Source organism: Hypanus sabinus (genome assembly GCF_030144855.1).
Source record: "Hypanus sabinus isolate sHypSab1 chromosome 24 unlocalized genomic scaffold, sHypSab1.hap1 SUPER_24_unloc_20, whole genome shotgun sequence".
Taxonomy (NCBI): domain Eukaryota; kingdom Metazoa; phylum Chordata; class Chondrichthyes; order Myliobatiformes; family Dasyatidae; genus Hypanus; species Hypanus sabinus.
The window spans coordinates 103,252-174,942 of NW_026778934.1; the positions used below are offsets into that span (position 1 = coordinate 103,252).

Genomic DNA, 71,691 nt, shown 5'->3' on the forward strand with positions numbered 1-71,691 from the left:
TATTCATAATTAGTGTTTTCTGTCTCACTTACCAAACCAGTGAAGCTGCTTCCTCATAACAGCACGTGTCCAGTGCTTTTTAAACATTGTAATGGTGGGTACCATTACCAATCGTTCCGTAATCTTACAACTCATAAACACAACAACCTGACCGACGAAGACCAGCGTGCCAAACATCTTCTTCCCCTACTTTCTGCGTTCAAATGCTTTTAAAAAAAATTTTGTAAGTCTGCCCACCGCTACTACTTCCTCCATCAGCTTGTTCCATATACCCACAGCTCCCTCTATACTGCACGGGTGCACTGCTGCGCAGTAACCAAAATGCCCCCGCACACATAGCTTTTGTTGCAACGCAGCCAGAGTTTTGTTTCATTTACTGTTAATATAGTTTTGAAATTATGCTAATATAATTTTGATCTGTGCTGATATAATTGTGAATTAATTATGCACTAATGAATATAAACACTAACTTTCTAAACAATAATCGTGCCACAACCTTTACTTTGAAACATATTAGAGCCTCAATGTACTTACGTTGTCAGTGCTTCAAGTGACAACACTGTAACAAATTGCAACAATATACACAGAATGGAAGCCGGTAGCTCATCGTTAATAAACTGCCAGCCCACTGAACACCGATTCCATTTAAATTCAAAAGTTTAAGAAACATGAAGGATTTTCTTTGTTGTACTGTATTCCATGGAACGTTGACTGTACACTTTTCCCTTCTCCGTGGATTGTCACCTTGTCGCGGTGGAGAAGCTTGTGTGGTCCTGAGATCCCGAGAGCGATGCCGTCTGGATCTATGCTCCTGGTAGGGTCACCCACGGTGGTAAGGTCGAGGGTGAGGTCCCTGACAAAGAACAATCCAACCAAGACCTCAATGGCGGAACAGCCAATGAAGTTACTTTGAACTCAACGGCTGTGAAGGCGGATGAAGGCTGCAACAAATCTATCAGCTCCAATCATCGTGGCTTCCAGGCCATTGGAATCAGTTGGTTGATTTGTGAAGTATCGTGTGCTTCTTGGAGTGCAACGTCAAGTACGCGTTAAACAAATACACGCACGGGTGCCTTCGCTCTGTGGGCCACATCTATAGATCAAAGGAAACAGAACCATCATCCTCCACCTCGAGGGATAGCCACGACGACGACTTTTTTCCACCGACGCTGCCCGGCCTGCTGAGTTCCTCCAGCATTTTGTGTCTGTTGCTTGGATTTCCAGCATCTGCAGATTTCCTCTTGTTTGACGTTTAACAGTTTTCAGGCTATGTAAGAATTTCCTGCTCAGATCAATGGTTGGTCTGCTCAGTTGTAAAAAATAATTGGAGGGAACATTGCATTTGATCACCCTTTGGGTAAAGGAGTTGTCCTTCAGATCCCTTTCAAGTTTCTGCCCCCTCACCTTAAACTATTGCCCTGTAATTTTAGACTCCCCTACCCTGGGGGAAAAGACTGTGACCTTATCTATACCCTCTGTGGTTTAATAAACCTCTTAAGATGACAACCCTGTTGACCAGTGTTGTCACATTCAGGGACTATATGCATACACCCCTGGATTTCTCTGTTCTACAACACTCCACAGGGCTCTGCCATTCACTGTCTAAGTCCTACCCTGGGTTAACTTCCCAAAATACAAGACCCCATGCTCCTCCGAGTTAAACTGTATCTGCCATTCCTTGGCCCACTTCCCCAGTGATTTAGGTCCTGCTTTAATCCGCTCCAAGATCGATCTAACCTGTCCTTCCCACACAGCCCTCCAGTTTTCGATCATCTATATGCCTGTCTAAGAGTCTCTTAAACGTCCCAAATGTATCTGCCTCCACCACCTCCTCCTGGTAGTACATTCCATGCACCCCCCCACTGTGTGAAAAACCTACTCTGACACCACCCCCCCCCATACCTTCCTCCAATCACCTTCAAATTATGTCTTCTCATTTTAGCCATTTCTACCCTGGGAAAAAGACCCTGTCTGCCCAATCTATCTGTGCTTCTTCTCATCTTGTACGTCTCCATCAAGTCACCTCTCATCCTCCTTTGTTCCAAAGAAAAAAAGTCCTCACTCACTCGACCTATCCTCATAAAACATGCTCTCTAATCCCGGCAGCATCCTGGTAAATCTCCTCTGCACCCTCTCTAAAGCTCCCACATCTCTCCGGTAAGGAGGCGTCCAGAACTGAGCACAATGCTCCCAGTATGGTCCACCCGGTGTTTTACAGAGGTGCAACTTTTTTATTAGCAGTCCTTGCGTATTGACAAAACTATTCCACGTTAATCCTTTTCCTTTCTCATTACCAGTAATTCCTTCGTTCCTGGGTTTGGGATCTCTCCGTTAGTTGCTCCCTCTCTCTTGGGGGTTGTGGTGGGGATAAGCTCCCACTACCTATTGAATGCTCCCAGTGGCGTGCGTCATAAATAGCCTCTGACAACCAAGTCCAGCTCCTGGCCTTCAAGTGTGGCTTAGCTACTGACATTTCTACCAACAGAAGGGGCAAAAACGGGTTACTTGCGCCTTAAAACCAGATGGGGCCCGTCAGCCATAGTTGGCAGCCTATCTAGGAAGAGGAAAGCTCTGATCTCAAACCTCCGCTGCCTTGCGGCCATGTCCACTCACGGAAAAGGCTTCGGGAGGAAACCCCGAGGGAAAACCCGGAGCTGGGGTCCCGAAGTTGAGTTCAACACTGACTGGAAACTCCTGCGACGCCACTGTATCGGTCTCTGGCAACCTTTCGGATTTTTCAGTTGCGTGGAGAGGGGGAGCCCGCTACACAGGCAACAGCTTGCTCTCCGTATCCAACTGCCCTGGCTCGCGTATCACGTAGACAGCTGGGACGCAACACTCATGTTCGGCTCCGACCAGCAGGGGGCGTCAGGGAGTAGGTAGGTAGAAAATTGTGGGCTGAAGGGCCTGTACCTTGCTGTCATGTTTTACGTTCTGAATTAAGCCAAGAAACCAGAAGAAAGCATTCTGCCCTGATCTAGCTTAATAGCTTAAATTACAGTTTCCTTTACTCAGCCGTTTCTACCAACCTTAAAGGGTCTCAGCATCAGAAACATTTAGTGCCTCTCACTACATTTCTCCAATCTACACTATTGTGATTTTTGTTTATTGTGTCGGGTAAGTTATGGTAATTTATGTGTAATTTATGTTAATGCATGTAATTATGTTTATCATGTTTGCAAACACCCTGAAGCTCCGCGAGAAAAAAAGCGCAATTTCCACAGCATTTATACTGCGGGTATGCACGTGATGTATGAAAGTTTGTGGAGAATATCGTATGTCGCTGAAGACTCCGGCAAGTTTCGACAGGTGTACTGTGGAGAGCATTTTGACCGGGCGCACCACCATCTGCTACGGAGGGGTCCAGCGGACAGAATGGGGAAAAACCTACCGGGAGTCGTCAGCTCGGCCAGTTCCGTCACAGGCGCCAGCCTCCCCAGCATCCAGCAAAACTCGATGCTTCAAAAAGGTGGCTTCCATCACTAAGGGCCCCCACCACCCAGGATGTGCCCTCTCCTCATTGCTTCCATCAGACAGGGGGTACAGGAGCCTGAAGACACACACTCAACGATTCAGGAACACCATCAGAAATCTGAATGGGCATTAAACCCATGAACACTACCTCACTAATCTTCTTGCTCTCTTTATTTATTCCACGACGTAATTAATTCCCCCTTTTCCAACCATGACCACCTTCTCTCCCTGCTCCCTTCCCACTCTCAGTCCCAGATCAGAATCAGGTTTATCGTCACTCACATACGTCCTGAAATTTGGTTTTTTCTGTGCGTGGAGTGGCGGTCGGACAGGGCAACACATACAATTACTACAGACCCGTGCAAAGGTCTTGGGCGCCCCAGCTATGCGCACGCGCCTAAGACTTTTGCGCAGCGGAGATTTCTCTCTACGCCATTCCCCGTGAGTGCTCTCACTGCATTTTTGTACTGCCTTCCCCGAGAGTTGGGACCGTTCCAGGATCTGGGGAATTCAGCAAGAAGGCCGTTAATGCATTCATCTCTCTGCGGGCCAGCTCATCAAAGCCTGCTGGGACCTGGTATTGGAGAGAACCACTACCTTTTAGCAGCTGAATGCTCCTCATTAGAAGCTAGCTTCCTCTGTCACTGAAATAATGTACTCGCAGCAACAATTTTAGCTCCTCGGCGTATTTTGTCATCCTGTCAACAATCTTCACTTTTTAGCTCATTGCAGGGGCTCGTACTTCCTGCCCGTTATGCTGCTGGCGTTGAGCGCAGCCGCGAAGGCCCTCCAGCTCTGTCTGCACTTGGCCCACCGTCCCACACAACTCCGTTGCTGTTTCGGTAACAGTCAGAGCTGTTATCCGCAAGCCGAACCCGGAGGACCGGCGGGCCGCTCTTCGTCTGGCGTCTGCCCTTTGACCTGTTTGGCATGGGTGACCCCACCGACAGCCAAGGCCCTGACTCCAGCCAGCATAGCTCTCTAGGTCACTGAGGCACGCACGCCTCCAAACCCTACAACAAGGTTGGGCTCCTCTAGGAGGGGTAGATTAATTAGTCATTGTAAGTTGTCCTGTGATTAGGCTGGTGTTAAATAGGTGGGTTGCTGGACAAAGTAGCTTTTTTGGGCCAGAGAGGCTTATTCAGCACTGCATCCTTAATAAAATGCATCAGATATTTTTTATGGCTTCTAATCTTGAAGTTAGTTTATTTTGGTCTTTTTAATTGCCTGTACGCAGCTGGTGTCATAGTGGCATCAGCGCTGGACTTTGGGGCGAGAGGTCCCGAGTTCGAGTCCGGCCGGCTCCCTTGCACGCTCTCCAGCCGTGCCTGGGTTGAGTGTCGAGCCAGCAACTCGACCTCGTAAAAAAACCTGGTGATGGGCTCCACCAGATTAAGACGCACCTCCACCAGGAGTTAAGGGTATACACACACACACACATACACACGCACATATACACTCACTCACACACACACACACACTCACACACACACACATACACACACACACACACACATATACACACACACACTCACACACATACACACACTCACACACACACACTCACACACACACACATACACACACTCACACACATACACTCACACACACACTCACACACGTACACACACACACTCACACACACACATTCTCACACACACACATTCTCTCTCACACACACACACACTCACACACATACACACACACATACACACACACTCAGACACACACTCACACACACTCTCACACACACACTCACACACACACATTCTCTCTCTCACACACACTCACACACACACTCTCACACACACACACTCACACACACACATTCTCTCTCTCACACACACACACACACACTCACACACACATACACACACACTTACACACACATACACACACACATACACACACACACTCACATTCACACACACACACTCACACACACACGCCCGCTCGTTCATGCAAATATCTAATCGGCCAATCATGTGGCAGCAATTCAATGCATAAACACGCAGACAAGATCAAGAGGTTCAGTTGTTGTTCAAACCAAACATCAGAAGGGGAAGAAATGTGATGGTAGTGGCTTTGGGTGTGGAATGATTGTTGGTGCCAGATGGGGTGGTTTGAGTACTACAGAAACTGCGGATCTCCTGGGATTTTCACACACAACAGTATCCAGAGTTTATGGAGAATGGTACAAAAAATAAAAACAAAAAAAAATGCCCAGTGAATGGCAGTTCTGTGAAAATGCCTCGTTAATCAGAGGCCAGAGAAGAATGGCCAGACTGATTGAAGCTTTCGGGAAGGCAGTGGCAACTCAGATTACATCCATGTTCAAAGTTCAAAGTACGTACTGTGTATGTTAACACACACCACCTGGAGATTCATTTTATTGCAGGCATACTCAATAAATCAGTACCAACTTGGGCATTCAACCAGAGTGCAAATGACAATAAGCTGTAAATAAAAAAATAATAATAGATAAATCAGCAATAAATATCGAGAACATGAGATGAAGAGTTCATGAAAATGATTCAATAGATTGTGGGAACATTTCAGTGATGGGGTGAGTGAAGTTACCCCTTTTGGTTCAAGAGCCTGATGGTTGAGGGGTAATAACTGTTCCTGAACCTGGTGAAGCCAGAAGCCTGAGGCTCCTGTACCTTCTTCCTGATGGCAGCAGTGAGAAGAGAGCATGGCCTGGGTGGGGGGAGGGGTGTGATCCCTGGGGGTGGATTACGGATACAGTTTTCTGAAGCAGTGTTTACTGTAGAATGGTGGGAGGGAGGGCTTTACCCGTGATGGACTGGGCCTTATCCATTACTCTTCGTAAGGTTTCCCATTCAAGGGCATTGGTGTTTCCACACCAGGCCGTGATACAGCCGGTTAATATACTCTCCACCACACATCTATAGAATTTTGTCAACGTTTTAGATGTCATGCCGAATATTTGCAAACTCCTGAGGAAGTAGAGGCGCTGCCGTGCTTTCTTCGTAATTGTACTTACGTGCTGAGTCCAGGACAGGTTCTACAAAGTAATAACACCACAGAATTTAAAATTGCTGACCATCCCCACCTCTGGTCCTCCAATGGGTACTGGCTCATGGATCTCCAGTTCCCTCCTCCTGAAGCCAATAACCAACTCTTTGGTCTTGCTGACAAGGTTGACATTGTGGCATCAGATTTTCAGTCTCCCTCCTACATGCTGCTTCATCACCACCTTCGATTCGGCCAACGAAAGTGGTGTCATCAGCAAGTTCAAAAAGAGCATTGCAGCTCTGCCTAGCCACACTAGCGCGGGGGGCTAAGCACACAGTCTTGTGCTGCTCCTGGGCTGATGGAGACTGTGGAGGGGATGTTGTTGCCAATCTGAACTGTCTAAGGTCTGCAACTGAGGAAATCAGCAGGTCAGGCAGCATCTATGGAAAGGAATAAAGGTTCAACGTTTTGGGTGGAGACCCAGTCCTGATGAAGGGTACTGGCCCAAAATATCGACTATTTATTCATTTCCGTAGATGTTGCCTGACCTGCTGAGTTCCTGCAGCATTTTACATGATTATTGGTTTGTAGTTGTAACTATCTGTCCATCTATGTCAATCTATCCGTCCATCTATCTATCTATTTATCTATGTACGTCTATCTACCTGTCTGTCTATTTATTTATCTATATATCTATCTGTCTGTCTATAACCATATAACAATTACAGCACAGAAACTGGCCGTCTCGGCCCTTTTCTGTCCATATACCTACCCACCTGTCCAATTTTTTTTTACATGACAATATCGAACCTGCCTCTACCACTTCTACTGGAAACTCATTCCACACAGCTACCACTCTCTGAGTAAAGAAGTTCCCCCCCCCCCATGTTACCCCTAAACTTTTGCCCTTTAACTCTCAACTCATGTCCTCTTGTTTGAATCTCCCCTACTCTCAATGAAAAAAAGCCTATCCACATCAACTCTATCTATCCCCCTCATAATTTTAAATACCTCTATCAAGTTCCCCCTCAACCTTCTACTCTCCAAAGAATAAAGACCTAACTTGTTCAACCTTTCTCTGTAACTTAGGTGCTGAAACCCGGGTAATGTTCTAGTAAATCTCCTCTGTACTCTCTCTATTTTGTTGACATCTTTCCTATAATCCGGTGACCAGAACTGTACACAATAATCCAAATTTGGCCTCACCAATGCCTTGTACAATTTTAACATTATATCCCAACTCCTATACTCAGTGCTCTGATTTATAAAGGCCAGCATACCAAAAGCTTTCTTCACCACCCTATCCACATGAGATTCCACCTTCAGGGAACTATGCACCATTATTCTGAGATCACTCTGTTCTACTGCATTCCTCAATGCCCTACCTATTTGTCTATCTGTCTATCTATCTGCCTGTCTACTTATCTGTCCATCTGTCTGTCTGTCTATCTGTCACTCTACCTATCTTCTACCTGTATCTGTCTACCTTGCAGAACATGCCATCCGGCCCATCGAGTCATGCTGCCCCAGCAACACCCCCCCCCCCCCGATTTAATGGAATCACGGGACAATTTACAATGACCAATTGATCTACTGACTGGTATGTCTTCGGACTGCGGGAGGAAACCAGAGCACCCGGAGGAAACCCACGCGATCACGCGGAGAGCGTGCAAACTCCGTACAGGCAGCAGTGGGAATTGAACCCGGGCCTCAGGTACTGTAAGCACAGCACTGCTGAGCCGCCCCCCCCAGAGTGCCCGCCATTCCCAATGCAGCAAAGCAGGTCACTGGCTTCACAATTCACTGCCAAGGAGGGACTGGCAAATGCAGAGGAGGGGGAGAGTGTTTTATGATCAACTCCTTGCGGTGTCCAAACGGGGCGGATCTGCCCCAGCCCTGCTCACCGGACCTGGAACATCCCACGATCAAGGGTTGTCCGCTTTTCTAGCCGCGGGAGACAGAACCATAGGACATCACGGCACAGAAACAGGCCTTTTGGCCCTTCTTGGCCGTACCGAACCATTTTTCTGCCCAGTCCCACTGACCTACACCTGGCCCATATTCCTCCATACACCTCTCATCCATGTACCCGTCCAAGCTTTTTTAAATGTTAAAAGTGAGGCCGAATTTACCTCTTAATCTGGCAGCTCATTCCACACTCCCACCACTCTCTGTGTGAAGAAGCCCCCTGAATGTTCCCTTTAAACTTTTTCCCCTTCACCCTTAACCCATGTCCTCTGGTTTTTTTCTCCCCTCACCTCAGTGGAAAAAGCCTGCTTGCATTCACTCTATCTATACCCGTCATAATTTTATATAACTCTATCAAATCTCCCCTCATTCTTCTACGCTCCAGGGAATAAAGTCCTAACCTATTCAACCTTTCCCTGTAACTCAGTTTCTCAAGTCCCAGAAACATCCTTGTAAACCTTCTCTGCACTCTGTCAACCTTATTAATATCCTTCCTGCACACAATACTCCAAATTGGGCTCACCAATGCCTTATACAACCTGAAGTCAATGATGATTTCAGGCATCGTCTCGGTAGCCCACCTCAGGCCAATGTCAAACAGACTCTAGACAAACTGAGGGATGCAATCAACAGGCAGGAAACAACCTGATACCTTCCCCATCATTTTGGGGGGATTTGAACTAGGCCAGCCTGTAAAAGTCTCTGAATAATTATCACCAACATATCACTCGTTCAATCAGAGGAGCTACAGGCAGACAGACAGACACACTTTACTGATCCCGAGGGAAACTGGGTTTCGTTACAGCCGCACCAACCAAGAACAGTGAAGAAATATAGCAATATAAAACCATAAATAATTAAATAATAATAAGTAAATTATTATTAACACACTGGACCACTGAGACACCACCGTCAAGAATGCTTACTGTGCTACCCCGGGTCCACTCTTCAGAAAGTCTGATCCTCGGCTCTACTACTGCTCCCTGAGTGGCAGCCGAGACCGAAGTCTGCGGGCCAGCAGTGAGGACCGAGAAGGTTTGGACGAGGGAAGCACGGGGCGCTCTGAACCGCTGCACTGGACTGCGTTCGGGGATTCATCTTTGGGTCTGAATGAGTGTGCTGCAGCTGTTACCCACTTCATTAAAACCTGTGAGCCTGCCCAAATCAAATGCCACAGACGAGGCAGGAGGGTGGTGGTCTGCTGAGGGGAACGTCTTGTGGCACTGAAGTCTGGTACGTTTACCCAGGGCTATCTCAAGATCAAAAGGACGATTCTGTATGAGGTTGGAGGCGGAAATGGGGCCACACAGCTCTGGCAGGGTTTGCGGACCGTTACTTCGCACAAAGCAAAGCCCAGTGTCGTGAGTGGCACGCACAAAATGCTGGAGGAACTCGGCAGACCGGGCAGCATCCGTGGAAAAGAGTAAACGGTCGGCGTTTCGGACAAAAACCCCTCAGGTGGATTCATCATCTTGCGCCCTGCTGAAGGGTCTCGGCCTGAAACGCCGACTGTACTCTTTTCCATCGACGCTGCCCGGCCTGCTGAGACCCTCCAGCATTTTGTGTGTGTTGCTTGGATTTCCAGCATCTGTAGATTTTCCCTTGTTCGTGATCGTGAATGACAGTGATGCTTCACTACCAGATGAGCTCAACGCCTTTTATACTTGCTTTAGAACACAGAGAGCCTACAACGCAATGCAGGCCCTTCGGCCCACAAAGCTGTGCCGAACATGTTCCTGCTTTAGAACTACCTAGGGTTACCTATAGCCCTCTATCTTTCTAAGCTCCATGTATCCATCCAGGAGTCTCTTAAAAGACCATATCGTTTCCACCTCCACCACCACTGCCGGCAGCCCATTCCACACACTCACCACTCCCTCCGTAAAAGTCTTACCCCTGACATCTCCTCCGTACCTACTCCCAAGCACCTTAAAACTGTGCCCTCTTGTGGCAGCAGTTTCAGCCCTGGGAAAAAGCCTCTGACTATCCACACGATCAATGCCTCTCATCATCTTGTACACCTCTATCAGGTCACCTCTCATTCTCATTCTTGAAAGGGAGAATCTGATGAGGATCCCTTGTGGCACCCGGTGACACTGTGATCTCTGTCTCAGAGGTCAGCGTCTTTAGAGATGGTGAACCCTCGCAAGGCGACGGGCCCCGATGGAGTACCTGGTAAGGCTCTGAAAACCTGTGCCAACCAACCAGCTGGAGCGTTCAAAGACATTGTCAATCTCTCACTGCACTCTCGGAAGTTCCCACCTGCTTCAAAAGGGCAACAATTATATTATACCAGTGCCCAAGAAGAGCAGTGTGAGCTACCTCAATGACTATCGTCCAGTAGCACTCACGCCTTTGGTGATGAAATGTTTTGAGAGATTAGTCGTGGCTGGAGTCAACTCCTACCTCCACAAGGACCTGGACCCACTGCAATTGCCTATCACCATAATAGGTCTACAGTGGATCCTCTCTTCACCTGGATGATACAAATCCCTACGTCAGGATGCTGTTCATTGACAACTGCCCAGTTTTAACATAATCACTCCCACAAGTCTCATCAAAAAGCTCCAGAACCTGGGCCTCTGCAGCTGGATCCTCACCGGAAGACCACGATCTGTGCGGATTGGGATCACTGATCGTCAACACTGGCGCCCACTGCTCTACTCTCTCCACACCCGTGACTGTGTGGCCAGGGGTGCCATCTACACATCTGCTGATGACACAATGGTTGTTGGCAGAACCTCAGATGGTGATGAGAATGTGTACAAGAGCGAGGTAGACCAGCTAGTGGAGTGGTGTCGCAGCAACGACCTCTCACTCAATGTCAGCAGGACCAAAATACTGATTGTGGACTTCAGAAAGGGTGAGACGAGGGAACACACACCAACCCTCATCAAGGGATCAAAAGTGGAGAGAGTGAGTAGTTTCAAGTTCTTGAGTGTCAATGTCTCTGAAGATCTGTCCTGGGCCCAACATATCTGTACTTCAACCTCTAAACTACTTTTGTAAAATAAAAATTCCAAAGCAGGCACACACATACACACACACACACACACACACACACACACACACACAGACACACACACACACACACACACACACACAGACACACACACACACTCTCACTCACACACACACCCACTCACTCACTAACACACTCACTCCCACACACCCACACACTCACTCACACACACACACACACACACACACACACACACACTCTCTCACTCACTCACACACACACACTTTCTCACTCACTCACACACACACACACACACACACACACACACACACTCTCACTCACTCACACACACACCCACTCACTCACTTACACACACACTCTCACTCACACACACAGACACACCCACTCACTCACTCACTCACACACACACACACACACACTCTCACTCACACACACACACACTCACACTCACACACACACACACACTCTCACTCACACACACACACTCACACTCACACACACACACACACTCTCACTCACACACACACACACACTCACACTCACACACACACTCACACTCACACACACACTCTCACTCACACACACAGACACACCCACTCACTCACTCACTCACACTCTCACTCTCACACACACCCACTCAGTCACTCACTCACACACACACTGACACACACACACACACACACACACACACACACACACACACACACACACACATACAATGGCATCTGTCTGTCTCAAAGGACAATGGAGAGAATTTTGCACTGGAGAGACCTCTCCAGGGCACAGGCCTGGGCAGAAGGTATGGAGATCCTGAGATGCCCCTCTCGGCCTCACCAGTGTGGTCCAAAGGAAAGCTGATGAAGCAATACGTCTGGCACCGGCTCGGCTGCAGGAGCTGCCGGGAGGATGTTCAATGACGTCCACTGGGGCCGCACTCCGGATCTGCCGTCTGGGTTTGCCCCCGTAGCCTTCGTCTCTCCTACTTACCCGTAGTTGGGGATCTGGGTCACGAGCACGCCGGTGGGCCCGTGCGCTACGTGTGCAGGGGCCGGACCGCCTCCCCGCTTGAGTCCGAGAGGAGTTCAGTTTCCGTGTGTGGCCGGCGAGGAGGCGCGACACACAAACAGACACACGGGGCACACGCGTGCAGATACACACCCACACACACAGACAGACAGAGACACACACAGATCGAGGTCAACTTTGTTCACCATAAATATAGATGTACATGAGGAATTTGCTGCTGTTTGTTGGTCAGGAGACGACATGCAAAAGAGAATAACAACATTCAACAAAGGATAACAGATTACATAAAAATAATTCAGAGGTTCAAGTACGGATATGAAATAAAATGTGCATAAGTACATTAATACCAGCATTTGTAAACAGCATTTGTGTGTAAACACAGAGGTAGACACACACACAGACACATACAAACACATACATACATACATAAACACAGAGAAACAGATAGACACACACGCGCGTCACTTTATTAGATACACCTGTACATCTGCTTAGTAGTGCAAATATCTAATCAGCCAATCACGTGGAGCAACTCCATGCATGAGAGCACGCAGACATGGTCAAGAGGTTCAGCTGTTGTTCAGACTGAACATCCGAATGGGAGAAGGAATGTGATCGAAGTGACTTTGACCGTGGAATGATAGCCGGTGCCAGACGCGGTGCTGATCTGGGATTTTCATGCACAATGGTCTCTAGGCTTTACAGAGAATGGTGTGAAAAACAAAAGACATCCCAGTGAGCGGCAGTTCTGTGGGGGAAAACGCCTCGTTAATGAGGGAGGTCGGAGGAGAACGGCCAGACCAGTTCAAGCTGACAGGAAGGAGACAGTAACTCAAATGACCGCACGTTACAACAGCGGTGTGCAGAGGGGCATCTCTGAACACACAACACATGAAACTTTGAAGTGGACGGGCTCCAGCAGCAGAAGATCACGAAAATAAACTCAGTGTGTACAGACAGAGAAGCACACAGACATATATGCACATACATGTAGTCACAGACAAAATCAGACACACACACACACTCTCTCTCTCAGAATCCTATATATTATCACTGCCTTGTTTGAGTCGATCTGTGGCTGCAGTACATAAAATTACAAAAGTAAATAAATGAATAGTGTAAACACAACAGGATAATGACGCTGTCTTCGTGGGCCGTTCAGAAATCGGATGGCGGAGGGGAAGAAGCGGATCCTGAGGCTCCTGCACCTCCGTCCCGATTGGTTCTAATGAGGAGGGCCCGCCCCGGATGGCGAGGGCCCTCAGTGATGGCTGCTGAGGAACGGTGCTTTGAAGACGTCCTCGATGGCGGGTAGGGTTACGCCTGTGATTGTGCTGGCCGAGTCTCCAACCCTGGACAGCCTCTTGCGGTCCTGTGCAGCGACCACGCCCCTCCCTCGCACCAGGCCGCGATGCGCCATGCAGTGAGAGGGAGCACGACGCTGAGGGAAGCGCAGTGAGGAGAGAGCGCCCCGTGGTGGATCATCCTGATCTGCCACATAATTCAACAGGGAGCAGGGAAGATTCTCCTGGGCAGAGTGTGCTCTGTCTCCCCCTACTGACGGTTCCAAGTGTGGCTCATTCAAGGCAATGACCATCAAACATACCGCGATGTCAGAGGGCCTCACTGATGGTGACAACAAGATGGACGCCAATGCATACAAGATGGACAATGCACAGGATTGAGAACCAATGTCCCCCACCTCACCTCTCGTGGGAGATGAGGACAAACAAGAGCACTCCCTACACACAGTGTGCAGAGCAGAGGGTCACAGAGACAGTGCGGCGACTGCCATGGGGTCGGGGGGAGAGAGTGGGACAGTGGGATTAGTTTGGGGACTGACACAGGGCTGTGGGGAGAGAGTGGGACAGTGGGATTAGTTTGGGGACTGACACAGGAGTGTGGGGAGAGAGTGGAACAGTGGGATTAGTTTGGGGACTGACAGCACTGTGGGGAGAGAGTGGGACAGTGGGATTAGTTTGGGGACTGACACAAGGCTGTGGGGAGAGAGTGGGGCAGTGGGATTAGTTTGGGGACTGACACAGGACTGTGGGGAGAGTGGGACAGTGGGATTAATTTGGGGACTGACACAGAACTGGGGAGAGTGTGGGACAGTGGGATTAGTTTGGGGACTAACACAGGATTCTGGGGGGAGTGTGGGACAGTGGGACTAGATTGGGGACTGACAGGGCTGTGGGGAGAGAGTGGGACAGTGGGATTAGTTTGGGGACTGACACAGGAGTGTGGGGAGAGAGTGGAACAGTGGGATTAGTTTGGGGACTGACAGCACTGTGGGGAGAGAGTGGGACAGTGGGATTAGTTTGGGGACTGACACAAGGCTGTGGGGAGAGAGTGGGGCAGTGGGATTAGTTTGGGGACTGACACAGGACTGTGGGGAGAGTGGGACAGTGGGATTAATTTGGGGACTGACACAGAACTGGGGAGAGTGTGGGACAGTGGGATTAGTTTGGGGACTAACACAGGATTCTGGGGGGAGTGTGGGACAGTGGGACTAGATTGGGGACTGACAGGGCTGTGGGGAGAGAGTGGGACAGTGGGATTAGCTTGGGGACTGACACAAGGCTGTGGGGAGAGAGTGGGACAGTGGGATTAGTTTGGGGACTGACACAGGGCTGTGGGGAGAGAGTGGGACAGTGGGATTAGTTTGGGGACTGTCACAGGGCTGTGGGGAGAGAGTGGGACAGTGGGATTAATTTGGGGACTGACACAGAACTGGGGAGAGTGTGGGACAGTGGGATTAGTTTGGGGACTGACACAGGACTCTGGGGAGAGAGTGGGACAGTGAGATTAGTTTGGGGATTGACACAGGGCTGTGGGGAGAGAGTGGGACAGTGGGATTAGTTTGGGGACTGACACAGGGCTGTGGGGAGAGAGTGGGACAGTGGGATTAGTTTGGGGACTGACACAGGACTCTGCAGAGAGCGTGGGACAGTGGGATGAATCTGGGGACTAACAGGGCTGTGGGGACAGAGTGGGACAGTGGGATTAGTTTGGGGATTGACACAGGGCTGTGGGGGAGAGAGGGACAGTGGGATTAGTGTGGGGACTGACACAGGACTGTGGGGAGAGTGTGGGACAGTGGGATTAGTGTGGGGACTGACACAGGGCTGTGGGGAGAGAGTGGGACAGTGGGATTAGTTTGGGGACTGTCACAGGGCTGTGGGGAGAGAGTGGGACAGTGGGATTAATTTGGGGACTGACACAGAACTGGGGAGAGTGTGGGACAGTGGGATTAGTTTGGGGACTGACACAGGACTCTGGGGAGAGAGTGGGACAGTGAGATTAGTTTGGGGATTGACACAGGGCTGTGGGGAGAGAGTGGGACAGTGGGATTAGTTTGGGGACTGACACAGGGCTGTGGGGAGAGAGTGGGACAGTGGGATTAGTTTGGGGACTGACACAGGACTCTGCAGAGAGCGTGGGACAGTGGGATGAATCTGGGGACTAACAGGGCTGTGGGGACAGAGTGGGACAGTGGGATTAGTTTGGGGATTGACACAGGGCTGTGGGGGAGAGAGGGACAGTGGGATTAGTGTGGGGACTGACACAGGACTGTGGGGAGAGTGTGGGACAGTGGGATTAGTGTGGGGACTGACACAGGGCTGTGGGGAGAGAGTGGGACAGTGGGATTAGTTTGGGGACTGACACAGGGCTGTGGGGAGAAAGTGGGACAATGGGATTAGTGTGGGGACTGACACAGGGCTGCGGGGAGAGAGTGGGACAGTGGGATTAGTTTGGGGACTGATACAGGACTCTGGGGAGAGAGTGGGACAGTGAGATTAGTTTGGGGATTGACACAGGGCTGTGGGGAGAGAGTGGGACAGTGGGATTAGTTTGGGGACTGACACAGGGCTGTGGGGAGAGAGTGGGACAGTGGGATTAGTTTGGGGACTGACACAGGACTCTGCAGAGAGCGTGGGACAGTGGGATGAATCTGGGGACTAACAGGGCTGTGGGGACAGAGTGGGACAGTGGGATTAGTTTGGGGATTGACACAGGGCTATGGGGGAGAGAGGGACAGTGGGATTAGTGTGGGGACTGACACAGGACTGTGGGGAGAGTGTGGGACAGTGGGATTAGTGTGGGGACTGACACAGGGCTGTGGGGAGAGAGTGGGACAGTGGGATTAGTTTGGGGACTGACACAGGGCTGTGGGGAGAAAGTGGGACAATGGGATTAGTGTGGGGACTGACACAGGGCTGCGGGGAGAGAGTGGGACAGTGGGATTAGTTTGGGGACTGATACAGGACTGTGGGGAGAGAGTGGGACAGTGGGACTAGTTTGGGTACTGACACAGGGCTGTGGGGAGAGAGTGGGACAATGGGATTAGTTTGGGGACTGACACAGGGCTGTGGGGAGAGAGTGGGACAGTGGGATTAGTTTGGAGACTGACACAGGACTGTGGGGAGAGAGTGGGACAGTGGGATTAGTTTGGGGACTGATACAGGACTGTGGGGAGAGAGTGGGACAGTGGGATTAGTTTGGGGACTGACACAGGGCTGTGGGGAGAGAGTGGGACAGTGGGATTAGTTTGGGGACTGATACAGGACTGTGGGGAGAGAGTGGGACAGTGGGATTAGTTTGGAGACTGACACAGGACTGTGGGGAGAGAGTGGGACAGTGGGATTAGTTTGGGGACTGATACAGGACTGCGGGGAGGCAGTGGGACAGTGAGATTAGTTTGGGGACTGATGCTGGTCTGTGTATCTGCAGTACCGCTCCCGGTCGCTGGGTCGGCGCCATCAGCGGGAGTTCGCTCTCTCACGGTTCGGTGCGCTCTTGAGCCCAGGTGCGTCTCTTCGCCGGTGTCCAACCGTCCGGAGGTTTCGGCGGCTCCGGGACCGGAAACCGCGACCGAGGGCCGGAGCCGAACCGGGAGCCCGAGTGCGGGGGGTCGGCTCGGAACCGGGAGCCGGAGATCGAGGGTCGGTGCAGGGCCCCGCGTCCGAGGCGGCCGTGAGCCGGAAGGTCCTGTTGTGAGGGGCGGGTCGTTGGGGAGAGGATGGAGCGGCCGGTGAGTGAGTGAGGGAGGGAGGGAGGGATGGAGGGAGCCGCGGTGGGGCATTGGGGGTGATGAGTTGGGGAGAGGGGAGGGTATGGGGCAACAGGAGCAGTATTTGGTGAGATTGGGGGAGTTGTCGGCGTGAGGAGATGTGTTGGGGTGAGTGAGGGGGTATTGGGTGTTGAGTTGGGGAGTGTGAGGGGGCATTGGGTGTTGAGTTGGGGAGTGTGAGGGGGCATTGGGTGTTGAGTTGGGGAGTGTGAGGGGGCATTGGGTGTTGAGTTGGGGTGAGTGAGGGGGTATTGGGTGTTGAGTTGGGGAGTGTGAGGGGGCATTGGGTGTTGAGTTGGGAAGTGTGAGGGGGTATTGGGTGTTGAGTTGGGGAGTGTGAAGAGGAGCATCGGGGTATGTGAGGGGGTATTGGGTGTTGAGTTGGGGAGTGTGAAGAGGAGCATCGGGGTATGTGAGGGGGTATTGGGTGTTGAGTTGGGGAGTGTGAGGGGGTATTGGGTGTTGAGTTGGGGAGTGTGAAGAGGAGCGTCGGGGTATGTGAGGGGGTATTGGGTGTTGAGGGGGCATTGGGTGTTGAGTTGGAAAGTGTGAGGGGGTATTGGGTGTTGAGTTGGAAAGTGTGAGGGGGTATTGGGTGTTGAGTTGGGGAGTGTGAAGAGGAGCGTCGGGGTATGTGAGCGGGTATTGGGTGTTGAGTTGGGGAGAGTGAGGAGTGTCGGGTGAGGGGAGGGGAGTGTGATATTAGCTTAGGTGTTGGGGTGTGACCGGTGAGTGCGGGGGTCTGGAGGGGGTAGTGTGGGGCATAATAGGGACTTTATCATAATCCAGTTTATCATCGCACACATCATGAAATTCATTTTTATTTGTGGTTCATAAAATTACTGCAGTGTGTGCAGTACACAAAATCCTACGCACTCTTGATAGATAGATTGTTGAGTGCCAAAGACTTCGGCACAGTATTGTAGTAATTTTATGCATGTATGCATCAGACGTTTACACAGTCCTGTTAGCGTCTGTACCTGGTAGGTCAAGTGTTCATCCAGATATGATTTATGTTGTTAGAGCTTCATTCTTTTTTCCATAGCATCATTTGGCCCTTTGAGTCTATTGGCCATTTTTGTCCTACGGGAGCTTTCCATATGGGGAGCATTTAGGAAATAGTGATCATAGCTTTAGAGATACAATTGAGTTTATGAAAACTTTATGCAAAAAGACTTGCAAACAACCAGTGTGCAAAAGAGGACATATCATGCCTATAATAACTAGTTAAAATAATATTGCGAACATGAGTTGCAGAGCCCCTGAAAGTGAGTCCGTAGGTTGTGGAATGAGATCAGTTTTGAGGTGAGTGAAGGACCCTGATGGTAGAGGGGTAATAACTGTTCCTGAAACTGGTGGTGTGGGAACTGAGGCTCCTGTTCCTCCTGTAATGCCATGCCAAGGTAGATTGTGAGGTCAAGGAGTCTTTTCATCGTACTAGGCAGCCCTTCATGAGTCTTATTGCAGAGGGTAGGAGCTGCCCTTGAGTGTGGTGATACATACTTACAGGCATTTGTATTTTCTGCCTGATGGGAGAGGGGGGAAGAGAATGCCTGGAGTGGGTCAGGTCTTGGATTATGCTGGATGTTTTACTGAGACACCGTGAAGTGTGGACAGAATCCATGGAGGAGTGGCTGGTGTCCCTGATGTTCTGAGTTGGGTCCAGAACTATGCAGTTTCTTACAACCACGAGTCGCGCTGTCACCATACCAAACCACACCACCCAGAGAGGGGGCTTTCTATGGTGCATCAGTTAAAATTGGTGAGGGTCAAAGAGGACATGCAAAATTTCTTTTGCCTCTTGAGGAAGTAGAGGCACGTGAGCTTTCTTGCCAGTGGCAACAACGTGGTGGGACCAAGAGCAGGCTATTGGTGATTTCCATGACTAGGAATTTGAAGCTCTCAACTGTCTCGACTTCAGTGCTGTTGATGTAGACACGAGCGTGTGTACCTCCTCATTCCTGAAGTCATTGGCGAGCTCTTCGGTTTTGCTGGTGCTGAGGGAAAGTTTGTTGTCATGACATCATACTACTAAGGTCTCTAACTTGTTCCTGAAAGAAAGAATTGATTCTTTCTTTGACCAATGAATTGATTGTGGACTTCAGAAAGGGTAAGATATGAGAACACAGACCAGTCCTCATTGAGGGATCAGTAGTGGAAAGAGTGAGCAGTTTTAAGCACCTGGGTGTCAATATTTCTGAGGATCTATCCTGGGCCCAACATATTGATACAGAACAAAAAGAACATGACAATAGCTATACTTCATTAGGAGTTTGAGGAGGTTTTGTAAGTCACCAAAGACTCTAGCAAATTTCTACAGATGTACTGTGGAGAGCATTCTAAACGGTTGCATCACCGTCTGATATGGGGGGAGGGGGGTTGGCGGCTACAGCGCAGGATCAGGGTAAGCTGCAGCAAGTTGTGAACTCAGTCAGATCCATCAACTCCAAGGAGCAATGCCTCAAGAAGGCAGCATCTATCATTAAGGACCCCATCAGCTAGGACATACCCTCTTCTCATTGCTGCCATCAGGGAGGAGGTACAGGAGCCTGAAGGCACACATCAACGATTCAGGAACAGCTTCTTCCCCTCTAGCCATCAGGGAAAGAAGATAACTAACCTCTACATGCAGCTGGTTGACAAACATGCTTCAAGCACTCAGAGCCATGAAGTGCAACGTGTCACTAAAGATTAATTTTCTGCATTCCCATCGAGACTGCTTCCCTGCAAGTCTTGTCGCTGTCAGTGGCTAGCAAGGTGACAAGTGTCACCAGGACACTGCGGTCATGGAGAAGTGGCATTAGGGCAACGAGAATGCCGGCTGATTATCGTCAGACACTTCAGTAAAAGCCTCCATCACTGGGTGTAAATGAAAGTAATCAACAAAACATATTTAGCTTAGTTGAACTATTGCAAAGTGTTATGCCATTAAATGCAATTCAATAAAAGTTAATTTCTTAGTCGGAAATTATACTTGTGTTCAGCTTCAAGCAGTCTATCATAAACCAAAAAAAAGTTCAGAGGAAGCAAGACTTCCAAATAAATTAGTTGTCCAGTGTTAACAGGTGGAAAGACCTGGATTCTGGACTAGACCAAGAATCCATCCCAAATCTCAGAAACGGGCTTTGTTCCCGCTTTGTCCATGCTGGCCATCACATAACAATAAAAATTTTGCCCAGTGGGCATTGATACTCACTAATTCAAGTGCTCGTTCATTACTTGTGTTATCAAAAGCATCTGCCCTGCTTCATTCTTTAATCCATGGCAACATGGTCTTTTGGCCCTTTGAGCCCATCAAACATTCTTGTTCTTCACCAACTTTCAGTAGGGGAGCACTTAGGGAATAGTAATCATAAATATCGTAAGAGTAGGGATATTTAGGTGATAGTGATCATGTCATCATAAAAGTAGGGGAGCATTTTTTTAAAATTGGATAGGTATATGGACAGGAAAGGAATGGAGGGTTATGGGCTGAGTGCAGGTCGGTGGGACTAGGTGAGAGTAAGCGTCCAGCACGGACTAGAAGGGCCAAGATGGCCTGTTTCTGTGCTGTAATTGTTATATGGTTGTTTAGGGAATAGTGATCATAACATCATGTAAAGGGGAGCACTTCGGTGACAGTGATCACATCATCATAGAGGTAAGGGAGCAATTAGAAGATATCAATCATAACCTGATAGCATCTGAGTGAGAGATAAGGAGATCGAGTGGATTTGACTCATTTTAATTGGAATCAAATGCAAGGTAACAAACAGCTGCCTTTAAGGAAGAGATGATTCATGTGTAGTCAGGGATACATCCCCGTGAGTGATAAAGGGTCACTTGGCTTCTCGAGCCTGTCCAATGCAGTCATAGCTTTGGGGCCTTTAACCCTCCAATTTTCAAATATTTATCTCCCTTCACCATAAATGATGCGGTCTCCACTACCCACCAGGGCAGAGGTTTCACCAGCCTTGGAACTTACTGTGCACCTCCATATGAGATTACCATCTCCTGATTTAGTAATCATGTTACCTTGCTTGTGACCCTCCTGCTGATGGAAGGGGTGGCCCCTGCCTGGAAGGAGATTGGAGATTGTGCGTTCTTTCCGTATCTGGATTCCTCCAGGTCTCCTCGTGAATTTCAAAGACGTGGGTTATTAGGTAAGGCTGGCACAGACTTGTCACGCTGCCAGGGCCTGTTACCGCGCGGTGTATCTTTAAAAAGAAAGGATCTCGGATGCTCGCACTCCATGCTCATCGTCTGCTCTTCCCCCCCAGGTTGCAGTGACCGGTGAATCGGTGGGCTTGGAGATGGGGCGGCTGGCAGACTTGATGGAGCCCGAGCTGGTGAACGCCCCTGTCTACTGCATCTGCAGGCAGCCAGATATCAACTGCTTCATGATGTGAGTGTCCTCTGTGGCGGTGGGTAGGGGTGGGGCAGCTCAGTGACTTTAACAACCCTTCTGAAACACCCTGGCCTGTCTCATTGTCCCTCCCCAACACCACCCAGTGGGGTGACCGACAGACCTCTGGGAATTCTGTCAACATCTCCACCCCCCCCCCCCCCCCCCCCCCCGTTCCACAGGGGTGGGATCTGTGTTTCTTCAGTTGTTGTCCAGGGGCAGAGCAAGGAAGAGGGGTTGGGTTGGGATTGTCTGTGGGAGCTGGGACCCTTTGGATTTATGTGTGAGAGCTGCAGCCTAGCGTGTGGGGGGCTGTGTGTCTGTGGGAGATGTGACCAGGTGGATAGATAGGCACTGGGGGTGGGGGTTGTGCATGGAAGGCGCCACCTGCGAATTTGGATGTGTGTGCAAGTGGGAGATCAGACCCTGATGGGTGGGGCTCTGTGTGTGTGTGTGTGTGTGAGAGAGAGAATGCCCTGTGGTTTTCATTGGCTGCCTCAGGACCCCCCTCACACCCATTCTACCTGCAGGGCCCCGCGTGCGGGGGGTGCGGGAGACTGGACCCCGCGGGCGGGGGGTGCTGGAGACGGGACCCGGCAGGCGGGGGGGGGGTGTGGGAGACTGGACCCCGCGGGCGGGGGGTGCTGGAGACGGGACCCGGCAGGCGGGGGGGGTGCGGGAGATGGGATCCCACGCGCGGAGAGTGTGGCAGACGGGACCCGGTGGGTGCCGTGTGTGGGAGATGAGCCTCACGATGGTTTTAATTGGTTGCCTCATGACCCCTCCCTCTCTCTCCACCCCCAGAGGTTGTGACAAGTGTAATGAATGGTTCCACGGAGACTGCATCCAGATCACCGAGAAAATGGCCAAAGCCATCCGCCAGTGGTACTGTCAGCAATGTCGAGGTGAGATGGGCGGGATGCGTGGGGGGGGGGGGAGCGGTTTGACGGGCTGCCCATCTCTCACCGTGGTAATGGTCCCATGTTTGGTGTGGAGTTTTCACAATCGCAACCCCTCGCCCCCCGGGGGCTTGGTTTCCTTTCATCTTACACTTGGAGCCTGCTGTAGCCCACACACTACAAGGTTTGACGTGTTGTGCATTCAGAGATGCTCTTCTGCACACCACTGTTGAGTTACTGTCGCCTTCGAGTCAGCTTGAACCAGCCTGGCCATTCCCCTCTGACCTCTCTCATTAACAAGGCGATTTCACCCACAGAACTGCTGCTCACTGGATATTTTTTTCTTTCTGTTTTACACACCACTCTCTGTAAACTCTCGAGACTCTGCATGAAAATCCCCAGAGATCAGCAGGTCCAGAGTGTGGCACTCTCAAAGTCACTTGGATCACAATAGTTCCCCATTCTCCTGTTTGGTCTGAACAAAACTGAACCTTATGAGTGTACCTGCATTATTTGATGCATTGAGTTGCTGCCACATGATTAGCTGATTAAATATTTGCATAAACAAGGTGTACAGGCATACCTAATAAAGTGGTGACTGAGTGTATATATAGAAGTTTATTAAAATGATTACAATATCACAATGCTATATTCAGTCTACATACAACAGGCTGTTACAGCTTCAAATTAAAATACAATTATTGCTATCTACAACACCCTCAAGCCCCAGTGAGGCCCACCATTCCTAGAAATCCCCCACTTCTGTTTCCACGGACACCTGGGCATTGATTTAACTTTGGAAGAGGAGCCGGCAGGTCCTTCGGTGGATTCCCCAAATGACCCACTCGTATTGAGTGACCTTAGTTCAGGACCGTGGGGGGCAGCCCTTTAAGATGTGCAAACAGGCTGCAAACCTCTCTCACTCCACATACACGTAACCACAGAAATAACTGTTGGGGTGTCAGTGAACCAACTCAGAGATCTGTTGCACAGAACTGCTCTATGCAACACCTTCCAGCCCAGGTTTCCTGGCGGAAAGAGGGAGAAGTCCTGCGTACATCTCCACTGGGATCCTCCCTCACTGTCGGGTGCTAAAACAGGCCGAGCCACGTCTGGGCAGCAGACAAAGACAAGGTAGTACAAGAACCACCTCAGCACCTCGCGAAACGGCACAATTGGCATCTCTTCCCCATCACATCATGACAGCTACCAATGGGTCAGCAGCCCATTCACCTCATCCACGTTTGTTGTAGAGGCTTGGAGCATGACAGCATCAAAGTAGACCTTTTGGCTTGTCAAGTCCATGCCGACTAATTCCAGCGACCCACACCTGGACCCCAGCCCTCCATACTCCTCCCATCCATGTACTTATCGAAACTTCTCTTAAATGTTGAAATTGAACCCACATCCACCACTTCCACTGGCAGGTTGTTCCACACTCTCACTGAGTGAAGAAGTTCCCCTTAAAAGTTCCACCTTTCATGCTTAATCCATGACTTCTAGTCTCACCCAACCTCAATGGAAAAGCCTGCATGAACTAATCCTATCTGAAAGTTCAAAATGCATTTATACATACAACCTCGAGTCTCGTCTCCTTAAAGAAACCCAACTGAAACCATTAAAGAAGACCGTCAAACTCCCAATCTGCAAAAAAAAACAATAAATTGTGCAAACAATAAAAAGTAAGGATGTAGCATTCAGAACTAAAGTTCGCAGCCATGAAGCCAATCATCATTGCAGCCAGTCCAGGAGCCTATTAGATGCAGGCAACAGTTTTAGTTTGGCACAGAGACAAATGAACTTCATGAAGCATCAAGCTGAACACCGGCCCGTCGCTTGCTTCTGGCCCTGACGTGCTAATCTTTTCAGACTGGCCCAGCACTTTCATTCCAACACCTCACCTCAGATCTGCCGCTTCCAATTGGCTCCAAGTCCACTTCAGCAATGGCCAAACGTTGGCTCGTTCATTGCTGTCAGGCCTGGGCTCACCGCCTCGATTCCGCCTGTACATACCACACTGTAACCGTCCTGCATCTTCGAGACTTCAGTTCTCACTGCAAAAATGCCAGGTTGTACAGGCAGTTCAAAAGCTCAGCTCTGAAAGGGAGGTTACAGTGACTGCAATGATGATTGTCCAGAAAGAGTGTGGGTTAATAGAGTAGTAGGTTTGTTTGTTGCCAGTAAGGCATCACCATGTGTCTTACCAGTGCCATCTTAAACTATACGCCTCATAAGTTTGTAGTCCTCCATTGACTCTCCCCCTCATTTTCCTATGCTCCAGGGAATGAAGTCCTAACCTAGTCAAAGTAACGCACACAAAATGCTGGAGGAACTTAGCAGATCGGGCAGCCTCTTTGGAAAAGAATAAACAGACGTTTCAGGCTGAAATCCTTCTTCGGGACGATTTATTCGGTCTTTCCCTGTGACTCAAGTCCTCAAGTTCCGGCAGCATCCTGTAAATTTTCTCTGTATGCTTTCCATCTCACTGATATCTTTCCTGGACTGCACTTAATACTCCAAATCTGGTTTCAAATAACATCCTGACTCTTGTATTCGATATTTTGATTTATGAAGGCAAACATGTCAAAAGTTGTCTTTACAACCCTGTCTAACTGTGATGCCACTTTCAGGGAATTATGGATCTGTATTTCCTAATCCCTCTGTTCGACCACTCTCCTAGTACACTGCAAAAATTAGCCAGTACATTGACACAAGATAACATAGATTATCCATAACTTACAAGACATACTGTTATTTCTGCAAATTGATCCTTTCTTACCTCCTGTTACGCTGCTGGTGTTTAGGACAGCAATGAAGGTCCTCCATCTCTGGCGGTGTTCAGGGCTTCCTTCATCGTGTCAGTAGCTTCCTCTCGGTTTTCCATATATTCTGGTGTGGTTAGCGTTTGGGTCTTTTGGTTGTTCAGTCTCTCCCCTTTCGCAGCTGCTGCTTGTTCTCTGCAGCACAGCGGAGGTCGTTCTCGTGTAGCACAGCTCCCTCTCGAACAGATTTCCTCCTGGTGTATCTACTGAAAGCAATGTCTTTTTAGCTGTAACATTGAATTTCTTCAGGTTGATTTTCCCGTTTCTGAAGCATTTCGTTTGGCCACCAGGAGCTTGTAAAGTTTCCTTCAGCTCGGAGGAAAGTATCTGTCTGGGGAAACGCGCGTTTGGCACCCGGATGACGTGAGCTATCCATTGGATACTGAGATTACTGTGTGATGGAATGTTAACCACAGTACATGGCTCTGAATCAGAAGCCTTCACTGTCAGGTCAGAGTGTGGCACCAGCGATCAACAGCAGCATTCCTGCAGACAATTCACAAAACTACTTCTTCTTTTAAATCTCTTTCTTCTGCTAACCTGTGTGTGATTGGAGCCTGTAATTTACATTTTGGGCCATCTGAGCGATCTCTGAGGGAATTTGGCAAGGTTGAGAACGGAGTGTGCAGTCCTATGGCGGAGCGCAAACCCGTGATCAGCTCCATTTCTCGCCGATCTTACCGATGGAAGCATTGGGCAAGATTGAAATCAACAAGGATGAGCCGGTGCTCAATGCCGTCTACCTGGCCCCCTCACTCGCTGCTGCCGGAGGAAGGTGCACGAGCCTTGGGTCTTGGGCAAGGTTTGTGGGCTGGACTCTGCGGTTCATGTTACATGTGTTTCTGGCTACTCTTTTTTTCTTGCACGATTTTGATCTGGGTGCTTCGATGCGAACTGGCTCTGTGGCTTGCAGTCAGCGAACGACGAGGAGCTAATTTGAGGACTCAGTTTGGTATTAAAGATTCTGTGTGGTATTCGTGTTTTTTCCCCATTCGTGTGATTTGTACTTTCTTCGCACGTTGGGTGTTTGAGTATTTATTTGAGCAAGTTTCCTGGTGTTTCTTTGTTTCATGGCTGCCTGTGGGAGGATTAGTGCTACCATCCTGTGTCACCTTTTGCATTAAGGTAGAACAAGGTGAAACATTAACAAAATGCAGAATAAAATGGTGGTTGGTCGTCATCTCCGATGATGAGAGAAATCCTGTGCAGAGAGTTTTTGAAGTTGGAAAACCGTTGCACTGGGGCAATCCCAGTCTCTGGATCTCGGAAGTCTGGATCCAGTGGTACGAGTGTTCGTCGCAAATGGGGTCTTCATTTGTTTCAGTGGATGATCATGAGCTCGTCTGTGCCTCGTCGTGCCCTTCGATCTCCACGGAGCATTGTAGTGCCACCTTCCTGGCTGTTGGATCCCATTGTAGATCTCATTCACCCAGTCCGCTGGAGCTGACTTTGCATGCGGGGTAGGCATGTTGCTGTCTCAGCAGGGTATGAGACCTGCTAGCTACCCTCACCTGGTTTAACCTGCCTGTTAAAGCAGAGTACCGGGGTGCGGCTGGGCCACTTTCACATGCAAACAGCTACTTGGAACCACAGGTGAGAACTGAGTGTCCGGGAGACAAAAGGTGAACAAGTTGCCCCGGATTGGACATGACAAGCCCCTTCGCCAGGGGTGCTAGCCCTCCCTGCACAAAGAGGACGGGCAGTTCAGGTTTGCAATCAGATGAAGTTAAAACTCCAGGAGTGAATTGTTAGAGGTGGTGTGGCACAGCATCCAAATTGGAGTTGGTGCTGCTCCCTAGTGTTCATTTGGCAGAAGGCAAGCCATTTTGTGTTTTACTGTAGATCTCAGCAACATTTGTGGGCTGTGTCTTGAACTATATTTGTCTGACTGTATTTTACTGGTATCTTCTATGTGCCTTGTGCTGTGTGTGACAGTTCTGTGTGTTGCAACTTGGCCTAGAGTAGCGCTCTTTCAAGTTACTGTGTTCATGTATGGTTGAACGACAATTAAACTTGAACCTTGATCCACATTCAATAATCTCATAACAGCGGGGTAGAAGCTGTCCTTGAGCCTGGTTGTTTCAGGCTTTTTAAAAAATCTTTTGCCTGATAAAAGCGGGAGAAGAGAGAGTGTCCAGGATGTCCTTGAACCTTCGGGGCGAGTCGTTAGGCTGCTGTACCTCCTACCTGACAGCGGTTTCAAGCAGAGGACACGGTCCTGATTATGTGGGGGCAGGGGGTCTCTAATGATGGTTGTCACATTCCTGAGACATCGCCTCCTGCAGGTGAGGAGCATTGTGCCTGGGATCGAATTGGCCGAGTCCAATTCGGCCTCTAGTGTTGGAACCTCGGCAGAGACACAAGCACAGTGTGGGAGGTCTGGATCGAATGCAGGAACCCAGTTGTGAGCTCCTGCTCTAGAAAACAGGGCTCATGGCAGGATTTTTAAGGAGTGTGGAGGAACAGAGGGATCTTGGGGTCCACGTCCATAGATCCCTCAAAGTTTCTACGCGTCAAATTAGGTGAAGGGAGCAGGAACCACGCACACCCTAACCCACACCCGCACCCACACCTGGAGGCAGCATCAATGGAGGGGAATAAGCAGTTGAGGTAAAGCAGTGTACCGGGGTGCGGCCGGGCTACTTGGAACCACAGGTGAGAACTGAGTGTCCAGGAGACAAAAGGTGAACAAGTCCGGAGTGGACTTGACAAGCCCCTTCGCAGTTCAGGTTCCCAGTACACTGCTTTACCTCAACTGCTTATTCTCCTCCATTGATGCTGCCTCCAGGTGTGGGTGCGGGTGTGGGTTAGGGTGTGCGTGGTTCCTGCTCCCTTCACCTAATTTGACTTGCATAGAAACTTTGAGGGATCTATGGACGTGGACCCCAAGATTCCTCTGTTCCTCCACACTCCTTAAAAATCCTACCATTCGTGGAAAATTGTGTTCAGTTCTGGTCGGCTCATTATAGGTGTTACGTATCCCGTAACTGGATCTATCACTGGATCACTGGATCTATCAAAGATAGAGAGGTCCGTTGAAGTCTGATGGCACTATTTTCAAAAGTTTTTTATTTATAAAGGGGCACAAAAGTAAGGTTAATACAAACATTCAGATAATATACGTCGTCAATACTCAATCTAAAGCGCAGATATAGTAATAATCATCATTAAGAAATTGTTCTATCGTTTGTCTAGGGGATAATATATTGTCCACTGGAAATATAAAAGTCACTCAGAAGTCTGCGGGCTTCAGCCTTTTGGGAACCGCTGGGTTTCACGTGTTGGAGAGAGAGAGATTGGTGAGAAAAGGAAAACTTGCCCGGGTCTTTATGAAGCAAATCCATGGAATCAGGGGAGCGGGCTTCCCCATTGTTAGTTAAAAGTGGTTTTCCGTGATTCCAGCCACAGACTCCAGATTCGGAATCTAAAGCACGTGGCTTCCTTCAAAATGGCTTCCCACTAAGACGGGATCGCTATCGTGTCTTCTTGGTGCGTCTGAAGGGGTTGTCTCCCCCCCCCCCCCCCCCCCAGACCCTCCTTTATACTTCCTCATGGGGTCGCAGGTGTCAATCAGGTTGGGATGATGCAATCTCTCTCTCAACCAGCCCACTTTGCCCGAGGGCTTTACACGTGGTCTCCATGAGACAATAGTCAATGTCGCCTTATTTTGCATCCCGGTGGAACGCGGTATTCGGCACGTCTCTCTCTCTCTCTCCCACTTCCTGAGTCTACTGACCCCCCCCCCCCTCAACTAGTGCTCTTGCGATTCTCACAAAGGAGGGGGCTGGGATCATAACACCTCCCCTCTTAAAAAAACATTTTTACCAGCGGTTAAAACGGAGTGGTACAGAGTCTTACAGGATTTTTGAATCTAACACCATGCACAAGCTTTTCTTTTCACAGAGTACTACCGTTATACATTCAAGTCAGTATCTAAACAGTTAACGATTACAGTGTCCCTTTCTTTAATATCTTAACATTGCGTACCATACTAAAGTCTTGTAGCATCAGACTTCAATTCAATAACCACCTATTTTTTTCTTCTTTCCTTCAGCAACAAAACTAAGGAGGTGTGGTCATAGTTTAGGTGCATCTACAAAAGTTTATGGGAATACTAATCGTTTCGGTCGTTTTACTTAACCTGCAGGTCTCCAAAGGGGCTGTCTTTATTATTCACAGGCTTTGGCGCAAACCCATACAACCTGCTTTGCTGTTTAAAAATGGCATCCCCATTAAACGTCGCCTCTTTTCCGGCGAGTCCCGTTCTTCCTTCCCCCCCCCCCCCCCCCCCGTGGGGAACTTGAGTAATTTGGCGCGGTGAACTCCCGCCTGCCTCGTTCATCGGGGTTATTTTATCAACACCATGCCCCAAACTTAGACCATTTCCACCCAATTCTTTAATTTTACCCAGGTGGCTAGCCCTTTTGTCAGGACCCTTCAGGCTATTGGTTTTTAATTCAAACTCTTCGTTCAAGTAGCATTTCAAATGCGGCTTCTTCACACCCCATCCTGACATAACAATAGAGTGGGGGGCCTCACTATCTCCCAGCTCACTCTGTGAGCGATCTGCCAGGTTTAAGATTTCTTCATTTGATTTGGGAACTACAGACTTTCCGTTTCCTTCAATAATGATCCTCATCCCCCATTCTTAAATTCTGCATTAACTTTGAACCCGGGGAATTCACACTTCCCACGGTTACCAAGGTTAACCCTTTTTCCACTGAACCAAGTCTATCTGACTCACGAGGACGGCCGTTTCATTCAACTGAATCAAATACCTCAGACTTTACCTGAGCTCCGTTACCGGGTTCAGTACCATGTGCATCCCCGTCTTGGACACACTCAAACGAGACATTGGCCTCTTCCAGGCTTTCAACACCCGTACCTTTTTCAAATTCTAACTTCCCCCGATCCTCCCAGTTACTCTCTGGGCAGCTCCCACCCGGGGAAGGCGCAATCCTGCGAGCTGAAACAACCTCCTCGGCCCTTTCAGCAGACTTCCTCAAGGCAAGGGTACCCTTTCCATCTAGGACTGCCCTCATCTCATTATCGGGAACACCTTTAGAACTCTCAACTTCTTCAAACAATTCTGCCAAACCAGACAGATCATCCATGTCCAACTCTGGACCTTTTAACAGCTTTATCTGTTTCTCATCTTTATTTCCTACCTCTAGGACCTTTCTCTTTGCTAAGGGCAGATCTATCTCCTCTCCTTTATCCCCTTTCACTTTACTACTCTTCGTTTTACCACCCTCTAAACCCTCATGGCACAGGGTCGGTAAAGACGTCTCGGCCAAATCAAAACTGGCCAGATTTAAACTGCTCTCATTCTCAGCTGCCTCTCTTGACAGGCTGCGAGTGGACGCTAGGGACGGGGCCTCAACACGCACCGGTCGGCGGGTCAACGTCATGGCTGACCAAACCTTACCCCCTGCTAAATCGTTCCCAAGAAGGATGTCCACGTCAGTTCTCGAGAATTCTGATGGCACCCCTATTTCAACTGATCCATACACCAGCTCACAATCCATAATGACCTTATATAAGGATACCATTTCTGTCCTTTTATTTATTCCCTGCACCGCGACCATTCCCCTTTTCCGACCAAAATCTAGTACCTTTCTGCTGATCGACGATAGCTCTGCCCCTGTGTCTCTCCAGATTCGCACGGGAATTGGGGGGTCTCCCTCCTTCATGGACACGGTTCCGTGGGACAGACAAGTCTCCGATCCTTCTCGTACTCTGTCTACCCGGGGCTCTCTTGTCGATTTTCTGATTACCACTGCACACCCGATAGGGATTGCTGCTTTCCCTTTTTCTGGCTCCTTTCTCGGAGCAAAGCACCGAGATGCAACATGCCCGCTCTTCCCACAATTAAAACAGGTCAAGCCCGGAAATCTCTGGCCACCTGGCCTTTCCCCCTCTCCCTTACCACTAGCTCCCGGTGGGACCTCTGCCTCACTCGGCAGACTTTCTCGATCGTTCCCACGTTCTCTCGGGTAACTTTTTGTCGAGGAAAACTTTGCCTTGTGGGTTAGGGCATATTCATCTGCGAACCTAGCAAATTCTGAGATGGACTTATTCAACCTCTCATTCAAATACATCCGGATCTCTTCCAGAACACAACCTTTAAATTCCTCAATCAAAAGTAATTCCCTGAGACGCCCATAATCCTCGTCCACCTTTTCGCGGTGCACCAACGGTCCAAGAGCACACCCTTCTCATGGGCTAGCTCGGTATACGTTTGATTCCACCCTTTCCTTAAATTTCTGAACTTTTGTCTATAGGCTTCAGGTACTAGCTCGTAACCCCGGAGAATGGCCTCTTTTACTTGGTCATAATTCCCTTCCCCTTCCGTGGACAACGCTGCATATGCCCGCTGGGCTTTCCCTCGTAACACACTTTGTAACAATGCCACCCACTGTGCTCTGGGCCACTGCTGATTCACTGCTACCTTTTCAGAAAGCAAGAAATAACTATCAACATCCGTCTCCTCAAACGGGGGGACCAACCTCAACGCCCGACTAACATCAAACCGCTCCTCTCGGTCTGACCCTTGATCTCTTCGCTCGTTCCTTATCTTCTCCATCTTCAAGTCATGTTTCCTCTGTTTCTCTTTCTCCTCATACTCTCTTTGCTTTTCCGCTCGGTCCCTCTCTCTCTCGGCCCGTTGCTTCTCTTTCTCGGCTGCTTCTAGCTCTTTTAGCTGAATTTCATGCTGTCTTTGCCTCTCAGCTTGGTCCTGCTCCTTTTTCACCTCTAACCCCTTTAGTAGGAGCTCATGGTCCCATTTCACCTCTAGCTCCTTTAGGAACGCCTGCTCCCTTTCTTTGTCTGCCCTTTCTTTCTTTCTCTCAGCTGCTTCCAGCTCTTTTACCTTAATTTCATGTTTCAACCTTAATTTCTCCACTAACTGAGCTGTCCCACTTGTTGGTACCTTTTCAGGGATATCTTCCAATACCTCAGCTTCAAACACATTCTTCCCAATGTAATACTGAGTTATGGCCCTTCGCACCTCCCGCTTTTTCATGGATGACCTCACTTCTGCGAGGTTCAACCCCTTCCCCAAATTTAACAAGTCTGATTTGGTGGCTGCCTCTAGTCGGGTTTTTCATAAATTCACCCACATCCATCTTTGCTGGTTTCCCGTCTGGCTACCCACGTAACCAGATTCAAGTTTGGACTTACAAGCCCAATTCACTGGCCTCCCAAATCCTGAGATGAGAAACCCCAAGTTGTTACGTGTCAAATCCTGAGATGAGAAACCCCAAGTTGTTACGTATCCCGTAACTGGATCACTTACCAGCAAAGATAGAGAGGTCCGTTGAAGTCTGATGGCACTATTTTCAAAAGTTTTTTTATTTATAAAGGGGCACAAAAGTAAGGTTAATACAAACATTCAGATAATATACGTCATCAATACTCAATCTAAAGCATGGGTATAGTAATAATCATCATTAAGAAATCGTTCTGTCGTTTGTCTAGGGGATAATATATTGTCCGCTGGAAATATAAAAGTCACTCAGAAGTCTGCGGGCTTCAGCCTTTTGGGAACCGCTGGGTTTCACGTGTTGGAGAGAGAGAGATTGGTGAGAAAAGGAAAACTTGCCCGGGTCTTTATGAAGCAAATCCATGGAATCAGGGGAGCGGGCTTCCCCATTGTTAGTTAAAAGTGGTTTTCCGTGATTCTAGCCACAGACTCCAGATTCGGAATCTAAAGCACGTGGCTTCCTTCAAAATGGCTTCCCACTAAGATGGGATCGCTATTGTGTCTTCTTGGTGCGTCTGAAGGGGTTGTCTCCCCCCCAGACCCTCCTTTATACTTCCTCACGGGGTCGCAGGTGTCAATCAGGTTGGGATGATGCAATCTGTCTCTCAACCAGCCCACTTTGCCCGAGGGCTTTACACGTGGTCTCCATGAGACAATAGTCACTGTCGCCTTATTTTGCATCCCGGTGGAACGCGGTATTTGGCACGTCTCTCTCTCTCCCACTTCCTGGGTCTACTGACCCCCCCTCAACTAGTGCTCTTGCGATTCTCACAAAGGAGGGGGCTGGGATCATAACATAGGAAACATGTGGAAGCTTTAGAGAGGGTGCAGAGATTTACCAGGATGCTGCCAGGATTAGAGAGCATATCTTATGAGAATAGTTGAACGAGCTGGGGCTTTTCACTTTGGAGCGAAGGAGGATGAGAGGTGACCTGCTAGGGGTGCTTATGATGATAAAGGCATAGTTAGAGTGGAGAGTCAGTGACTTCCCAAATAGCACTGGATAACCTATGAGGCGATTGAATGAGTGTCAGAGGTAGGCTTTTTACTCAGAGTGGTGGGTGCAAGGAATGCCCTGCTGGGGTGGTGGTAGAGGCAGATACTTTAGAGACTCTTAGTTAGGCACGTAGATGAAAGGAGAAATGTGGAAGGAAGGGTTAGATTGATTGTGGAGAGGTCAGCACAGCATTGTGGGCTGAAGGGCCTGTAATGTACTGTTCTAATATGTAGTGCCTTAACCTTTTGCAACACTGTGCGCTGGTGGGGGAAACACAGAAAGTCGTCACTTTCTTTTTAACCAGGGATCCTTTCTGTCTTCCTGCCCTGACCCCAACAGCTAATGATCCGACGCTCGCCATCAAATACCGGCAGAAGAAGGCGAAGGAGAAGGAACGGGCAGGCGAGGTGGCGATTGAGAAGGAGAAGAGGAAAGAGCAGGGGGACGCGAGGCTGGACAAGAGGAAAGTAGCAGCAAATGTAAGGGACCTCCCCCACCCACCCCTGAGAGCTCTGTCTCTATTTGGGTGGGGAGCGGGAATCACGCGTTTACCGGGCTGCCGCGGATCTAGACGGGTCGCCATGGGAGCGAGCTCCCCCGCCACACACTGATTGCTTGTGGAGCCTAGGGAGGGGGTGTAATAGGAGGGAGAATCTCTTGCTGATTGGACCTTACCTCCTCAGAAAGTGGTGACGTAGGATCGGAAGGTGTAGTATCCTTGTGGGTAGAGTCAAGAAAATGCAAGGGCTGGATGTATGGGGTGTGGTGTTTTGATGTCTCTGAGCTGGAAGTTAGAAGAATGAAGGAGACTCATTGAAATTGATTAAATATTGAATGGCCTAGTTAGAGTGGATGTGGAGAGGACGTTTCGTTTTGTGGGGAAGTCTAAAGTCTGAGGGCACAGCCTCGGAATAGAAGGACGTCAATTCAGAACGGCGATGTGGAAGAATTTCTTTAGCTAGAGGGAGAATGGGGTTATGTGGAGGAATGAATCAGCCATGATGACAGAGCTGACTCAATGGGCCTAATGGCCTAATTTTCCCTGTTCCTCGGGGCTCTTTGTCAGTCCTGGAGCCCCTCCATCTGCCCCTCAGCACCCCCCCCCCCCACCACCCTCCAGGGTTTGTGTCCTAGCACTGAATCTCACCGTCCTATGCTGAGTATTGGGCTATTCCAGCGGTCATGGGTGAGGGTCAGGGTGGGGATCGCGCTCCTCGTGCCCCGCGTCGCCTCGGCCATCTATAAACTCTTCCTTCCTTCACCCTGCTGTTCCTTCTCCCCTCCCCTCTCCATCCCTGCCTCACTCCCTACCCTCCCTCTACAATTTCTCCACCTCACCCACATTTCTCCCCAACCCAACCCCCCCTACCCCCGCCTCATCCCTGCCGTCGACAAGCAAATAAAGAGGTCTGCGAGGATGTGCGGGGAGTGTGAAGCGTGCAGGCGAACCGAGGACTGCGGGCAGTGCGACTTCTGCAAGGACATGAAGAAGTTCGGGGGCCCCAACAAGATCCGGCAGAAGTGCCGGCTGCGGCAGTGCGAGATCCGGGCGCGGGTAGGTGAAGGGCGAAGGTGGCGACTGGCATGAGTGGTGTAGGGGAAGTGTAGAGGGACTGTCCGAGACCCCTTCCACCTGAACTTTCCTGCTTTCCCGCTGCTCGTCGCAACAACTGTTGCCTGGTGCTGCTTGATTCCTAATGGCTGGCTTGCTTACCCATAATCCTCCAGGAAGCTGAAAGTGGTCCATCTCTCGCTGCGAGACCAGGAAGCTCTAGACGGGACTCTTCTGTCGAAGGTTTCGCCAGCCCAGCCGTCTGGGTGGGGAGGAGGGGCACAGTGGGGTAGACCTGTCAGTGCTGTGCACAGGGTATTTCTGCATGCTCTGGTACTCCTGGGGAGATGGTGGCTTGCTGGGGCTTTTTTGCAGGTGTCTCCCTATGGACACACGTGCTGTGGGATTGACAGCTTGGGGACTGACTCTAGTGAGCTTACTGACTCTGGCCCTCCCCTGCCCAGCTTCTCCACTCCCAACCTTGCGACACATTTATTGTTGAGGTCACTGGCTCTCTCCCTCTCAACTCGTTATGTAGCCCCCCTCCAGCACCTTCTCTCTTCGGCCGTCCCCTCTGCCTCTCTCTTCATCACCCCTTCCCTCCTGACTCTCACTAGCCTCACCACCTCGCTCTCCGTTGCCAGAAATTACTGCGGGTGCGCGGCGACGAGCTGATGATCATCAAGGAGCAGCTGGCGCAGGTGAAGACCGACCCCGAGTCCATGTCCGAGGACGGAGACCACGGCTCGGCCCCCCACATGTACCACGACTACGCTGCCTCGCTGAGCAGTGGCGACCAGAACAAGGTGGGTGCCCTCTCCCCGTCCCTAACCCCAGCTGCGAGTGTGGCTGAAAAACTCAAGAAGGTCCAATGAACTTATTAATAATGCTACTGTATACAATGCTGAGGTTCATTTCTTGTGGACGTGTGTATGTGTTTATACAGTCAGCCCTTCTTATCCGCAGGGGATTGGTTCCAAGACACCCACCCCCCCCCCCGATACCAAAAATCGCGGGTGCTCAAATCCCTTATTTAATTTGTCAGTGCGGTGGTCTTTAGGACCCGGCAGAACCCCAGACCTTATTTAACCTGTCTCAGTGCAGTGGACATTAGTTCCCGGCGGAACCCCAGACCTTATTTAACCCATCTCAGTGCGGTGGTCTTTAGGACCCGGTGGAACCCCAGACCTTATTTAACCCATCTCAGTGTGGTGGTCTTTAGGATCCGGTGGAACCCCAGACCTTATTTAACCCGTCTCAGTGCGGTGGTCTTTAGGACCTGGCGCGCCTCTGAATCCGCAGTGTTTCTATTCACAAAAATAATCACGATCACGATTGAAAATAAGTGGAAGTAATAAAGCCATCGGACATTGGAAAAGCGTTAGGCTGCAGTCGATCAACGATCAGAACAATTTTAATGGAGCACGTGAAAGGCCCTGCTCCGATGAAAGCTACAGTTATTACTAAGCAACACAGTGGTTTAATTATTGGAATGCATATGTTTCTTAAGTGTTTTATATGCATAGAAAGGTAAACTATGTACTATATAGTAAGAAAAACATTTGACTAATTGACGCTAAATAATACTGGATGTACTTGTTCCCACTTCAAATCCGACTTAAAGACGGACTCAGGAACGGAACTCGTTCATAACCCAGGGACTGCCTGTACTTTTAAGTCATTTCTAGATTACTTATAATACCCAATATGATGTAAATACTATGTAAATAGTTGTTATACTGTATTGTTTAGGGAATAATGACAAGAAAAAAATAGTCTGTACGTGCTCAAACAACGAGTGCTGGAGAGAGAACTTCTGGGTCTTCCCGATCCGCGGTTGGTTGAATCCGCGCATGCGGAATCCGCGGATAAGGAGGGTCGACTGTATACTGGAATTGATTTTACTATTGTCACAGGTATGGGAACATAGCAAAAAGCTTGTCTAGCACACTGTTCATAGTCAGATCATTACACAGAGCATTGAGGTAGAACGTGGTAAAACAGTGACAGAATGCAGAATAGAGTGTCATAGTCACAGGGAGAGTGCAGTGCAGGTAGACAATAAGATGCTTAGATCATAACAAGGTAGATTGCGAGGTTCAGAGTTCGTTTTATCGTTCAAGGGGTCCATTCGAGAGTGATAACAGCAGTTAGAAGCTGTCCTTGAGCCTGGTGGTCCGTGCTTTCAGGCTTTGTATGTGCTGCCCGTTGGGAGAGGGGAGAAGAGGGAATGTCAGGGACAGGCAGTGTCGGTTTCATGGAGCCAGTGGTTTCTGAGTCCGCAACTCTCTGCGGTTTCTTGCTGTCAGAGACAGAGCAATTTGGCTTTGCCTGGCAGTGTGCTGAGCTGCCGCTGCAATAATACAAGAGGTCCATTCACGTTTCTACCATCTACACCAATCCCCTTCCCCAGCTCTGCGACCATCACCATCCAGGCACTGTTCCAGATTCCAGTCCCCTTGGAGGGAAAATATTCCTCCTCGGATCTCCTCTACACCCCTTAGTCTGAATGTGTGCTCTCTGTCCTCTGTCCTGGGGAACGTTTCTCCCACCCTATCTCTTTCTGTCCACCACTACCTCCCCCACTCCAGGGAGAACAGACCCAGCCTCTCTAGTCACATGTGCTGAGAGACAGTGAGAATCTGTTTTGCATGCCATTATGTGGATCATTTCATTACAATTCAGGTTTGTCTGTAGTACAAAAGAGAAAAGCAATAACCAAATTCAGAATAAAGTGACACACAGAACAAGCTCAACAGGTCAGGTAGCATCTACGGAAAAGAGTAGTAGTTGCCCCTGAGGGGTGACTGTAACACAATGTGGACTATACTCTTTTCCATAGGTGCTGACCGGCCTGCTGAGCTCCTCCAGCATTTTGTGTGTGTTGCTGAGATTTCCAGCATCTGCAGATTTTCTCCTGTGAGCAGAATAAAGTGTTCCAGTTACAGTGAAAGTGTAGGCAGGAATGTCCAAGGCCATAATGAATTATTATTGCCACAGGTAGGGAACGAAAGTGAAGATCTTGTCTTGCACGCTTTTCATACAGATCAGATCATTACACACTGCATTGAGGAACAAGGTAAAACAATAATAGAGTGTTACAGTCGCAGAGAAAGTGCAGTGCGGGTAGACTGTAAGCTGCAAGATCATAATGAGGTATATTGGGAGCTCAGGAGTCCATCTTGTCATTCACGAGTCTGATAACACCAGGGTAGAAGCTGTCCTGGTGGTAAATGCTTTTCTGTTTTTGTACTTTCTGTTTGATAGGGGAAGGGGGAAGAGAGAATGTTTGGGGTGACTGGCTGCTATACTGTGGCTGTGGGAAGTGTAGATGGAGTAACGGAGGGGAGACTGTTTTCCATGGCCTGCGGTCACATGCAGAGCAGTTGTCATACCGAGCCGTGATATTCTCTATGGTGCGTTGATTAAAAGAGACGTGCCAGATTTCTCTGAGTCCAGGGGAAGTAGAAGCAGTGGTAAATGTTTTTGGCTGTGGTGCCCACGTGGTTGGTGATGTTCACTTCTCGGAACTTGAAGCTCTCGACCCTCTTGACCTCAGCACTGTTGATGTAGACCGGACCATGTGCTCCACACCCCCACTCCGCAAAGTCAATGGTTATCTGTTTTGTTTTGTTGACCTTGAGGGAAAGTTTGTCACCACTTCTCTTGGCTCTCCATTTCCTTCCTGGACTGACTCATTGTTAGTTGAGATACGTTACACTACAGCAGTGTAATCTGCAAACCTGCAGGTGGAGTTCAAACAGAATCCAGCCACACACTCATGGGTGTACAGGGAGCAGAGCAGGGGACTGAGGACACAACAGTGTGGAGCGCCAGTGTCATGAAGAATCACAGTGGAGGTGTTGCTGCCTGTCATTACTGATTGTGGTCTGTCGGTCAGGAAGTTGAGGATCCAGTTGCAGAGTGAGTGTTAAGTCCCAGCTCTCCAAGTTTGGGAATGTGTTTACTTGGAATGATAGTCTTGAAGGCGGAGCTGTAGTCAACAAACAATAGTCTGATGTGTCTGCGCTGCCCAGGAGCTGCTGGGGTGAGAGATGATTCTGCTGTAGACCTTGTTTGGTGGTAGGTGAATTTTTAGTGGGTTTAGGTTGCCTGGGAGGCTGGAGTTGATGCGTGGCATGATCGTCCTCTCGAAGCACTTCATGATGGTAGATTTCAGAGCCAATGAGCAGTACAGTCGGCCCTCCTTATCCGCATGTGCGAATTCAACCAACCGTGAATCGAGAAAATCCAGAAGTTCTCTTCCAACAGTCGTTGTTTGAGCACGTACAGACTTTTTTTCTTGTCATTATTCCCTAAACAATGCAATATAACAACTATATACATAGCACTTACATTGTATTAGGTATTATAAGTAATGCAGAGATGATTTAAAGTATACGGGAAGATACGTGTGTTGGTTATCGTGGATCGGGATTAAAAAAAAATCAAAAGTTCTCTTACTAAGTAAGTTGGAACAGCTGCATCCAGTATTATTTAGCGTCAGTCAAACATTTGTCTTAGAAAATAATATATATTTTACCTTTCTATGCATATAAAACAATTAAGAAACGTATGTATTTCAATAATTAAACCACTGCATTGCTTAGTAATAATTGTAGCTTTCATCGGGGCAGGGCCTTTCTCACTTTCCTTTAAAATTGTTCCGACGTATGACCAATGGTGTTTCACCTCTTGCTGATCGCTTTATTATTTCCACTTTATTTTCAATTGTGATCGTGATTATTTTTGTGAACAGAAACACTGCGGATTCAGAGCTCCACTGGGTTCTAAAGACCACCGCACCGAGACAGGTTAAATAAGGTCCAGGGTTCCGCTGGGTCCTAAAGTCCACCATACTGAAACAGGTTAAATAAGTGACTTGAGCATCCGCGTTTTTTGGTATCTGCGAGGGGTCCTGGAACTAAACCCTTGTGGATAAGGAGGGCGACTGTAGTAATTAAATATTACCTAGCTTTTCTTAGGTACTGGGGTGAATGTGGTCTTTATAAAGTAGGTGGGAACGAGGTAGAATGTGAGGTCAAGAGCCCATCTTGTCATACTAGGAGACTGTTCAATAGAACAGCAGTATAGAAGCTTTGAGCCTGGTGGGACATGCTTTCAGGCTTTTGTATCTTCTGCCTGATGGGAGGGGGAGAAACGACAATGTCTGGGATGCATGAGGACTTTGGCAGCTTTACTGAGGCAGAGGGAAGTGTAGACAGAGTCCGCGGAGGGGAGGCTGGTTTCTGTGATGTGCTGAGCTGCGCCCACAACTCTCTGCGGTTCCTTATGTTCTTGGGCAGAAAAGTTGCCATGCCGAGCCATAAAATCATAGAGCACAACAGCGCAAAAACAGGCCCTTCTGCCCATCTAGTCTTTGCTGAACTATCAATGCATCAGGACAGAATGCCTGTGTTTGGGTGAGGGGAAGGGACATGCTGAATTTCTTTAGCCTCTTGAGGAAGCAGAAGTGCTGGTTGCACTTTCCTGGGCCTGGAGTCTGCAAACGGTTCAGGGGCCAAATGATAGGATGGCCCTTGTTCTGAGAACAGGGGGCAAGAAGTCTCAGTGACATGGTAAGATTAAGGTTGGGCAGTGCCCACGATAAAGGAGGATGAGGGTGCTGTTGAACTCTCAAGGAGACCAGGTGAATTCCCAGGTCTTTGTATTCTGGGAGGAAACCCACGCAGTCATGGGGAGAACGTACAAGCTCCTTACAGGTGGTGGTGGGAATTGAATCCCTATATCGCTGGTGCTGTGAAGCAACAAGCTCGCCGCAATGCTCCCTCCACTCCCGGGCCGCCACCTAGTTAGTGAGTTAGCGGATGAAACCGAAGTTGGTGGTGTGATGGGGCCTGAGGAAGGTTGCCTTAGGATTAACGGCAGAATGTAGATTAGCTGGGAAGGTGGGCGGAGTAAGGGAAGATGGAGTTTAACTTGGGGGTGGGTGAGGGTGGATATGAGGTGTTGTATTTGGGAATGTAAACCAGAACAGGGTTTACACTGAGAATGACATGGGGGGGTTGTAAGAAGTGGTGTCACAGACAGGGTGGTGAAGGCGGCATGTATCAAAGCACTGAGTACCGGAGTTGGGACGTCCCGTTACACCCGTACAAGACGTCAGTGAGGCCGCACTCGGAGTATTGTGGCGGTTCTGGTCGCCCAGCTATAGGAAGGATGTCATTATGCTGGAGAGGGATGTTTATGGAACTGGAGGGATTGAGTTATAAGGAGAGGCTGGGACTCTTTTCTCTGGAGTGAAGGAGGCTGAGGGGTGACCTTATTGTGACTGTAACACTTCATTCTGCATGTTGTTACTGCTTTTCCCTTCTGCTATCTGGATAATTGTATAGATGGCTTGCAAAGCAGTCGATTTATAGAGATAGACACGCTCGTGAAGGGTGTAGACAAGGTGGATGGTCACAGGGAAGGGAAATCTGACAGTAGAGGGCACAGATTTAAAAGCATGGTATTTTTCACCCAGAGTGTGGGTCTGTATACGGAGGGGGCGGTTAGAACACAGAGGGACAGGCCCTTTGGCCCGCAACGTAGTGCCGAAACAATTAATCAAATGACTAACTAAACTGATCTCTTCTGTGTCCTTCCATTCGCATTCCAATCTAAACATCTGTTATAAGTGGTTGGAGGCGGGGGGGGATGATGTTCCCAGTGCAGTTTAAATGACTTGGTGTGGACTGGATGGGCTGAGGGGCCTGTTCCTGTGCTGTACTCAGACTGTATGATGACTCAGACTCTAAAAGTCCCTCATCTATTTGGCTCCACCACCACCCAGTCAGCGCACTACAGACACCAACCTGAGTGTCCCTCACAGTCATTGAAAAGTACGTGGAGGATATTTCCTAAAATGGAGGTATCTAGGTCCAGCAGGCACAGCCTCAGTATAAAAGGACATCTCTTTAGAATAGAGATGAGTAATTTCTTTAGCCAGAGGGTGGAGAATCTGTGGAATTCATTGCCACAGATGACTGAAGGCCAAGTCATGGGGTATATTTAAAGTGGAGGTTGATGGGTTCTTTAAGGGCATCAAAATTTATGGGGAGAAAGTGGAGAATGGGGTTGGGAGGATTAGTAAATCAACCATGATAGAATGGTGTAACAGACTCGATGGGCCCAATGGCCCAATTCTCCTAAGTCTTATGGTCTTGTGTACATTTTTTCAAGGAAAAAGAGCCTGTTTGTTTAACTACATGTATTCATTGAATAAAAGTATAACAACGGATAGAAATAAATGAAGAATTTCAGAAAACCAGTTCAAAAATTATTAATAATAATTTTTTAAAACACAATTGAGAAATAACATTTTGAAATACAACAGTTGGTATAAGCGTTTACTATTGAAATACTGGTATACCTGAAAAGGCTTTCAAAGTGTATCATACAACAACACGTGTTCTCATTCTCACATCTGTCTGGTTGACGCCAAGTCAACGTGAGACATTTCCCTTGGAAGCACCTCTCTGTTCTCAGGTTGCAAAAACAAAATCACTCGCTGCTTCAATTGATAGTAAAGAAAATCGAGATGCTGTGGTGACCCACTTCCTAGCGCACTCGAACCAGCTCACAGATAGCCAGCGCGCCGGCACAAAGGCCAGTCCCAAAGGGGCGCCAGGTCTGCTTCACCAGCAAAGGGAAAAAGCCTGCGGGGGTTTGTGAGTACGTGTCCCTTACAGCATCCGCGCCCGGGGAGGGCGGGATGAGGGAGGCTTTAAAAGCAAGGCTGTGAAGTTCGAATAAAATCATCTTTAATTGCAGTTTACCGACTCCGTGTCGTTATTTTAGCGCTCCGTGTAGCACAACGCTACAATTGGTGACCCCGACGGTCCAAACGATTTTTGGACCGGAGATGACCGACACCGCATCTGTTCATGCTGTTTCGTTGAGACTGCCAAGTTTCTGGGCGCTGCGACCTCACCTGTGGTTCCAGCAAGCAGAAGCCCAATTCCACGTTCGGCAGATAACCTCAGAGGACACACGTTACTACTACGCGGTGTGCTCCCTCGACCGGGACACAGCGGCCCAGGTTGCGGAGTTCGTACAGTCTCCCCCAGCGGATGGCAAGTACACGGAATTCAAAGCCCTGCACCTAAGGAATTTTGGACTCTCACAGCGCGAGCGGGCTGCCCGTTTACTGCACCTGGATGACTTGGGGAACAGACCTCCATCGGCTTTAATGAATGAGATGTTGTCTCTGACCGACGGACACACACCCTGCCTCATGTTTGAGCAGGCATTCCTGGCGCAGCTGCCCGAGGACATACGCCTGCTGCTGTCCGACGCAGATTTCAGCGACCCCCGGAAGGTGGCAGCCCAGGCGGACTTGCTGTGGGATGCCAAGAAGGTGAGTGGGGCGTCCATCGCACAGATCACCAGGCCACGCTCCCAGCAGCAAACCAGTCCAGGCCTGGCCGCAGAGCCCGCTAACCCCAGAGGCAGGGGTGGGGAGCCCAACACACAATGTTGTTTCTACCACCAGCGGTGGGACGCAGAAGCCCGCCATTGTCGCCCGCCCTGCCAGTTCCCGGGAAACGCCAGGGCCAGCCGCCGCTAATGGCTACGGCGGCTGGCCATCGGGATAGCCTCCTGTATGTGTGGGACAAGCGGTTGGGACGCCGTTTTTTGGTCGATACCAGTGCCGAGATCAGCATCTTACCTCAGATGAATTACGACACCCGCAGCAGGGTACTGGGTCCCCCCCGAAGGCCGTGAGCGGCAGCACAGTAAGGACCTATGGCACCCGTCAGGTGCGGCTACAGTTCGGCTCCAGCCAGTTCACGTGAGAATTCACACTGGCCGCCGTAGCCCAACCGCTTTTGGGTGCGGATTTTTTGCGGGCTCACAGCCTACTGGTTGACCTGCCCAGGAAAAGACTGGTACACGCCGAGACCTTTCAGACGTTCTCCCTGGGTGCAGCCCAGTTGCCAGCCCCTTACCTCGACTCCATCACGCTGTCCGACAACGACTTCATCAGGGTCCTGGTGGATTTCCCATTGGTTCTGGTACCGCATTTCACGGCAGCCATGCCCCGACACGGCGTACAGCACCACATCCCGACCCAGGGACCACCCCTCCACGCCCGCGCTTGGCGGCTTCCCCCGGACAAGCTCCGACTGGCGAAGGAGGAGTTCAAGAGGATGGAGGAATTGGGGATCATCCGGCGGTCCGACAGCCCATGGGCCTCCCCCCCGCACATGGTGCCCAAAGCGACAGGGGGCTGGAGACCGTGCAGCGACTACCGCAGGCTGAACGAGGCTACAACACCGGACCGCTACCCTGTGCCGCACATTCAGGACTTTGCAGCAAACCTGCACGGCGCACGGATCTTCTCCAAGGTAGACCTCGTCCGAGGGTACCATCAAATCCCGATGCATCCTGACGACGTCCCCAAAACGGCTCTCATCACCCCGTTTGGCCTTTTCAAGTTCCTCCGCATGCCGTTCGGCCTGAAGAATGCCGCACAGACGTCCAGCGGTTAATGGACGTGGTGGGACGGGACCTGGACTTTGCATTCATCTATTTGGACGACATCCTCATAGCCGGCAGCAGTCGTCAGGAGCATCTGTCCCACCTCCGTCAACTCTACACCCAACTGAGTGAGTACGGTCTAACAATCAACCCGGCCAAATGCCAGTTCGGACTCGATACCATTGACTTCCTGGGCCACAGGATTACTAAAGACGGGGCATCCCCTCTGCCCGCTAAGGTAGATGCGGTCCGCCATTTCCCCCGACCCACCACAATCAAAGGGCTTCAGGAATTTGTAGGTATGGTCAATTTCTACCACCGCTTCCTCCCTTCAGCTGCCCGGATCATGCGCCCCCTGTTCGCCCTGCTGTCGGGTCCGGGCAAGGACATTACCTGGGACGAGGAGTCCGCCACTGCTTTCATTCAAACGAAGGAAGCCTTGGCGTACGCCGCGATGCTAGAGCACCCCAGAATGGACGTCCCGACCGCCCTCACATTGAACACATCTAACATGGCAGTCGGTGGGGTACAGGAGCAGCTCATCGCGGGTCGCTGGCAACCCCTGGCGTTTTTCAGCAAACACCTGCGGCCACCCGAGCTCAAATACAGTGCTTTCGACTGGGAACTGTTGGCGCTATACCTGGCAATCCGGCATTTCAGGTACTTCTTAGAAGGTCGGCCCTTCACCGCGTTCACGGACCACAAACCGCTTACCTTTACGTTCACGAAGGTGTCCGATCCCTGGTCGTTCCGCCAGCAGTGCTATCTGTCCTACATCTCTGAATACACGACGGATGTCTTGGGTAAGGACAATGTCGTGGCGGATGCGCTCTCTCGCCCTAACATTCATGCCCTTTCCCAAGGGTAGACTTTGAGGCGCTGGCAGAGGCGCAGCAGGCAGACGAGGAGATCCCGAGTTACAGAACCGCAGTCTCCGGTTTGCAGCTCCAAGACCTCCCCGTAGGCCCAGGTGAGAGGACCCTACTCTGTGACGTCGCCACTGGCCAGCCCCGTCCCGGCACCTTGGCGGCGACGTGTTTTCGACTCCATTCATAACTTGGCGCACCCCTCCATCTGGACAACCATCCGGATGGCCTCCAGCAGGTTTGTTTGGCACGGACTCCGCAAGCAGGTCAGTGACTAGGCCAGAACTTGCATGCACTGCCAGAAGGCCAAGGTGCAGTGGCACACCAAAGCTCTGCCGCAGCAGTTCCACCCCACCCACCGGCGTTTTGATCACATTCATGTGGATATCGTGGGCCCTCTGCCAGTGTTGCACGGAGCGCGGCACCTCCTGACTATCGTGGACCAGTTCACAAGATGGCCAGAGGCGATCCTGCTCACCGACACCACCTCCGAATCTTGCGCCCGGGCACTGATCGCCACCTGGGTGTCCTACTTTGGTGTACCAGCCCACATTACCTCCGACAGAGGCGCCCAGTTCACCTCCAGCCTGTGGTCAGCTATGGCCAGCTTTTTGGGGACTCAGCTGCACCACACCACTGCCTACCACCCACAGTCGAACAGACTAATGGAGCGTTTCCACCGTCACCTGAAGTCGGCTCTCATGGCCCGCCTGCGAGGAGCTAACTGGGCAGACGAGCTTCCCTGGGACCTACTCAGCATTGTTACGTATTCAGGCAACAATAAATATATGAGTTCGGCAAGGGTTTTATATAACAAACAACACATTTATTAAACACAGAAAACAAACCTCCCAAAAGTAAACAAACACTAACGTAACCGGAAACCAACTGCGGTGCGGCAGCTCAAACAGTTCTTAAAGCGATATTGCAGAAACAGTTCTTTAAAGTGGTATTGCCAAAAGTTCGATATGCTCACAGTCCTTTTAAAAAAAGAAGAGACTTTATAAGACGATTTAAATTCTCTTTCACGTCGCTTGGCTTCGATCCCCAACGTCGAACTTCCCACGAAGAATTTACGAAACGAAACGGCTTAAAGGCACTGACCTTTAAGCTACCTTCAATCCCTACCTTCAATCACTACCTTCAATCCTTTCTGGTTAAACCCAGGGATTAACACGAAGATAGTCAACGAAATCCTTCCGTATAAGGATCAAACAAAAGTCGAAATCCGTTTCACCGTAGAAAACGATTCTCCTCGATCTTTAACTCCCGAACGTCAATCTTCACTCTCCACTAATTTCTTGAACTAGCAGAATCATAAAGAACCTGCTGGCAATGACCTTTTAAACTTTAGGCATTAGATAAAAACTTCATCCTTCAACTAAACTGCGTCATCACTTAAAACATGCAGTGGCATGAAGTCAACTTGGCAAATCCAGCCACAAACTGCCCCTCCTCACAAGGTGGGGTCTACCTTTTATAACCTGTAAAAAAAAACCTGTCACATGACCTCTACTGGTGGGAAAATGACGTCACTCCACCATCACAAGACCATCACCTCAAGTCCAGTATAGCTTCAACCCCAGTCACATGACAAGGGCACCACTGTCATGTGTCACGAGTACGTAACAGCATCCGCACGGCACCCAAAGACAATCTGCACGCCTCGTCGGCTGAGTTGGTATACGGCGCGCCCCTGGTCGTCCCTGGGGAGTTCATACCAGCCCCAAGGGGGCAAGAGGAAGAACCCGCAGCAGTCCTGGGCAGACTACGCGAGAGGCTCGGTGACCTGGCCCCCATACCCACTTCACAGCATGGGCAGAACCCGACCTGCGTACACAAAGACCTGCAGAACTGTAAGTTTGTGTTTGTATGAAGGGGCGGGCATCGGCCACCGCTGCTGCGGCCCTACAAGGGGCCGTTTACGGTGCTCCGGAACAACGGGTCCACGTTCTTGCTGGATGTTGGGGGGAGAGAGGAAGTTTTCACGGTGGACCGACTCAAACCGGCCCATGTGGGCCTGGCGCAATCGGTCGAGTTTCCGGCACCGCGGCGCAGAGGCCGACCTCCCAAACCGGGTCCGGCCCAGACTGTGGACATTGGACTGTGGAATCGCTGGTTCTGGGGGGGGGGAGGGTTATGTGGTGACCCACTTCCTAGCGCACTCGAACCAGCTCACAGATAGCCAGCACGCTGGCACAAAGGCCTCTCCCAAAGGGGCGCCAGGTCTGCTTCACCAACAAAGGGAAAAAGCCTGCGGGGGTTTGTGAGTATGTGTCCCTTACAGCATCCGCGCCTGGGGAGGGCGGGATGAGGGAGGCTTTAAAGTAAGGCTGTGAAGTTCGAATAAAATCATCTTTAATTGCAGTTTACCGACTCCATGTCGTTATTTTAGTGCTGCGTGTAGCACACCACTACAATGCGTCTTTTTATTATATGTGGTGTCTAAAGAATCGAGGGTGGTACTGCAAACTGCTTGTCAACAAAATATTTGCTCCTGTTTCCCCCCGTCCCCCCACTGCACATCAGTCAGTAGGGAGAGGGAGCTTGGAGGGAGGGAGAGATGCCATAACTGACGTCCCTCTTCTCTCCTCCCTCTGTAGTCGTGGTTTAGCGAACCCGAGGACCCCCTGTTCATCGATCCACCATTGCGCAAGCGCGCGGTGAAGGTGAAGCACGTGCAGCGGAGAGATAAAAAGTCCGAGAAAAAGGTAAGGAGGGGTGGCCCTGTGGTCCACACGGGGTGGGATTCAGGGGTGGTGGGTAAGTGGCAGGGTCGCACCGCGCCCCGTGGCACACTCTGCATCCCCAGCATGCCCAGCCCCATGGGGTCATTGCTGGATTCGCTGGCAGGGACTCGAGTGCCTGGCGTCGGGACCACAGGGTTGTGGTGGGAGGGGAGTGGTTGGGCTCTTCTGTCAGACATCTACTGACTCCATTACCTCCGTCACCTCTCTCCACACCACAGCCTCACCAATACCCACTCCCTTTACAGGTATCTCTCCCTCCTCAATTTAAAGGTGTCTGTCACTCTGACTGTAACTCTCCCTCTGTGTCGCACTCCCACGTTCTGTCGGACTTCTCTCAGGCATCCTGCTCCCTGTTTGATCCTTCAACTCCCCTTCACTTCATTTCCCTGTCTCCTTCTCGCTCTCCCTCTCCTTTCTCTCTTGTCTCGCACTTGCCCTTGGCGCCCAGTCGTCCTCCTGCCCCGCACCCTCTCGTGGGATAAAGAGGGAGGGGGGTGGACTGCTGGAGCTGTGGGAACAGAAAAGGAGTGTGGACGGCAGGTGGGATGGGGTAGAGGACGGCAGGTGGGACGGGGTAGAGGATGGCTGGTGGGACGGGGTAGAGGACGGCTGGTGGGACGGGGTAGAGGACGGCTGGTGGGACGGGGTAGAGGACGGCTGGTGGGACGGGGTAGAGGACGGCTGGTGGGACGGGGTAGAGGACGGCTGGTGGGACGGGGTAGAGGACGGCAGGTGGGACGGGGTAGAGGACGGCTGGTGGGACGGGGTAGAGGACGGCTGGTGGGACGGGGTAGAGGACGGCTGGTGGGACGGGGTAGAGGACGGCAGGTGGGACGGGGTAGAGGACGGCAGGTGGGACGGGGTAGAGGACGGCTGGTGGGTGGTGGGACAAGCAACAAGGGATCAAGGGATTGGTGTACCCCCCCCCGAGATCTCACTGACTCTGGGCTGGCACTCTGCTCTTCCTCATCACATTCTTTCTCTCCCCTTGGCAGAAGGAAGAGAAATACCGGAGACACCGTCAGAAACAGAAACACAAACAGAAACACCGGCACTCCGACAAGGTTGACAGCCGCGAGCCCAGCAACCTGAGGCAGTGCCTGGGCCCCAGTTGTGTACAGGCCGCCCAACAGGGCTCCAAGTACTGCTCTGATAGCTGTGGGGTCAAGCTGGCTGCCAAGTAAGTGCTTCACCCTCCTTCCCGAATCTTCTCATCTTCCACCTACCAGCTTTACCGAAATCCTCTCATCTTATCTGCTCCGCTTATCCAAAGCCACTTGTCTCCGAACCCTCACTGCACTCCTGAATCCTCTTGTCTCCTTAACCCCTTGGCTCCTGCACCCCCTTGCCCTCCGCCCACCCCTCTGCACCCGCATCCCTTCGCTGTCCAACCACCTCCTCGGCTCCCACATCCCCTACTCTCCCCTGCCCCTCCCCCTCAGTTCCTGCGTCCCCTCTTCTCCCCAGCTCCCAAATACCCTCCTCCCCGCTGCTCCCCTGCCGTTCCTGCTCGCTAATCTGCTGATCTTCCATCCTCTGAGCTCCCGAATCCCTTCCTCCCTCTCCCGATTCCCCGTGTCGACACCCCCCCACCACCCGGCCCCCTTTCCTGTTGCCTCCCCCAGACCCTGGAGTGGACTGTGCCGGCTCGGTATGGATCTAAGTGACATGAGGTTTTCCACGTAGCCGGATATACGAGATCCTGCCGCAGCGCATCCAGCAATGGCAGCAGAGCCCCTGCATCGCCGAGGAGCACGGCAAGAAGCTGCTGGAGAAGATCCGGCGCGAGCAGCACCAGGCGCGCGGCCGCCTGCAGGAGATGGAGCGGCGCTTTCACGAGCTGGAGAACATCATCGCCAAGGCCAAGCAGCAGTCCATCAAGGAGGACGAGGAGGTGGGCACGGTCCACTGGAGATGGGTCCCGCTGGGAGTGGACAGGGAGGGTGTGGTCCCAGAAGGAGTGAATGAGAAGGGGTGGGAACCCATTGGGAGTGAGAATGGTGGGAGTGATTGGAAAGGGGCAGGAACCCATTGGGAGTGTGACAGTGGGAGGGGAGGGGGTCCCATTGGGAGTGGGGACTGTGGGAGGGGATGGGGTCCCATTGGGAGTGGGGACAGTGGGAGTGAATGGGAAGGGTTGGGGTCCCATTCGGAGTGGGGACAGTGTGATGGGAGGGGGTCCCATTGGAGTGGAAAGGGTTGGGGTCCCATTGGGAGTGGGGACGGTGAGAGGGGATGGGGCCCCATTGGGAGTGGTACGGTGGGAGGGGAGGGGGTACCATTGGGTGTGGGGACGGTGGGAGTGAATGGGAAGGGTTGGGGTCCCATTGGGAGTGGGGACGGTGGGAGGGGAGGGAGTCCCATTGGGAGTGGGGACGGTGGGAGTGAATGGGAAGGGTTGTGGTCCCATTGGGAGTGGGGACGGTGGGAGGGGATGGGGTCCCATTGGGAGAGGGGACGGTGGGAGTGAATGGGAAGAGTTGGGGTCTCATTGGGAGTGGGGACGGTTGGAGTGAATGGGAAGGGTTGGGGTCTCATTGGGAGTGGGATAGTGGGATGGGTTGGGGTCCCATTGGGAGTGGGAAGGGTTGGGGTCCCATTGGGAGTGGGGACTGTGGGAGGGGATGGGGTCCCATCGGGAGTGGGGATGGTGGGAGGGGATGGGGTCCTATCGGGAGTGGGGACGGTGGAACGGGAGGGGGTCCCATTGGGAGTGGGGATGGTGGGAGTGAATGGGAAGGGTTGGGGTCCCATTGGGAGTGGGGACGGTGGGAGTGAATGGGAAGGGTTGGGGTCCCATTGGGAGTGGGGACGGTGGGAGTGAATGGGAAGGGTTGGGGTCCCGTTGGGAGTGGGGATGGTGGGAGGGGAAGGGGTCCCATTGCGAGTGGGTCGGTGGGCGGGGATGGGGTCCCATTGGGAGTGGGGACGGTGGGAGTGAATGGGAAGGGTTGGGGTCCCATTGGGAGTGAGGACGGTGGGAGGGGATGGGGTCCCATTGGGAGTGGGTCGGTGGGAGGGGAGGGGGTTTCATTGGGAGTGGGGACGGTGCGAGTGAATGGGAAAGGTTAGGGTCCCATTGGGAGTGGGATGGTGGGTGGGGAGGGGGTCCCATTGGGAGTGGGACGGTGGGAGTGAATAGGAAGGGTTGGCATCCCATTGGGAGTGGGGACGGTGGGAGTGAATGGGAAGGGTTGGGGTCCCATTGGGAGTGGGATGGCGGGAGGGGAGGGGGTCCCATTGGAAGTGGGACGGTGGGAGTGGATGGGGTCCCAGTGGGAGTGAATGGGAAGGGTTGGGATCCCATTGGGAGTGGGGTGGTGGGAGGGGATGGGGTCCCATTAGGAGTGGGACGGTGGGAGTGAATGGGAAGGGTTGGTGTCCCATTGGGAGTGGGGTGGTGGGAGGGGATGGGGTTCCATTGGGAGTGGGACGGTGGGAGGGGAGGGGGTTTCATTGGGAGTGGGGATGGTGGGAGTGAATGGGAAGGGTTAGGGTCCCATTGGGAGTGGGGTCAGTGGGAGGGGAGGGGGTAATGGGACTGCTTTGGTATGAGACATACCCTCCCATGCATGCAATCGCCTGTCACTGTTGTCTGCTTCTGCGACAGGTAAACGAGGGTGACAGCGAGGAGGCTGACTTCCAGATCTTCTGTGTGTCCTGTGGTCACCCTATCAACCCCAAGACAGCCATGAAGCACATGGAACGCTGCTATGCTAAGGTATTGGGTCAGGGGGTAGTGCCCTACCTCACACTGTTCCCCCTCCCTCTCCCACCCTGTGCTAAATGCTGCTTGATCTGTCAACGACCACTGGGGGTGGGGTGGGGGTAGAATCAGACGCCTCCCCCTCCTCATTTGACCCCCACACCTCAATTAGTCTCCTCATCCCCCTCTCTCTTTCTCTTCCAGTATGAGAGCCAGACCTCATTTGGATCCATGTACCCAACCCGTATCGAGGGGTGAGTAATGGCAGAAAAGTACCCTGGCGCCCATGGGGGTAATTAGCCATACTGCAGGTCTGTCCTTGAGGGGGTAACTAATTTGTAGATCTATTTTTGAGGGGATAATGGAGTAAGTTAGGGGGAGGGAAGTTGGACATTTTTTCCTTGGATTGAAGAAGACTGAGTAGTGAACTTGTCGAGATGTACAAAATCACACGTGGTGTAGGGAGGGTGAGTTCACACAGTCTTTTTCCCCCAGGGTTGGGGAATCAAGAATTAGAGCGCACAGGTTTAAGGTGAGAGGGGAGAGATTCAATAGGGAGATGAGGGGCAAGGTTTTCACCCAAAGTGTCGTCCGTATATGAAACAAGCTGCCAGAGGAAGTGGTTGAGGCGGGTAACAACGATCCCTCTAATTTCTTTTTACAGATACATGGACCATAGAATCATAGATAGATACAGCACACAAACAGGCCCTTCGGCCCACCTAGTCACTGCTGAGCCATTTAAACTGCGCACTCCCAGCAACCTGCAGCCAGACCATAGCCCTCCATACCCCTACCATCCATGTACCTATCCAAACTTCTCTTAAACGTTGAAATCAAGCTCACATGCACCATTTGTGCTGCCAGCTCATTCCACCCACTCACCACCCTCTAAGTGAAGTTTCCCTTCATGTTCCCCTTAAGCTATTCAGCTTTCACCTTTAACCCATGACCTTTAGCGGTAGTTTCACCCAACCCAGTGGAAAAAGCCTGCATTTACCCCATTTATACCCTCATAATTTTGTATACCTCTATCAAATCTCTCCTCAATTTTCAACGTTCCAAGGAATAATCTTTCCTTGTAGCTCAGGCCCTCCAGACCCGGCAACGTCCTTGTAAATTTCCTCTGTACTCTTTCAACCTTAATTACATCTTTCCTGTAGGTAGTTGACAAAAACTGCACACGATATTCCAAATTAGGCCTCAGCAACATCTTTTACAACTTCAACATATCATCCCATCTCCTGTATTCAATACATTTATTTATGAAGGCCAATGTGCCAAAAGCTTTCTTTACAACCCTACCTACCCACGATGCCATTTTCAATGAATTACGTATCTGTATTCCCAGATCCCTTTGATCTGCAGCACTCCTCAGTGCCCTACCGTTCACTGTAGGTAGGGAACTACCTACCCTAGTTCGTCCTACCAAACAGCAACATCCCACATTTGTCTGCATTAAATTCTGTTTGCCATATTTCAGCCCATTCTTCCAGCTGATCCAAATACAAATACTTTGTCACCAAACAATTGATACCAGAGTGTACAATCATCACAGTGATATTTGTTTCTGTGCTTCGCGCTCCCTGAAGTACAAATTGAAATAAATATAATAAAAATTTTAATTATAAATCATAATTAGAAAATAGAAAAGGGAAACTAAGGTAGTGCAAGTCAGGTCCGGATATTTGGAAGGTACGGCCCAGATCCGGGTCAGGATCTGTTCAGCAGTCTTATCACAGTTGTAAAGAAGCTGTTCCCAAATCTGGCCGTACGAATCTTCATGCTCCTGAACCTTCTCCCGGATGGAAGAGGGACAAAAAGTGTGTTGGCTCGGTGGGTCTTGTCCTTGATTATCCTGGCAGCACTGCTCAAACAGCGTGTGGTGTAAAGTGAGTCCAAGGATGAAAGATTGGTTTGCATGATGTGCTGGGCTGTGTTCACGATCTTCTGCAGCTTCTTCCAGTCTTGGAGAGGACACCTTCCATACCAATTTGTAATGCACCCTAGAAGAATGCTTTCTACGGTGCACTTATAAAAATTAGTGAGGGTTTTAGGGGACAGGCCAAATTTCTTCAGCTTTCTCAGGAAGTAAAGGCGCTGGTGGGCCAGATCACGCTGCAGGCCCTGATAGTCTTCCTTGTTGTCCACTAAATTCCCCCAATCTTGACCAACCATTGCTCCCAGCAAGAAATCTTTACACAGCCTGTAAACTTCTTATTTTGCACTGCATCAGGACATTTTGTTCCACTTTACACTCGTGTGCTGGAAATTATCTTAAACAAACACAATTCTGAGTCTAACTTCAAGGTTGATTCTTCTTTCTGCAGAGTGCACGGGTGACCTTAAAGAGGCTTATGCAATCACGAGGGATGTAGATAAGGTGGATGGTCACAGTAGGGGAGTCTAAAGCTAGAGGGCACACGTTTAAGGTGAGAGGGGAGAGATTTAATGGGGAGAGACAACGTTTTCACCCAGAGGCTGCAAGAGAGAGGCAGGTATATGAACAACTTTTAAAAGAGACTCCCAACAGGTACACAGATAGGAAAGGGATTCGGCTAAACGTGGGCAAATGGCACTATTTTAGATGGGCACCTTGGATCAGATGGGCTGAAGGACCTGTTTCTCTGACTGCGACTGTAACTCAGGGTGGGTGAGTGGATGGATTTGAAGCGATGCTGACCCTCACCTCCCCTCCCTCTCCCCTCACTCCCAGGGCCACTCGGTTGTTCTGCGACGTCTACAACACCCAGAGCAAGACTTACTGCAAAAGGCTGCAGGTCCTGTGTCCCGAGCACTCCCGGGACCCCAAGGTAAGGTGGGTGCAGGGTGGTGGGAGAGGAGGGTGAATGGGTGGCATCTGGAGAACTCTCTGCGCAACACTGGGGAGGAAACCATTCACTCCTACCTCACGACCCCAGCTCTCTCTCACTGCTCAGTGAGGCTAACCTGTTTCCTCCCTTGATCCCTCAATCCCCATATTGCTGACAGTCTCTGGTGTGAACATCTTCAGCGACTGAATTTCTGCAGATACCCCTCTGGGGGAGGGAGTTTCCACAGGCACCCCCTCCCCAAGGGTGAGAGACTTTTTTGCAGTTTTCCCAGCACGGGAGGAAATTTATTTATTTGTCTAGCAATATAATGTGGACCCCTGCAACCCCGATTAACGCAACATAATCACAGGACAATTTACACTGACCAATGACCTACACAGTATGTCTTTTGCAGGCTCCTCACGGGGACAGAATTTCTGCAGGAAACCTACCCTGGGGGATGGAATTTTTGCAGGAACCCCTTGAGTGGGGGAATTCTAGAGGATTCTCCACCCCTCCAGTTGAAGGGCTTTCTCCCCCAACTCTGTCCCGAACAGCCAATCCTTTTCCAGCCAGGCATCACCCTCACTGCAACCATGCCATCGGGGATTTCTAAGTGGATCTCCTTTCTGTGTATGAAGCTCCAGAGAGCACAGTCCTTTCTGCTTAAATCAATCCTCAGAGAAAGATCCTCCCTTCCGGGATCGACCTAGTGATCTCCCGCCATCTTTAGGCAATATGTACAGACCTGTCCACAAAACCCTGGCGAGGAGGAAGCTTCACTCTGTATCTGACCCCAGTTATGTGTGATGGGAAAGTGCAGAGGGAATTTCACTCTGTGTCTGACCCCGGGAGTGTGTGATGGGACGGTGTGGAGGGAGCTTCACTCTGTGTCTGACCCTGGGAGTGTGTGATGGGACGGTGTGGAGGGAGCTTCACTCTGTCTGACCCAGGGAGTGTGTGATGGGACGGTGTGGAGGGAGTTTCACTCTGTATCTGACCCCGGGAGTGTGTGATGGGACAGTGTGGAGGGAGCTTCACTCTGTGTCTGACCCTGGGAGTGTGTGATGGGATGGTGTGGAGGGAGCTTCACTCTGTATCTGACCCCAGTTATGTGTGATGGGAAAGTGCAGAGGGAATTTCACTGTGTGTCTGACCCTGGGAGTGTGTGATGGGACGGTGTGGAGGGAGATTCACTCTGTGTCTGACCCTGGGAGTGTGTGATGGGATGGTGGGGAGGGAGTTTCACTCTGTGTCTGACCCCGGGAGTGTGTGATGGGACGTTGTGGAGGGAGCTTCACTCTGTGTCTGACCACGGGAGTGTGTGATGGAATGGTGTGGAGGGAGCTTCACTCTGTGTCTGACCCCGGGAGTGTGTGATGGGATGTTGTGGAGGGAGCTTCACTCTGTGTCTGACCCCGGGAGTGTGTGATGGGACGGTGTGGAGGGAGCTTCACTCTGTGTCTGACCCCGGGAGTGTGTGATGGGACGGTGTGGAGGGAGCTGCACTCTGTGTCTGACCCCGGGAGTGTGTGATGGGACGGTGTGGAGGGAGTTTCACTCTGTGTCTGACCCCGGGAGTGTGTGATGGGACGGTGTGGAGGGAGCTTCACTCTGTGTCTGACCCCGGGATTGTGCGATGGGACGGTGTGGGGGGAGCTTCACTCTGTGTCTGACCCCGGGAGTGTGTGATGGGACGGTGTAGGGAGCTGCACATTGTGCCCGACCTGTGCTGTCCCCGTTCTCAAACGGCAGGTGTCGGTGGACGAGGTTTGCGGCTGCCCGCTGGTGAAGGACGTCTTTGAGTTGACGGGTGAATTCTGCCGTGTGGCCAAACGCAAATGCAACAAACATTATTGCTGGGAGAAACTGCGTCGGGCAGAGGTGGACCTGGAGCGTGTGCGAGTGGTGAGTCTTCTGAAGTCAGTAACCACCCCTCTCTCCCAGATAAATGTTTACTGGGGGAAGGTAATTCACCTCTTCCCCCAGCACTGTGTGTCACTGACTATATCCGCACTGACAGTAATCCAGCTACCTCACACCATCCCTCGGCGACCCCTCTCCCCCCAGCGCCCTGCGTCACTGACTGTATCTCCACAGATGTTAATCCAGCTCCCTCACATAGTCCCTTGATGACCCCTCTCCCCCAGCACCATCACAGACTGTATCCCCACAGACAGTCCTGCTCTGTTCCCAAGCCAGGCATCACCCTCACCGCAACCATGCCATCGGGGATTTCTAAGTGGATCCTGCTCTGTCACAGCATCCCTCACTCACCCACCTCTCTGAATGCCTCTTTTCACTGACTGTGTGGCAGTGGTACAAGCTGGATGAGCTGTTCGAGCAGGAGCGGAATGTGCGAATGGCTATGGCATACCGGGCAGGTCTCTTGGCCCTGATGCTGCACCAGACCATACAGCACGACCCAGTAACGACAGACCTACGATCCAACAAGGAGCGCTGACGACCTGCGACGCCAGGACCCAGCGACACATCTGAAGGGTGAGTGCTTCTCTGGAGGTGGAGCAGCGAGGGGAGGCTATTGGAAGGATGGAGAGGAGGTATCCTGCGCTGCCGGAGGGGTGGCAACAAGGAGGGTATACCACACTGGTGGTGGTGGTGAGGAGGGAACGCTGTGCTGAGAGTTCAGTGGGAGGTGGGAGATTCGCGGAATCCACGGGGGGAGGTGCGGGGGAGACTTCTCTGCTTGTTTCTAGGATTGACCCCAACCTGTCAACTTTGCAGGAGGTGCTGTAACCAGATGCCTGGATGAAATGTGGACCCTCGTGCCTCGCCCCAGCGCTGCGGAGCTCACTGGGGAGGAGTCGTTGCCCTGCCACGTCGTCAAACCCGGGACCAGCTCCCCACAGCACCTCTCCCACCCACACCCACTAAAAATTCCTTCGACGTCTTTCCAGAGGGATGAGAACTATTGTCCGTTTACTGTGGAGGGGGTCGCTGGGACTGAGGGAATGTCGCGCTGGAGTTGAAGGCATTCTGTCACTGCATCGCCACGTGGTTATCTGAGCAGGCTGAACCGTGCCTCCCACGTGCCTAGGACTGAAAGAAACTTTCTCCTCATCCCTCCCCCAGACCAGACAGTTTCCACAGTTCCCTCAGGTGCTTGAGGCCTGTACAGAACCTGACTGTAAACTGCGTGTGTTTTTTTTCTCGTCTGGCAGCACTCGCTGTCCTGTATCCTGAATAAAACAAGTGCCTGTCTCTTTCTTAACCCTCCAGTTGAGCTGTGCACTGCTGTACCAGCCCAGGGCCAGGCAATGTAATCTGTGCTCCCGTCTGTGGCTGCGATGGAACAGACCCTGTCTGTGCTGAACACTGATGCCTAATCAAGTTCGATTTTATTGTCATTCAGCCGCACACACGGTTACCACCCCACAAAACAACCTTCTTTCGGACCAACGTGCACAACACAATACACATTACACACACACAGCATGTTGTGGTGAAGTAACATTACCACAAATAAACCAATAAATAATAAATGAGATCATCTGCAGATGCTGAAAATCCAAAGGAACACACACAAAATGCTGGAGGAACTCAGCAGGTCAGGCAGCATGAATAAACAGTAGATATTTTGGGCCGAGACCCTTCTTCAGAATGATAGGATACATATATAATGCAAGTTTAAAAAGTAAACAGTACGAAACTACCAGTGCTTCATACGTCACAAGACCTGGCTGGTCTCTGAGTTCAGTAGTCTTACGGCCTGGTGGCAGAAGCTGTTTCCTGTCCTAACAGTGATTGTACTAAAGCTACAGTGCCTCCTGCCTGATGGTAAGAGATTAAAGAGATTTATTTATTGTTGTGGATACAGCATGGAATAAGCCCTTCTGGTCCTTTGAGCCGTACCGCCCAGCAATCCCCCAATTTAATCCTAGCCTAATGATGGAACAACTTAAAATGACCGATTAACCAACCAACCGATGTGTCTGCACTGTGTGTGGGGGGGGGGGGGGGGCACTGAAACCCACTGAGGAAACCCACACAGTCATGGAGATAACGTACAAACTAAATCCTATTTAAACTACATTTCTTCTGCCTGCACATGGTCCATGTCCCATCATTCCCCATGCAGGTATGTGTCAGTTGAAAATTGGGGTTCCTAATGTATATCCATGGACCCCTTGATTAATGGTATAAAAACAGGTTGGGAACCCATGGTCTCAAAGCTCGTCAACACCACTATCTTATCTACCTTCTGGCAACCCATTCCGTACTCCCACCACCCTCTGTAATTTTAACAAAAAGTCTTGGCCCTTCACATCTTTCAACTTACCCCTCAAAATACATGACACTTCTGGGGAAAGAGACCATCTACTGTAGCTATACCTCTAATAATTTTATAAACCTCTATTGGGTCTCCCTAACTTTTAGGTCTCCCCTCAGCCTCTGCTGCTTCAGAGACTGGCACCTCGGTCAGCATGGCTGAGTTGGGCTGAAGGGCCTGTTCTTGTGCAGCATGACTCCGGCAGCATCCGGGCAAGGCTGTGCAGGCATCATTTTGAGGTCCCTTGAAGCCAAGAGCAGATAGGATCTTGCCCTGCTCCTTGGGATTAATTCTGTGAAAGTGTGCAGGGAGAGAAGCTGTCAAAAACGCTGGTAGTTCCAAAGACGTTCTTAGCTCAACAGTTGAGATTGGACAGCCTCTGTAGGTAATCTTGTCTTTGCACCCAGTTCAGCTTTCCCAGGTAGACCCAGACTTTTTGCTCCTTTTACAAAACTATAGACACAGGAGCAGAATTAGTCCACTCAGCCCATCGAGTCTACTCCACCATCATTGCTGCTTTACCCCTCAGCCCCATCCTCCTGCCTTCAGTCTGACTAACCAAGAGCCTAGCAACTTCTGCTTTAAATATATCCAATGACTTGGCCTCCACAGCCGTCTGTGGCATTGACTTCCATTGATTCATCACCTTCCAGTTGAAGACATTTCTTCTCATCCCTGTTGTGAATGGACATCCCTCTGCTCCTGGCCTCTCTGGCTGGAGGAAACGTCTGCTCTGAGCCTTCCAGTATTTGATAGATTACAATGAGATCCCTCCTCATTGCAACCTCCAGCGAGTACAGGCTCAAAGCCATCAATATATGTTAACCCTTTCACTGATGGAGATCTATCGCCCAAGGACTTTCTTGATATCAGAACCGGAACCCATTGTCTTGGTCAAAGGATCATCCGGTAAGCAGCCCCTTCAGCCCATTACAGCCGTGCAAACCCTCTCTCCAATGTCAAAGTGTACAAGGCCATGTGTCCACAGGTGCAGAGAAAAGCTTGCCTGCTGCAGCATCACAGGAGACACAATGTTCACAAGCAAAGATTAAAGATGACCTGTATTTGTAACCTGCATGTCAAAAAGAAGTGAAATGTGCCATTAAGTAAGATTAGTTTTATTTGTCACATATACATTGAATCATAAACATACAATGAGGTGCATTATTTTGCAGCAATGATCAGCAGCCCGAGTAGGAAGAATGGTGACACTTATGGAGGTTGGGGTGGGCTGCAAGTGTCACTGTATGAGGACCATTTGATGTCTGGGTCTGCACTCACAGGAGTTTAGAAGAATGAGTAGGCATCTCATTGAATCCAATCAAATATCAAAAAATTTGGATAAAGTGGATGTGATGAAGATGTTTCGTATAGTGGGGGAGTCCACACAGCCTCAGAATTCAAGGACATCCATTTAGAGCAGAGATGAGGAATTTTTTCAGCCAGAGGAAGGTGAATCTGGAATTCATTGCCACAGATGGCCATGTCATTGGGTATATTTAAAGCTGAAGTTGATGGGTTTTTGATTAGTCAGGGCCTCAAAGGTTATCGGGAGAGGCAGGGGAGTGGAGTCAAGAGGGGAAATAAATCAGCCATGATGGAGTGGGGTGGAGCAGGCTTGATGCACCGAATAGCCCAATTCAGCTCCTGTGTTTTATGGTCTTATGGAACGAATGGGTGTTGGTGAAAGCAGATACAACAGGAACTCGAACAAGCAGACAGAGGAAGAATGTAGACCATGTGCAGATGGGTGTGAGTAAAATTGGCATCACAGCTAGAACAGAGATGATGTTCCTGTGCTAAACTACTCTGATATTGCCTCCTGCGGGCTGCCACATTGCCAGATGGGAGATGAGGTGCCAATCCTCAAGGTTTAGTTGGCACACACAAAATGCTGGAGGATCAGGCCAAGGAGCATCTACGAAGGGGAATAAACAGTTGACGTTTCGGGCCAAGGCCCTTCATCAGGATTGGGTTGGACTTGGTTGTAAAATTCACAGGAGTCACCTCTGCGGATTGAACGTGTGCTCTCTGCAAAGCAGTCAAAGAGAAAGATCTTAAAAGATCAGCTTTACCCGTCATGTGTACACCGAAACAGGTGAAAAGCATCTCTTGCATCAAGATTGTGCTGAGGGCAGCCTGCAAGTGTCGCCTTCCTTCCATTGTCAACACAGCATATGTATGACTCACTAACCCTAAACGTATGGAACGTGGGGAGGAAGCCCAAGCGTTCATGGGGAGAAGGTACAAACTCCTTACTGACAGCGGTGGGAGTTGAACCCCGATCTTTCGCTCGCTGGTGTTGTAAAGTGTTACGCTTCCATATCGCCAAATCAGCGTCTGATTTCTCCAAGGTAGAGGGAACCAGGGCGTCAGCAGGAAACACAGTGCTCTCCATTGGACCAAAGTGATTCAAGTCAAGGTCAAAGTCGACTTTATCGTTGCATACTTGACTACATGCCTGCACAGGTGCTACTTAAAACCTGCTCGCGGCAATATCACAGGCGTGTCAAATCAGATAAGCGGCATTCATAAGAGAAAAAACAAATTGAGAAACTAAAACAAGTTTGCCGCGTGTACAGAGAAATGTGACATCTGCATTAACAGCCAACGCACCCAGGGGTGTGCTGAGGACAGTCCATACTGCTTGCCACACATTCCAGCACCAACATAGCATGCCCATAGTGCTTGGCAGGACAACACAGAACACAACAGCAACTGCAAAAACAAGCCTTTCTCCCTCCCACCTGCATGCGCACACAGTAATTTAGCACCAGGACAGGCTCCAGCCTCCAGTGGACACAGACTTCAGCTTCCAGACACAGCAGACTTGGCTCCGCCGAATGGGCAATGACATCCAGACTTATGATTCAACCCTCGGTATTGATCCCGGGTCACACCGATCACTGAACACTGGGCCTTGAACTCTGGACTCACCGATTCACAAGCTCAGGGGGTCATTAGAACTCCGATTGTGGAACCTGCTGACAACTTGCTAACCTGGTAGGGTGGGGGGGGAGCTTTTGGCCGCATCTGACATCAGGCCACAGATGTCCAATGACCACGTCAAATGGAGAGTGGAGACTCCAACTCCAACCAGACTTATAAATCCTAACCTGACAGCCAGCTTTCCTCCCTGTCCCCAAAACTATTCTTACAAGCCTAAAAATGTTTTTTTAATTTAAAAAAAAACAAAAAAACCTGAGCCGTGAATTAATAGAGGTCGCAGCTTGGCGCCACTTTGGATTACAAATTACATATAATTTTTACAAGGTGGTGATGGATATTGCCTTCTTGAGGCAGGGCCTCCTGTAGATACGACCAATGGTGGGGAGGGATGTGCACCGATGTATTAGGCTGAGACCACAACTCTGCAGCTTCCGATTGCCGTACCAGTCCGTGATGTCAACAGGACATCTGTAGAAGTTTGTTAGTTTTGGTGACAAGCACAACCTGCTTAAGCCCCAAAGTCTTCCCAGATCTGTGTTTTGGGCCCAAGACAGGTAATCCAATATGTAAATACCCAGGAATTTAAAGCTGTTGAGTCTCCACTGCAATTGTCCTTTGTAGACTGGCATAGTCAACCTTCCTTCTTCCTGAAGTCAACCATCAGCTCTTCAGTTTTGCAGATGTGAGGCGGGGGGGGGGGGTCATCGCGCCACTCAACCCGTTGACCTATCTCACTTCTGTAGGCTACCGCATCTGGACAAAAGGTTAGGACAGTGGGGAGGAAGGAGGCAACAGGACTTATGTTGCATCTGCTGAGTTTCAGGAGTGTTTGAAGACCTGTTTGGAGCTGCAGTGATCTGTCATCCTGCAACCTAAAGGGATGTGGTGCAGTGGTATCATGGTTAGCACAACGCTTTACAGTACCAGCAACCTGGGTTCAATTTCTGCTGCTGTCTGTACATGTCACATCGGTTCGTTTCCTTGAGATTCTTACATACTTGATACAAGTGCCATTCGCCAACTTCTGTGGACAGCCACGATTCTTTACAAGTACAAGCTTCCCAGAGGATCGCTTAACAAACTGTGCAGTGCTTGCGGAGCCCTGTCAAGCGATGCTCTCTGAACAAGGGTACAGTCCTCCCTTTTTATAGGGTTTTACACAACAGTCATGTATGCAAAATACAAGTCTTAGCTACCCCCACAGTTACATGCCTGGCAACAGTGATAGTACGAGACAAAGGCCACCTCCACACTAGACCGGATAATTATGAAAATGCCAGTTTCACGTAAAAATGATAGGTGTCCTCATCAAGCGTTTTTGAAAATATCTCTGTCCACATTGAAATGGAGATTTCGGCGAATCTCCTCCTACTGCGCATGCACAGGACACGTCTATTGAAAACAAATGACATGTTTGGTATCGAATCTCGCTGTGAAAGAAATGGTACGTGTTTGTTCAGTTACAGACAAGAAAAACTTAAAACGACGGGCAGCTGTTGGCTCTCACACAGGAGGAATTAAAACTAAAAAGAAACAAATACTGGAGCGTATGGAGGCAACTGAAAGGGAGTTCAAGGATAGTATGACCCGGCTGATGATGAACATTGAAAGATTGACTAACTCTGTTGCATTGACAGAGTTAAATGTATTAACTTGTTAAATGTATAAAACATGTCTGCATCAGTATTAACTTGTATTTCCATATGATGTTATACTAGGTTGTTACACATCTATTGTCAGAGAAATACTTGCATAGATAGGTAAACCACCTTCATACGAGCAAGGACAGAAAACAGGGCAAAGTGAGTATACTTATTTATTCAGTAAGTCATGGGTCAAAGTATTTGTTAAGTACATTTCTAACTCTTCTGGCGTCAGTCTCATTGCTGTCTGTTCTGAAATTGTTAGGTTGCGTTCAAGAAAACAATAAAATGACGCGTTGCTGCCAGCATCTGTTCCTGTACGTCATGACAGTGTTTTTAGATTTCTCCAGTTAACCCGTCCACACTGCTCCGACCCTTCCGGTGTTTTCAAAATTACACACCCTGGGGAGTGTTTCTGAAAATCTCCGGTTTCGGGGGACAAAAACACCATTTTAGTGTGGGCGGAGAAGAGAAAACGAAGAGAAAAAGCTTCAGTTACTGATTTATCCAGTGAAGTGTGGACGTAGCCACAGTATATCAAGCACCTAAAGTAGAAGCAAAGGTCATTCACCCAAGAACAATGTGTGCGATTAAAATCTAAATTCTTGCATGTCATCAGGACAAATTAAGCCTGTAACATCTCAATAGTACTTGACAAAGACCACTTAATCACCTAAAAGCATCTAATTTCCTGCAAGTCAACAGGACAAATTATCCTTTAACATCTCATATGGAGTTTATACGTTCTCCCCGTGACCACATGGGTTTCCTCCAGGTGCTCCGATGGCCTCTCCTCAGTCCAGAAACATATCAGTTGATAGGTGAGTTGATCACTATCCTGTGATTAGGGTTAAACTGGGGGGTTGCTCAAGGTGCTGGAAGGACCAACGCCATGTTGTATTCCAATCAATCAGAGAGAAAATTCTGACATTAGAGGTGCAGGATTCCCTAAAGGATAACTTAAGGTTGAATTGGTGGTAACGAAGACAAAGGTGAAGTTAGGGTTACAGTTCAAACGTTTAGTTTAACATAAGAGTATACAACTTGAAATTCTTACTCTTCACAGACATCCATAAAAGAAACCTCCATAGAGTGAATGATAGAAACACCAAAGCCCTGAAACCCCTCACTTAACACAAAGAACAGCAAAAGCATCTCTTCCCCTTCACTTGCACCAATGAAAACACTGACCACTACCCTCCACCATGCAAGCAATAGCAAAAGCCCCCTTCAGAGATCTTGATCTAGAGTCCATAACCCAACACTTTGGTATCTCAGACAGGTTCTCTCTCCATGGACGGAGAGAGGTCACTCCCGCAACAATGAGAGTGGGAGACCAGCAACTTGCTGTTCCAATTTTCCGCTTCAACTTCTCCAAGCCCCCCAGACGGACAGACTGACAGGCTGTCACTCTCCATCCAAAGGAAATCGCTCGAGTACAGTGGCCTTTTTCAGACAGCAGCCGGTGATTACAAGGCCGTCTGTCTCGATGTTCTGTATCCCACGACACTTCAGTCGTCAGAATCTGCAAGGATCCGCTCGTCTTCCAGGTTATTCCCGGAAATAACAAAAAACTCAAGTCACACAGCCGATCCTATATCCTATATTCAACTATAGCTTGAACTGCAGATCACGGACTCCAACAGAACCCCCAAACACTGTGAAAGGAAGACATGGTGGTTGTGGACCAACTGGTAGAAGTCGCTGGGTATGCAAACATACTGGTGCCATCTTTCCAAGATCCTCCTCCTTGGAGGAAGTCTGCTGAGGGGTAGTGAGGGAGTTTCTCACTGTGTGAGGAACAGTGAGTACCCTGCTGTGGGAGGGGACAGACCTTCCCATTGCAGGAAGGGCATTGAGTGGGCTTCCCATTGTGTGACGGAGTGTGTTGTTGTGGAAGTGTCCATTGAGGCACAGATCACTGGATGATGAGTGGTGAGGGAGCATCCCACTGTGTGCAGGCTGTTGAGGGAGTGTCCATCGAGGCACAGATCACTGGATGATGTGGTGAGGGAGCATCCCACTGTGTGCAGGCTGTTGAGGGAGTGTCCATCTACAGGAGGAATCGAGGCACAGATCACTGGATGAGGTAGCTTCCCAGTTGGTGCGATGGTGAACTACAGCCCCAAGGCGGGTAGGGGTTGAGGGAACAACCAGCCGCGTGAGAGAGCGAGGGGAAGGCGTCTATTCCGTCGTGCTATTGGCTCGGCGAGCCGCGCCCTCCAGCCCAGGAAGCCAATGGCGAAGCGTCGTCTGGCGCCCGCGTGCTCCCCGACCGTGTGGCACGAAGCGGCTCCAGTCCGCGTTTTTCCCGCGGCGACCAATAGCTCGCCGGCTGCTTGGTCCTTCAATGACCAATGGGCAGATCGTGGGCGGCACGTGCTCTGACGTAATTTCAACCCCCCCCCCCCCCCGCGCCACCAAACCGGTCGCTGGCTATGGATTGGCCTCCTGGCACTCTGTCCCGCCCATTCCCTCGGTGACGTCGATCAACAGGGTGGCTCTCGACACACACGCGCCACGCCCCTCCCGCGTGTCACTCTCCCTTCTCCCCCCCCCCCCGGAGCCACGTGCTGGCCCGCCCTGCTTGCCCCGCCCCCTTGCCCGTTTCCCGACCAATAGCAGAGCCAGACCGCCGCCTCTGTCTCTGTCTCCCCGCCCAGCTGCTCGCGCGGTGACGCGCCGTGTGCGGGTAGGAGGGCGTTCGGGGTCACGTGTGATCACGTCAGGGCAGGTCGGCGGGGGCCGTAGCCGGGACGCGACAACCGGACCGGAGCGGGGTTCGCCACTCACCTCCGCAGCCGGTGCTCCCCGCAACTCGGTGAGCGGCGCTGGCGGCCGGCCGGCGTGAGGTAAGCAGTCAGCGGACACATACGGCGTCCATCCGTTCCCTTTGACCGTTGTCCGGGGAGTCCCGCGACCTCTGACCCGCACTCTCTCCCGGGGTCTGGTCGCAATCCTATTGCGATGCACGCTCCGTTGCAGCCGGCGCCGGTGCACAGGTGCAAACTCTGCGCGTCATATGCACCGATGCAAAAACTCTTTGCAATAGATGCATTGGTGCGTTGCACCGATGCAAACTCGGCTTGTTAAATTACCCGCAAAGTACCCTACCCCCACCCGTGTCCCTCCGTGTCGGGAACCCGCTCCCCAACATGTCGCAGACGCGACCCGCTTCGGCTCGGAGCCTCGTGTTTGCATTTGCGAGTCTCGCCACTTCTTCAAAGTGTTGACTTTTAATCGCCGCGGCGCGTATTCACTTTGTTTTTTTGCCGGCTGCGATCTCCGCCCCTCACCCCGCTCCTCTTTTGTTAATTCGCCTGCGCGTTCGCGCGGACTTTCTGCTGTTGGGCTGAAGCGAGAACCCGTGGGATCTTGCCGGTGGGTGGAAAAGTGTGGGGAGTTGAGAGGGCGCCGGTCGGTGATGGGCTGCGAGAGTGGGATTCACCGCTGGAGATGGCATGAGACCGGGAGTGACCTGAGACTAGTTAAAAAAGGGCAACTACGGACTTAGCTTCCAGATTCCTGCCCTTCCCGCACCTGCCCACCTCGTCCTCCCCCCCCAACTTACTCCTCCGCAGCCCTTCCCTTCTATTGCCCACCCTCTGCCCAATCCCACTCCTCTTGCCCCAGCCTACGCCTCCTACATGTCTCAGTTCACTTCAGTTGAGATTATTACCCGGGTGCACCTATAATCCCGATGAGTCCAGCACTGCATAGTAATGATGAATAGCAAATAAAAGTTATTAGCTCAAAACAGCACAAACAGTTGCATCCTTCCCCTTCCTAGTCACAAGCCCCAGTCGCATCCCCCCCAGTCGCATCCCCCCCAGTCGCATCCCCCCCAGTCGCATCCCCCCCAGTCGCATCCCCCCCAGTCGCATCCCCCCCAGTCGCATCCCCCCCAGTCGCATCCCCCCCAGTCGCATCCCCCCCAGTCGCATCCCCCCCAGTCGCATCCCCCCCAGTCGCATCCCCCCCAGTCGCATCCCCCCCAGTCGCATCCCCCCCAGTCGCATCCCCCCCAGTCGCATCCCCCCCAGTCGCATCCCCCCCAGTCGCATCCCCCCCAGTCGCATCCCCCCCAGTCGCATCCCCCCCAGTCGCATCCCCCCCAGTCGCATCCCCCCCAGTCGCATCCCCCCCAGTCGCATCCCCCCCAGTCGCATCCCCCCCAGTCGCATCCCCCCCAGTCGCATCCCCCCCAGTCGCATCCCCCCCAGTCGCATCCCCCCCAGTCGCATCCCCCCCAGTCGCATCCCCCCCAGTCGCATCCCCCCCAGTCGCATCCCCCCCAGTCGCATCCCCCCCAGTCGCATCCCCCCCAGTCGCATCCCCCCCAGTCGCATCCCCCCCAGTCGCATCCCCCCCAGTCGCATCCCCCCCAGTCGCATCCCCCCCAGTCGCATCCCCCCCAGTCGCATCCCCCCCAGTCGCATCCCCCCCAGTCGCATCCCCCCCAGTCGCATCCCCCCCAGTCGCATCCCCCCCAGTCGCATCCCCCCCAGTCGCATCCCCCCCAGTCGCATCCCCCCCAGTCGCATCCCCCCCAGTCGCATCCCCCCCAGTCGCATCCCCCCCAGTCGCATCCCCCCCAGTCGCATCCCCCCCAGTCGCATCCCCCCCAGTCGCATCCCCCCCAGTCGCATCCCCCCCAGTCGCATCCCCCCCAGTCGCATCCCCCCCAGTCGCATCCCCCCCAGTCGCATCCCCCCCAGTCGCATCCCCCCCAGTCGCATCCCCCCCAGTCGCATCCCCCCCAGTCGCATCCCCCCCAGTCGCATCCCCCCCAGTCGCATCCCCCCCAGTCGCATCCCCCCCAGTCGCATCCCCCCCAGTCGCATCCCCCCCAGTCGCATCCCCCCCAGTCGCATCCCCCCCAGTCGCATCCCCCCCAGTCGCATCCCCCCCAGTCGCATCCCCCCCAGTCGCATCCCCCCCAGTCGCATCCCCCCCAGTCGCATCCCCCCCAGTCGCATCCCCCCCAGTCGCATCCCCCCCAGTCGCATCCCCCCCAGTCGCATCCCCCCCAGTCGCATCCCCCCCAGTCGCATCCCCCCCAGTCGCATCCCCCCCAGTCGCATCCCCCCCAGTCGCATCCCCCCCCAGTCGCATCCCCCCCCAGTCGCATCCCCCCCCAGTCGCATCCCCCCCCAGTCGCATCCCCCCCCCAGTCGCATCCCCCCCCAGTCGCATCCCCCCCAGTCGCATCCCCCCCAGTCGCATCCCCCCCAGTCGCATCCCCCCCAGTCGCATCCCCCCCCAGTCGCATCCCCCCCCAGTCGCATCCCCCCCCAGTCGCATCCCCCCCCAGTCGCATCCCCCCCCAGTCGCATCCCCCCCCAGTCGCATCCCCCCCCAGTCGCATCCCCCCCCAGTCGCATCCCCCCCCAGTCGCATCCCCCCCCAGTCGCATCCCCCCCCCAGTCGCATCCCCCCCCCAGTCGCATCCCCCCCCCAGTCGCATCCCCCCCCCCAGTCGCATCCCCCCCCCAGTCGCATCCCCCCCCACCACGAGTGGCAGTGAACTGTGTTTTTGAGCAAAGAGGATTGAGTGTGAGATGGTGTGTGAAATGTGAGCCGACAGACTCAGCTGGACGTTTGCGTGCAGACACAACCCTCGTCGGGGTTAAATGAGTGAGATGACGTGCCCGGTCCCTCCCGTCATCTGTATGAACGCCCAGCGCTGTGTACTGAGCTCAAACATTCCTGGGCTGTCTGCGAAGGCAAGGAAAGCTGCCTTGTCTCATCTTTGACCTTGTCCAATGTTTCGCTTTATGTCTCTCCCCGGTGTTGCACGTGTACTTGTCCTAACCCCCATGTGCACATCTGTCTCTGGCTGGCTTTCTCTCTGTCTCCTGGCACCCTCCCCTCGTACTGGAATGGGTTTTCTGGGTGGTGTGGTTTCCGTGTTGGCCACGTTTGCTAGTATCGCTGCCGTGCTGAGGGAAGTTTCCTTCTCTGGCCCTAAACCAGATGGACAGCACAGTGGCTCAGTTTGTAATCTCCATTGGCCTTCCCCTAGTCTCTCTTGTTCCCTCCCACGAACGTGCAAGTTAGCTGGCGTTATCAATTCCCATCCTTGTGGGGTGGAGGAGTTGGTGGGAAAGTCGGGGGAATAATATGGGATTGGTGTAGATGGGTCAGCACTGGCTCAGTGGGCAGAAGGGCCTGTCTCCTTGCGGCCTTGTGTAATCTGGCTGCCCTTTTAACTCAGCTACGACAGAGTTGGTTCACCGTCCCACTGGCTTCTGCAAGTGACGCTGTTTACTCAGCAGTGACAGACTCTTCGCATTGAGAATCGATGGGTAGCAACCTTCACACTCCACCTTCTTCCCCCAACCCCCCCACCACCTCCCATTCCAAGCCTCAAGCAGGTTTTCCCAACTCGCCCACACTTTTTTGTTTGGGTGTTTGCCCCCCCCCTCCACTGCTTTTCAGGTCCTGAAAAAGGGACCGAAACATCGACCCTTTTCCATTTGCACTCATGCTGAGTGTGGGTGTGTAGCTTTGGATTTCCAGCATCAGCAGAACTTCTCCTGCAGTTTTTAAAGGATTATCTCTATTTATCACACGTCCATCAAAGCATACAGTGAACTGCGTCTTCTGCGTCAACGACCAGCACAGCCCAGGGCTTGTGCTGCGGGGGGGGGGGGGGGGGGGGGCGGTGCCATTAAATGTTGCTGTGTTTCTGGTGCGGGTGATTCCGCCTGTCCAGGCTACCAAGCTCCCGAGGGTTCGGCCCACCATGCCTGTGTGGAACAATATTGCAAATTAAATCTCTTCTGCTTCCGGGGTTTCTTTAACGCGCGTACGTCAGAGCGTCGAGGTGTACAGTGCAGTGTGCCGTCCTGCATCAACGGCCAACGTGATCCGGGTGCAGCCCGCACGTGTCACTGTCCTTGTGGTGCTGGCACAAGGTGTGCGCCGTTTCAAATGACAGCTGGAAAGGGACCAGTCCGGTCCTCGGGTTGCAATTCTAGATCGTGAAAAGGGCAAAATGTTTAAGGAGCGGTGCCTTAGCAAGGTGACGTCCTTCATAAAGGATCCCCAGCACCCAGGACAGGCCCCCTTCCCACTGTTCCCATCAGGGAGGAGGTACAGGAGCCTGAAGGCACACACCCAGTGATTCAGGAACAGCTTCTTCCTGAATCTGACATCCGATTTCGATATGAATTTGTGATGTATTGTACTGCTGCCGTAAAGCTAACAGATTTAATCAGACACTAAATCTGATTCTGATGTTAACAGTGTCGCAGAGGAACTTGCTGCCGTTACTTGGAATGTGTTGATAGCAGCCAGAGGGTCGTCTGGCAAGTGCGAGGCTCTTAAAGGTGAGATGTCAAGAGTTCGAGGACTGTCCCTTCATGTCTGTGTGCAGGGCCAGTCTGCCAGGAATAAGGAATCCTGGGTGACCGAGGGCATTGGGGCCCGGCTCAGGAGTGAAAATACAAAAATCTGAGGTGCAAAGGGATTTGGGTGTCTTTGTGCTGGATTCCCTAAGAGGTAATTTGCAGGTTGAGTTGGTGATGAGGAATACGAAGTTAGCATTCATTTTGAGAGGATTAGAATATAAAAAACAAGGGTGTAATGTTAAAGCACTGGTGAGGCCTCATCTGGAGGGTGGTGAGCAGTTTCGGGTGCCTTATCTAAGAAAGGATGTGCTGAAACTGACTAGGGTTCAAAGGAGGTTCACAAAAATGACTGAGATTGAACAGCTTATCAAGTGAAGAGCGTTTGATGGCTCTGGGCCTGCACTCAC

General features: G+C 51.1%; 2 protein-coding genes across 6 annotated transcripts in view; both read left to right on the forward strand.

Moving 5' to 3' along the window:
• The first annotated feature begins 17,109 nt into the window (after positions 1-17,109).
• Positions 17,110-58,278, forward strand: LOC132385481 (CXXC-type zinc finger protein 1-like). Of its 2 annotated transcripts, none has more exons than XM_059957577.1 (15): positions 17,110-17,465; positions 21,764-21,888; positions 22,693-22,793; positions 34,213-34,352; positions 35,279-35,428; positions 36,070-36,231; positions 48,381-48,488; positions 49,523-49,707; positions 50,214-50,421; positions 52,138-52,248; positions 52,438-52,487; positions 54,950-55,046; positions 56,802-56,954; positions 57,364-57,548; positions 57,792-58,278. In XM_059957577.1, the coding sequence occupies exons 1-14, from the start codon at positions 17,454-17,456 to the stop codon at positions 57,508-57,510; spliced, it is 1,749 nt and encodes a 582-aa protein (XP_059813560.1). In that variant the 5' UTR covers positions 17,110-17,453; the 3' UTR covers positions 57,511-57,548; positions 57,792-58,278. The 2 variants fall into 2 exon arrangements, with proteins under 2 accessions (XP_059813560.1, XP_059813559.1); XM_059957576.1 differs by having other exon boundaries at positions 17,114-17,465; positions 35,270-35,428.
• Positions 58,279-66,629: 8,351 nt separating this feature from the next.
• Positions 66,630-71,691, forward strand: part of LOC132385484 (methyl-CpG-binding domain protein 1-like) — a 237,946-nt gene continuing 232,884 nt past the window's right edge. For 2 of the 4 annotated variants that reach the window (XM_059957582.1, XM_059957589.1), the window contains exons 1-2: positions 66,637-66,781; positions 71,181-71,263. The gene's annotated coding sequence lies outside the window, so the exon portion shown is untranslated. Of the gene's footprint in view, positions 66,782-71,180; positions 71,264-71,691 lie in introns of all 4 variants that reach the window. The other 2 variants (XM_059957579.1, XM_059957588.1) reach the window with 1 other exon arrangement.

Bases quoted from the DNA above. Each gene is read 5' to 3' on its own strand.
- LOC132385481 (XM_059957576.1), top strand. The intron at 21,889-22,692 runs GTGAGTGTCCTC...CTCCACCCCCAG, and splicing joins GATATCAACTGCTTCATGAT to AGGTTGTGACAAGTGTAATG. The intron at 56,955-57,363 runs GTGAGTCTTCTG...ACTGTGTGGCAG, and splicing joins ACCTGGAGCGTGTGCGAGTG to TGGTACAAGCTGGATGAGCT.